Source organism: Lepisma saccharinum, chromosome 28, assembly GCF_977018435.1.
Source record: "Lepisma saccharinum chromosome 28, izLepSacc3.1, whole genome shotgun sequence".
Taxonomy (NCBI): domain Eukaryota; kingdom Metazoa; phylum Arthropoda; class Insecta; order Zygentoma; family Lepismatidae; genus Lepisma; species Lepisma saccharinum.
In genome coordinates this window covers 21,900,981-21,973,069 of record NC_139256.1, presented here as the reverse complement: position 1 = coordinate 21,973,069, position 72,089 = coordinate 21,900,981, and the positions used below count along the sequence as shown (strand labels likewise).

The 72,089-nt window shown below is 38.4% G+C and overlaps 2 protein-coding genes and 1 long non-coding RNA gene across 4 annotated transcripts; all 3 read left to right on the top strand.

Moving 5' to 3' along the window:
* The first annotated feature begins 3,225 nt into the window (after positions 1–3,225).
* LOC145980626 (uncharacterized) lies at positions 3,226–12,884 on the top strand. Of its 2 annotated transcripts, XM_083113665.1 has the most exons (4): positions 3,226–3,312; positions 9,229–9,313; positions 9,344–9,662; positions 12,737–12,884. In XM_083113665.1, the coding sequence occupies exons 1-3, from the start codon at positions 3,301–3,303 to the stop codon at positions 9,616–9,618; spliced, it is 372 nt and encodes a 123-aa protein (XP_082969791.1). In that variant the 5' UTR covers positions 3,226–3,300; the 3' UTR covers positions 9,619–9,662; positions 12,737–12,884. The 2 variants fall into 2 exon arrangements, with proteins under 2 accessions (XP_082969791.1, XP_082969790.1); XM_083113664.1 differs by having other exon boundaries at positions 9,229–9,662.
* A 12,097-nt stretch (positions 12,885–24,981) lies between these two features.
* Positions 24,982–35,838, top strand: LOC145980820 (uncharacterized). Its single transcript, XM_083113908.1, has 3 exons — positions 24,982–25,048; positions 31,261–31,635; positions 35,686–35,838. Exons 1-2 carry the CDS (start codon positions 25,037–25,039, stop codon positions 31,606–31,608), a joined length of 360 nt encoding a protein of 119 aa, XP_082970034.1. The 5' UTR covers positions 24,982–25,036; the 3' UTR covers positions 31,609–31,635; positions 35,686–35,838.
* Positions 35,839–60,397: 24,559 nt separating this feature from the next.
* Positions 60,398–69,714, top strand: LOC145980732 (uncharacterized). The gene is made up of 3 exons (XR_014440876.1): positions 60,398–60,449; positions 62,427–62,734; positions 69,590–69,714. It is a non-coding gene; the product is annotated as an uncharacterized LOC145980732 (long non-coding RNA).
* Positions 69,715–72,089: the final 2,375 nt, after the last annotated feature.

Here is a 72,089-nt window from a genome sequence, read left to right as displayed (position 1 = left end):
TTCCCATAAAACACTAGAATATTTCCTATATTAGGTTTCTTCCTAGGTGAGAAATTGTTCGAATTTTGAAGAAAGAGTATGAAATGTTCTTCTCACACATCAGCAACTAATACGCAGTATAATTTTCTTTTAATTCCACGGCGCCCTTTGCTAAGTTATCACCTTTCGCCATGTTGTTTACATAGATTACGTCATCTACGTGTATAAAATAGTCTACGTGTAGAATGTAGACTATCGTTGTTTACGCGTAGACGCACATCACTGATAACCGTTAGTACTCAAAATAGGAAAATAGCTAGATCATGGCTGTTTCAATGATATTTTTAGAGATGTAACCATACTTCGTGTTTGCCATGTTTATTTATTTATTTATTTATTTATTTATTCCTTGTTTTGGATGGCGAAGTTAAGGCACAAGCCTTTTCTTTCACTTAACCATCTCTACATTTTATATTTTAATTCTTATAGCTAACTGTATGTGGAATATATAAAAACTATAAACATTAAGATACCAAGAAATGAAATATGTAAAAACTAATAACATTAAGATACCAAAAAAAAACACAAGAAAAAGGAAAAAGAAAAGACGCAAAAAGACATAAAAAATAAAATCATAAAAATACATACACACTAAGTAAAAGAAATACACGTAAAACATAAACACACACAACAGACATAGTCAAATTACAGAAAAAGTCGGTGGGTGTTGGTCCTACAAGTTTACACGAAGGTTTAATTTTATTTCCCTGTTTTCAGTACTGGTAAGTTGACTCCAGAAGATGATTTGTTAATTTTGATTTGAATTGGCCCAGAGAAGAAGAGTTTCTTATGTCGTTGGGGAGGTCGTTCCACGCTCTGGTAGCAGTGACCGTTAAAAAATTTCCATAAAACGTTGTCTTGTGGGAGGGGATGGCCAGCAGAGAGTTGTCTGTCGAACGGGTGGCAAAGGTGTGTGCTGCACTTAGGGGTTGAGTTGATCATGGAAACGGACGTTGCTAGGGAAGCTTCGTCCCGGAAACTACGGCAAGTTTCGTATGGGTCTATTGAATTCGTTTAGACATGTAACTAACTTTTGTGAACCCGACTGTTTATTAGTAAGAAATTGATAACATTTTGAGTATTTAAACAATATATTAGCATTTACCCACAGAAGGTTGAGTTCCAAACTTTCCAAGAAAGCTAACGTACTCACATCTTTTCCATCCTTCACTTGTCAATGCCAACATTTTTCAAACCACGGTACTTCCCCGATGGCGCAGTGGTAACGTCGTCTCCTTGTAATAGAGGGGTCCCGAGTTCGATACCCAGTGGAGGCACATAGTGGTTCGGATCCCACTTTAAACAGTAGCTCCAGTCCCGATTAGCCTTACTGTACATAAAGTGGACTTAAAACACCAACTCACTCAATCAAAGCAATTAGGGGTCGGGTACCCTATTCTACACCCTCGAATTTTGATTTTTTTTTTCTTTCATTATGAAGGTTATGTGATCCTATTTCTGAATAAAAAAAAACATTGGAGCGCGGAAAGAAGTATTTACGACTCTACAGCCGTTTGAAGTGGCGATTTTGTCGTTTGCAATAGTTCGGACGTATTTTTAACTATGTTCGCCGCGCTTTCTTTTTTCGATGAATTTAGGGGTGAATTGAGTGCTAATGGAACCTAACCTAACAGGCCTAACCTAACCTTGTGTGAATGGTTTGTGGGGCTATCCGTGGATGGTTTTTGGGGCTACGAGTGAAAGGTTTCCGGGCGTTATCGCACATTTACCAAGGCATTAAAAATTAGCCGGTGTCACCTGCCCCGAACACTATTTCTCACTTTTGTCGCATTGACTCATGAAGAAACAAAAATTAGCCAAATTTAATGCTGAAAGTAAAGCTGAGAAGTTAACTTACCTCTTTTCCCCAAGGCCAGGCATTGCAGGTGGAAGTTGAAACTAAAAGTCGTTAAGTGCAGTCAGTCGTATGCAATAAGTCGTCTTTTTTGTGCAAAGTCGTTAAGTGCAGTCAGTCGTATGCAATAAGTCGTCTTTTTTGTCCTTTTCCACAGAATATTGCCCTACCCCGTCGTTCCATGATAAAAATAAAAATGCAAATTATCCCATTGCAGAAGTCAAACATAAGAAGAAGAAGAAAATGTTCAGACCTGCGCCTGTGACATGAATCCAAGATTCGCCATGATCAAATCGCTGCAAAACCGTTTCGACGTTACATAAGGAATGTAAATATTGAAAAACGTAAGTTTTATAGCACGTAGATCTTAAAAAATTACTTTCCGCGCTATTTAGAAACATCGTATGTTATGAAGAACTAATTTTCGTAACGATAATATGTGAAATGTGCGAAAAATCGAGGGTGTAGAAAAGGGTACCCGAGCCGCAATTAGAAGCATTGAGGAACTACATCTCTAACATGCGAACGCACAAGGCGTGGTTGAAGGTCACGTCGGAAGTGCGTGAGTCTATTGTATAATTTTGATTCTTATGATATGAAATGCATAGTTAGTGAATTTTCATGCCAATAGTTTCTTAAATATTTTCACGTTTTTGAGGTTCTACTTGTACAGTTGCTAGAGAATTACAAGAAAATACTTTTTGACTCATTTAAAACCTGCTCAGATCTGTAGGTTAGCACAAAACTCAAGCAAATTTATGCAAGACAGAAGCACGTTTGGATGTTGCTGATGTTTTCCAAACACATCTCCCCTTTCCAGTTAGTGTTTTACGAAAAGCTATCAATTGAGCTGAGGGACTTCTAATGAGAGTACAGACCTCGCATAAACACAATCATCAACGGTCAGAAATTCCAGACAACATAAACCTACCATTACACTGACCATTGTCGGTCCGCGAGCCATTAGGACAACAACAAGGGTGACGTCACGTTCCCTTTCCATCAGGTCCCCTCTTAACTAATCACTGCCGACCAACACACCCACCGAAAAAAATTAAGAAGGGCAAATTCTTGAATGAATAAACATCTTTTAAGCATTTCTTTTTTTTTTTTAAAGGTATCTTTCAAATTGGTCCATTGGATAAGCCAAGTATGTTATTCGAACCACCGGAAACGTAAAAAGAGAAAGGTTGTTATATGAGCGAGCACCCGGCTCTATATCGCTGGGAGGGGCATCCAGTGCGTAGAAGAGTAGGGGTATAGTTTTGTATTCCTTTCGAAGGGAAAGCAAAACAACTAAATCAACGGGTTAATTTTGTATATAAGGAGTTTCATCGTCCGTGGCACATTATCAGTCCACACAGAACATTACCGAGAAGAAACACTTCCATATTCGCTCTACCATCATGAAGTTTTTGGTAAGTTGATTTTTACAGGAGTTACGTAATTTGAGAAGACAGCGTTCATATGATGTGACTGGCTCAACGTGCTTACGGTGAACAACGGGAGTGAAATGCAGTGGCGTGTCGTCGTTCCAATCCTATTGGGGCCTAGGAGGTTCTCATTGCAAGCTGCTACGTTTATAAATCCGTAAAACGTAACTCTGTGTTGCCTGCCGTGTTTTTGGACATGAAAGCCCCAGACCTCATACAGAAATGAAGAGGTTTGTTAATATTTGTAAATTCTATTGAACAACCAATGAAAGATCTAGCACTATAGCTAGTTGTTGGATACATGCGAGTGAATCAATGAAAGATAGTCAAATATCATTGGTTTACAAGATGACGTCATCTTGGAAATGCGCGAGATTTTGAAATATGCTTAGTGCACATTTGATTTCCGTAAACTTCTCCACAGCAGCACTGGTAGCAAAAGGAGTAATATCTAATCAATGAAGCTCTAAAGGTCAATAGACAAAGATTGTTCGGGTCAATATGCGGGGCTGTCAATTTGCATATTCGGTTTGAAGACCAGTGGTTTACTCGACACTTTCGTTCAGTTGGGATCAAAGGTTGACAAAATATATACATCCTCTGATTTGGTGGAAAAGTGAACTAAGATTCTGTCTATCTCTCTCTTCTTTACTTTACTTCCTATCTCTTTCCCTCTTTGATTCTCTTTCTTCTTCGTCTGTTTTATCTGTATTTCTTTCTTCCTTTGTTCCTTCTTTTAATTTTCTGTTTCTACTCTCACAACTATTCCTCATTATCTCTCTTTTCGCTTTCTCTCCCCTTTACCTTCATTTATCTCTTTCTTTGTTTATTTCACATGTTTTTCTTTCTTCCTTTATTTCTTATTATTTTCTTTCTACCTTCTTCTTCCTGTTTCCATTCTCATCTTTGTTATTTTTCCTCCTCTACGTGTCTATTCCTATATTCGTTGATTTTACTCTATATCTTCTTTCCTCCATTTTCATTATCTTCCTTTATAATTTCCACTATTATTTCTCCCTCTTTTCGCTTTTCATCTATTTCTTCCTTCCCCTGTTATATTTCCTTTCTTCTTTCATTATTTCTTTTCCCTCCTGTTTCCAGCTTCTTTCGTTCCGTTTTCTGCTCTTCTCTCTGTCATATTTCACTGTTTTTCTGTTTTCCATCTCTCTTCTATCCTTCCTTCTCTTTCATCGTTTGTTTCTCTTTAGATTTCTGTGTTCCATTCTATCTCCTCCTATATTTGAGATTCTTCCTGCATGTGTAATTCTCGCTTTAGTAAAATGATTATAAAAATTCCTCCTGTGGGATATTTGTGTGGGTTAAGTCACAACAGGTTAAAGCCAGCCACGCTCACCCTGTCCCGACGCCCCTGCTGGAGGCCTAAGTGACACAGTACCAAACCTGTGAACTCATTGGCTATCGCATCCGCATATGGCGTCATGGCAAAGTCAGAGGATACGACGGTGGATCCCTTCCTCATTTTTCAACGAAGATGATTAGATGACGTCACGTGAATGGCTTTGATTTCCGGAATGCCATTTTAACATATCTGTGCTTTTAATTTCCCACAACTTAATGTAGAATTCTTCAAAAGTCTTATTTCGTACAGAACAGTATCATTGTGCAGTTACATCACCCGAAAACTCCCGATGCTTCAGTTCGTAATTTTTCGATTTTCCAAGTCAAATATATGCGAGTGAGTCAATAAAGGACATCTAAATTACTTAGGTAAGGTTTACCGACCAAGGGCAATAAATATGTAATTGCTTACCATTTCGTCTGTTATAACACATAAAGACATTAAGGCACACACAAAAGTTATATTTCGTTACGTGCAAAACATGTTATTACAAACGCGCATTACTATTACTAATGCCTAATAATAACTTATAGTATTTATTCAGCACTTTATAAACACACTACTTACTAGGTAACTGAAAGAATAGAGACTTTAATATGACATGAAATAAAGAATAAGTAATGTTAACTTTCTTCACGAATTCTCTGTGAAAAATTTAAGTAAACTATGCATTGCAAACATAGTGCCATCTAGTATCTATTTATATAAAGAAATGACGCTATTCTACCATACTAATGAGCAGGAATTCGGAAAGCAGTGTAAGCTATCGGCCTAGATGTGGAGAAGCATACAATTTTGTTAACATAAAGCTTACGAATTATTATTTTATTGCAACATATATGTCAGATTGTCTTTGCGAGTGAGCGATGAACCATATCTAGACTTTTGCACGATGATGAATGATGTGCGTGTGTGTGAAATATGAGTATGGTCTGAGGTGATGGAGATATCATGATCACAACAGTCACGTGTTTTACTGATAGGTAAGAAACCATGATACACGATGCGCAATGAAAGGTCTCTATTTATTCAGTTCAGGACCACGCATCGAACCAAGAATGGATTTACAGTACTGTAGTTCCCATTCCCTATGAAGATGCATGCACCATCTAGTGACGATATAACGAACTACATGACAGCGCAGCAAAATATGGACTGTCCTCATATATGACACTTTTTTTAGGAACCTTAATTTCTGTAATAATGATTTCTGGTACTGATAGAACAGCACTAGTCACAGAATAATGCTGAATCATTAGTTTCTATTAACACACTTTTTACGCAATAATTATACTGCATTTTCTTCTTTCGAAGATTTTCCAACTGAAATAGATTATACAGTAGATATACTATAATTCGATCGTTACCAGTGTAAGTACTCGAGAGTAAAAATACTTAATGCGTGTGAAATTCACGCGATAATGAAGAACCTTACCTCTCGAAGATACTTTTTTGTCGCGGTGAAAGTGATGCTCGTTATGTGAATTCCCGCGAGCAAAGTTCTCGTGACATAAGTGTATCCAAAGGGTTAATGCATGAAATTTCGTAATGGGCGAGACGAAGTTAAGTAATTTAATGCAGCTTCTGTAACAGAGTCGAGAGTAATGGTACGGTACAAGTTTTGATGTGTAATTTAGTACTTCTTTAGGTCGTTACTTTCCATGTGCCCGAATGCACTTTTTTTTACGCGTGTGTAGAGTGGTCAATTGCTGCAAGAGACAGAGCGTGGCCACCGCGGGGGCAAGAGTAGGTTCTAGCCCCTCTTCTCTCGAAAAAGCTTTTATCTATTCCGGAAATCTCTGGAGCAAGGATGCGCAGAAGGATAGGAAAGATGGTGGGCGGAGCGAAGCAGTACACGCTGATACAAACAGCTGAGAGCTGCAGTCGAGCCATTTCTAGTAACCACTTGCGCAGAGACTTGTTGCTTTCGTTCGCTCGTTCCAGAGATGCCCCGGACAGAGTATACATACATTCACATAATGGAAATGACAGCAGCAGTTTTGTTCAGTGCTTGTCTCGCGCTCTCGATATCGACGGTATCAGGTTCGAGTCCTGTCGTAAAAAAAGGCCAATTTCCCTGTGCAAACTGTACTGTGCATAGCGAGATGTGGATGTAGAGCACCACACATTCATAATCTCGGAATTGTCTTTTAGGTCATGTGATCAGCAACACGCTCCGGCCGCTTTTACACAAAGCACATGAACGGAGAGAAGGCAGGTGGAAGAGAAACTGGTCTTTACGAAAAATTCCATGATTACACTGTTTGAAGTCACCGTAAGATGTACAATATTCTACCGTTAATATTCAACAGTCTGTCCGTTCATTTACGAAAACATGACACAACCATTAAGCGCATGCTCATTCATATCGTCACTTCCTGTGCGGTGGCTAGAAAGTGAGGTATAGATGGCGTGGTAACAGTTCTGAATATTCAACACAGACACACACTCATAATATTATACAGTACATTAACCTTTGTATAATAAAAGCTTTCAAATTTATGTTGGAATATTTAGCATGCGTAAAAGTAGGTTCTGTATATAAATTGCAATTGTAGACACAATAAATGTATTTCTTTTAAAAAACTATTATTAAGATTACATTAATTACTGCTAACCATGATAGTAGTCAATTTTAAAGCAATTTCGATCATTTTTTTCCGTACTTTGATGACAACCGTGTTTTCATTATCCACAGGAAATACATTAAAGTCGATTCACATTTGTTAATGCTATTATCTAGCTTGACTTAAATATCTGCTTACAACTGCAACGTATGGAAAATCGTTAATCTATAGCTCAGTTTTCTTTATTAAAAAGCAACAAGGAAGAAGTGGAAATGACTTCAAGATGTACCTAGACCTTGACTTTAAGTTTGACCCTCGTATATGAGTTGGATGCGCAGCCCAAAACGCGAAAATTGTTCTTCGGTTTCCGCTTCAATCTTTCTTTTCTTTATTGTTTTTAATTGTTACACCAGCTCTGCACCAAATGTCCTACAATTGTTGTTGTTTAATATAGAGAATTTAAACTTCTCCTGAATGTAAACGTTAATGATACATCAAATTTATTTTTTTAAATAAATATAACATTATATATACATGTATATAATATTACTTAAACATATTAAAATTATGAACACAATTCCTATATCTGGTGTTGATATTAAAGGGGATAAAGAAGTTGGTAGACATACTTTTTTACCACCGCTTCAGGTTGTCATGTCGTTGACATCTGAGCCAATTCATTTGTCACGGATGTTACATTTTCCCTCCATGTAATTTACTTTTCTTTCCCAATTGTAACAGAAATGGAAGTGGTGCATTAATAACAGCTTGCAATCAAACTCACATGAACTAAAATACCATCTTGTTAGATAAATCTAAGGAAATATACTGTGCTGCCACCTGTGTTATATTCGTGAACTGACTTTGCAAGTGGAAAGCTTGAAATAAAAACACTCTGGTATCTGAATGAACCGTATGCATTGAAATTGTATTACGTATAAAAGAACAAAGTAAATCCTCAACATCTTTACTTTTGAAAATATTCTTAATTTCAGTGTTAAGATTGGTCTGCAATACCAAAGAGAGATGCTAAAAACAAAACTGAAACGATAAACTTGTTGGATCCATACAATTTGATATCTTCAAAGGTGTTAAACTATAAAATATGGTTAATTTAGAAAAAAATATTTTCCAAATATTCCCATTTTTCATGGATTTGTTCAACTCTCTTATTTGGTGAATGTCGTTAGTTAGGTATATACAGGCTGGTCGATCAACTTGGCTAGAAGTGTGACGTCATCGGTAGAAGGTTATGATACATTTTTAAAGAAATGCGTCCAATTTATTTAAATGATGAATCTTTCTGAATGTAGTTACCTGTGGCCAGTGATGTGCCGTAGACTATAAGTTTACGTCTACATAGGGTTGTAGTTTACATAGACTACGTAGACAATCTAAAGTGCACTAAAATTAATTTTCAAGGCTTTCATGAAAGGAAAGTGACATTTTCAACTGTATTGGTTCCTAACGAAATGAATAGAATCATATTTACAATAAAATTTATCTTCTCTTCTATTACCAAGTATGGAAGATGATAAATAGTATGCAAAAAACAACAACAGATGGCAGTCGTGAGGAAAGAGTGGTCTTTTTCCCATAAAACACTAGAATGTTTCCTATATTAGGTTTCTTCCTAGGTGAGAAATTGTTCGAATTTGGAAGGAAGAGTACGAAAGGTTCTCCTTACACATCAGCAACTGATACGCAGTATAATTTTTTTTAATTCCACGGCGCCCTTTGCTAAGTTATCAACTTTCGCATGCTGTTTACATAGATTACGTAATCTACGTGTATAAAATAGTCTATGTGTAGAATGTAGACTATCGTTGTTTACGCTTAGACGCACATCACTGCCTGTGGCATAATTGACATTTCTCGAACGGTTGAAATAGCAATGCAAGAATACAAAATGTTAAACTGAAATGATGTTCAAGGCGATTACAAGATTTCATGTACCTTTTCTCTTTCTTTTAGATTGTTGTCCTCGCTTTGGCCGCTGTTGCCTTCGCCGCTGAAGAGAAGAAGGAGAAGAGGGGAGTCCTTGGTCTTGGTTATGGAGGCTACGGAGGTTACGGTCTTGGCTATGGAGGTCTCGGCTATGGAGGACTCGGCTATGGAGGATACGGCTTGGGACACGGCGTGGCTCTTGCAGCCCCAGTAGCTGCCCCTATCGCTGCCCACGCTATCGCTGCCCCAGTAGCTGCCCATCCCATCGCCGCCCCTGTAGCAGCCGCTCCCTTGGCCGTCGGACACGGTCTCGCCTATGGAGGATATGGAGGCTATGGTCTTGGTCTTGGACATGGTCTTGGCTATGGTCTCGGCTACGGACACGGCTATGGCTATGGTCTAGGCCTTCATGGTTAAACTTAAATAATCCAGTCATCACATCTATATCATCAACGCTGCAGGTAAATCAATACAGCTTTCTTTTTTGATTGATTTGGTTTATTTCACTTCGCTTTTCTGCCACTTTTGGCTAATCGCGAAGATGAGAATGAATGATATGATGAAATTGATGAAGGGACACTCACAAAGAACACCCATGGTCATGCCAGGATTCGAACCCGGACCCCTGGCGTCGTAGAATAGAATAGAATAGAATGGTCTTTACTTAAGCAAGCGTGTTTCGGCTTCATGGGCCGTTCTGACAATCAACCCTTGTCAAAGATACAATAAATGAATAAAAACAAAAAGAAAAAAACACATAATGATCATGATAATACAATAAATGATAATATAAAGATTATACAATGATAAAATAATACATTGAATAGATTAGTATATATACTGTGTAGTAAAGATAAGTAATAAGTCTTCGGGGGGGGGTAGGTTAACTATGCATTTAATGATGTATAAGTGCAGGTGCAATTGTTAACATATGAAGGTTAACCACTAACCACTACGCCACGGAGGTCGACAATACAATAAAACTACTTTTCTGTTTATTTGAAATTGTTTTAAAGTTACACGTAAAGGAGCCTGGAGGGTGATGCTGATTACATCGAATTTAAATTGGCCGAGATCAAGAACGTGCGGGCCCTACCACCACATGGTACTGTGCTATGTGCACGGGGAACGTACCTTACTGTTGCACAGTAAGGGTAATCGGGACTGGACCTTCAGTTTAAAGTGGTATCCGAACCACTATGTGCCTCTATCGGTTATAGAACTCCTTGATTACAAGGCGTAAACGTTACCACTGCGCCATCTTACATCGGTTTTCTCTATCTTTTTAGGCTAATCATAAATACAACTTAATCGGGACTGTTCCTACAGTTTATAATTAGCATAAAAAGCACTATATGCCTCAAACGGGACCTTTTTTTACTCATACAGAACTTAAAATGCGTCAAACATTGTTGAGACACTCATGGACACAAATAAACGTATAAATTTGGTTCCTCTCAAAAGCCTGATCTTATCAGCCGATGCATTTAAGTACATCACACGGAACAGCAGCTGAAAAAAGTACACGTTGATGCATTTCCGTGTGTATTTTGAGACGCATCGTTAGATGTTTATGCATTTTTAATGTGCTACTGGAGTCAATTGACACATTTTTGGTTCTGTGTGTACAGGATGACAGCGTTACCGAGGGGGTTTCTTTGATCGCGACGATGAATGATGATCATCTGATGAAGGTATTCTCACAAAGAAATACCTGAGTCAGGACTGGATCCCAGTACCATTGGTGGAGAAATCAGGACGTAACTAACATTTATAAATGTAGGACGTAACTTGCAAGATTGTTGGCCTTCCTATTGTGTATCTTCCATTAAGATAGAAAAACATTAAACACATAAGTTGTTAATTTATTTACATTTTATGAATTAGAAATTTGAATTTATAAATTAGTAGCATTTTATGCCTTACAGGATACTCAATTTTATAAGTTAAAAATATATTAAATGGCTTCAAAATTCACATAGCACGTTAGGTGGTCGACTTGAACTCCCAACTTGAGCCCGAGTATGGTCATTGGTGTTCGTCATTCAATTTCATCTGATCATCCTCATCGTCGCGATTAACCAAGAGTTGGTGAAAAGCGACGCAAAATAAAAATTCAAAACTCACGTAAAAATTTGATTACAATGTATTTAATTTAGAACTGCCGTATATATTATATTAATATCGCCAATAATGAATTTGCAAAGGACATAACTTTTCCCCAGTGCAGGTTAACTGATTATAAATATAGAACATTAATAAATGGTTTATAACTTACAAAGAATGTGAAGTATTAACGCCATTTTGAGTGTCACATAAGTAATTGTTTAGTAGAAAATAGCATCACAAATTTGCGTTTATTTTCATGTTCCATTATGCAGAAAAGTCACACAAAGGTTCGAAAAAAATTGACAAAATCTGATGTTCATTTCAATGTTCACCATGGTGCACTAAAGGGAGTAGTAATTTTTCTCCAAAAGCACCAAAAAAAAGTATAATAATCGAACAAAAGGTCAAAATATTTACTTAGCACATCGCGCTACTACGCCAGGGGTCCTAAGATCGAATCCCGGCCTGGGCATGGATGTTTGAGAGTGTCCATTCATTAATTTCATCATGTCATCACTCATCCCAATCTTCGCAAATTAGCCAAAAGTGGCACAAAAAGCGAAGTAAAATAAAACAAATCAATCAATCAATCATTGACTTGCATCACATCATTGAATACTTATTTTATTACAAAAGTAATGTCAATTTGGATTAGTTTCTTGTTTTATTCAAGTTTAAAAATTCTATATATATCCTATCAAATAGTTATGACATATAACATTTATTTAACTATTAGACGTACAACAGTCTTCTATGATTGGAAACTCTCAAGACGCCCATTTCTTTAATAACAAATCAACTTCCGCCACTTTCTTGAACCTTTTTGTTGTCTGTTTACCGTCTTGTTTATACGCTGAAAATTAAATCGGCAGTTAAATTATTAACGTACGTGGATAATGTCTTCATCTAGCAAACGTACAGGTTATCACACACTTTCACTTAATGGCAATTCAAAATGACCTACAATGATTTTTAGAATGAAAAACTCAGGAATCAAGTAACTTTTTCGCTACAAACAGTCGTACGTTTTTCCATTGATAAATATAATTCCTTTAAAATGTACACAAAGTATGAAGATGAACACTTTAGAAGTAATTAATACTTAGTTAATAGTTTCATTATGGCATAAGGAGTTTTTCACATTGAATATTCCTGCAATCAAAGCTGGCATTATTTCAGAAAACATATAGATATGTGTGTCGTGTACGAAACTTTATTCTTTAGCGTTAATTGTGCCATCTATCATTTACAACTAAAAACCATCACGATAAAATATTAATGCTGTGTAATTCAAATTAAAAACAACAATTATATATTTTTATGCAGAAATATGCTTTGAATTATACATATATGTATATGCCAAATATATTGTAATTATTCTCACGTGAATTTTTTTTTAAATGGAATGTCTTTCTTCTCTTTACAGATACCTTCGCTTATTACATAAACAGAGGATTCTCTGCCATTCTTTCAAATATCATCATCTTCATCATCGCACAGAGAAATTCCATGAATCCTCATTCTTCAATCGACATGACAATTGTAAAAAATAAACAAATAGTGTATATATAAAATAATAATTGTGTTTTACTTCCCAACTTCAAAGGTTTTTTTTAACCTTAGTTAAAAGATCGGTACTTGTATGATCTCGGGACAACACCTTTCACTCGTTTATTTCGTGCATTGCGAAACATTCTTTAAGGTGGGATTTTGCTTTTCTCCCCAAAATAATTTCAATTTCTGACATTAACAGAATTATTGTTCTTCCTTTTCTCGTTTCCGTAACACAAAATATGGCGGACACAGCTTGAGTAGCGTCGTGGATCAGTGTTTCCAACCTTCTTAACCGAAAAATGCTCCACAAACCATTCACGCATAGCCCCAAAAACCATTCACGCATAGCCCCACAAACCATTCACGGTAAGGTTAGGTTAGGTTATGCAAACATAGTTAAAATTTGGGGTCGTAGTAATATCAGGAATGTATATTTTGTATTTTCATCTTCTTGCAAAACAACGGCGTGGTTGGAAACACTGACAGGAGGTTACGTCATCAAACGTGCGCAACATCCGGTTCACGTATAGGAAGCAACGGCAATTGTGCGTCGGAGAGATATTTTTCGTGAAAAACACATGAATTCCCGGTCAAACAGATTTCACGATGAAAAAAAATTACCTCCACGAACTTTCAAAATGCTAGAGAAACTCATTTCAGTAAGTACTTTCTTCTGTAAAAATGAAGAAATGCGTTGTCCCGAGATCATATTGTTACCAAAAGATCTTACGTTCTCTCAATGAGAGTAAGTCTGTTGTTAAGATTAAGAAACGTAAAGGTTGTTCTCAACAATAGGGGCCCGACCCTGTGGCCGAGTGGGTTGTCGACCTCCGTGGCGAAGTGGTTAGCAGAGCGCGCTACAACGCTAGGGGTTCTGGGTTCGAGTCCTGGGTAAGGCATGGGTATTTGTGTACGTCCAGTTGATAAGAAACAAAGAAAAATGTAAGAATTGAAAAGTGTAAAAGTGAGCAAAAGAGTGAATGTTGGGGGATACCTCCGTGTAGGGGGTATTTCCTTTAAATGAAAAAAAAGTCATTAGCACATCGCGCTGCGACGCCAAGGGTCCCGGGTTCGAATCCCGGTCGGGCTTGGTTGTTTGTGAATGTCCATTCATCAATTTCATCATTTCATCACTCATCCCCATCTTCGCAAATTAGCCAAGAGGTACAAAACGCGAAGTAAAATAAACTAAATCAATCAACAATAGGGATCGTAAACAATAGGAATCTTTGTTGTTCTTGCAATAGCCTTCCCTAGTATTTTAGTAATCTAGACATTTTAGGCTTCTAGCCATCTGCTATATCCGTGCGCTTGCTCCCTCTAACGAGCGAACGGATTGGATTGGATTGATTTGTTGTTTTAAGTCCACTTTATGCACAGTAAGGCTAATCGGGACTGGACCTACAGTTTAAAGTGGGTGTCTTCACCGGGAATCGAACCCGGGACCCCTTGATTACAAGGCGACGACGCTACCACTGCGCCATCGGGGAGGCCTAACGAGCGAACGGTATCCAGCAGGTGTTGCTTCTAGCAAACCGTGTTTCAAATCAGTTTCCAATCTCAGTTACAGTTCACGAACTTTTATAGGAAGATAGCAGGAGGCTGAGTAGTAACTAGAACTAATTGAAATCACTGAGGAAACGCACTCATGCACATTTTAATTTTGTAAATTAGTACTTTTTCAATCTATTCAAGCCTGCAATAGGTGCCCAAACATCGAAAAATTTGTTCTAAGCTACAAAAATGAGCCCATCCTGAGAATTAGTCTGCTACCTTTGTAGTTTCAAGGATCCTCTCCGAACACATCATAAAAGTTTCGTAGGAAAAATTTTTAACAGTGAATAAAAACATTATTCCTTCCAACAAATGCACTATTATACATTTCATAGCATTTTTCCTATTCCCGATGATGATAAAGTCCGGAAAAAACAATTTGACACAAAATCATCTCTTTACGAGCGATAGTAAGTTCGCTAAATCGGCAAAAACTTGTAATCAACATGTCTCAAGTTCTTCAACATGGCTGACTTTTTTTCAATATGGCACCCCACTAACGTTCGTGAATTTAGGAAGGGAAAGAAGGACGTAAATATTTACCAAGTTTACCTAATCCTTATCTTGGTAAAATACAAAAAAAAAAAATTCTCATGGGGTACCCAGAGAAAAAAATCATATTGGATTTTTGCAAGGGGCCAAAAATATAGCTAAACGTTCACAAATTCAAAACAGGGTGATATTTTTACAAAATCACACTTTAAAACGTAAAAATTAGCATAATTCAAACTTTTGTTTTAAATTTAGGTAAATATGCGATAACGCCCGGACACCTTTTACTCATTTATTTCCTTAATTTTACCACTGGTACTTACCTATTTTGCCTTGCGGAACATTCTTTAAGGTGAAGTTATGCCTTTTTCCATAAAATACTGTCAACTTTTCATGGGTAGCCCCACAAACCATTGACGTTAGCCCAAAAAACCATCCACGGATAGCCCCACAAACCATTCACACAAGGTTAGGTTAGGCCTGTTATGTTAGGTTCCATTAGCACTCATTTTACCCCTAAATTCATCGAAAAAAGAAAGCGCGGCGAACATAGTTAAAAATAGAAATTTTCGTGAAAAGAAGGCACGTTTGGAAACACTGCAGAGATCGCGTGACTTTCAACGCTCTCGCCATCTGCACGCACATAATGGAAACAACGACGTAATGTGGCAGGCAATGCCAATTTCTTACGTAAAAAGTGATTAATTCTTGTTCGGCAGCATTAAACTACGAAGTTTTTGCTTTCCGTGAAAGAAAATACCTCCAAGAACGTCCAGAATGCTAAAGAAACTCATTTCAGTAAGTATTTTCTCCTGTAAATTTGAAGAAATCCGTCCGGGCGATATCGCATATTTACCTACATTTGTAGAGATGGACATGTCTTCACAGCTTATCTCGATAAAATTATTTCTCAAAATAGGTGAAAGGATATGTGTACACAAAACATGGTTAATTTAGAAATGATAAAACTGAAGAAAAATATCGATGGTAATATGCAGAAACTGACTTCATTTCTCCAAAGTAATTAAATCTTGTCCTACATCTGATATTATCCAAAGAATAAGTGTGAGAGTGTAAAGTGAGAGAAAGATATCTATGAATTTCATTATCACTGATAAATAATGACCACTGATTCTAAAAAGAACAATATATTTCAATAAACTGGAACAGTAATTAAACTACTGTTGAATTATTCAATGAATCTTGCTTGCTAAAATGATTTTTTTATCTCAGTTCCCTCTGTAGGATAAAAAGAGAAAATTCTGTAGGCACAATGCTAAAAGCTAAAATTCTATATTCTTCTAAATTTGGAAAGGAGTTTAAAGGAAGTCAAAATCGATAGTGTGTTCTGAATAAGTGTGACATCTGGATTACGAGTCATTATGAGTACTGGATTTGACCCTTAAAGGTATTAGATTAAAGCAAACTTTACTCTGCCAAGCTGCAACCTATCCAGTTGTACAATGGCCATCATCCATTGTAAAATACAGGGTAATTCAAAATGAATGGCGCAACTTTACACAGTTATTATGACGTTACTATTTATGATAGACAATTAAATAAGGCATCATTATAAAGAAGAACTCTGAAAGTTTTCTACTCACTAAGTGGGCTTATGCTGCTTTGCCGCTGTTCCACCAGGATCGCCAATGTTGCAAAATGGCTAGTAGATGGCGTATTGTGTGTTGGAGCTATCAAGAACTGATTCACTCACAATGGTGGAAAGACATTTCCACATGCGTTTTGATAGTAATGCATATGTTCCACCGTTCTGAAAGATTTGCCAAAGTTACAACTGTGAATTGTTAGTGTCTTCGAAACCATAACATGCACTTGATTATCGTTTGGATGTTTACAGCATTACAAGTGGTTCCCATGTTGAATCTTTGTAATGTGAGTCATGTGAGTAAAACTTCCACAGTTTTACCTTATATGATGTCTTGTTTGATTTTCTATCATAAATAGTAACGTCATAATAACTGTGTAAAGTTTCACCATTCATTTTGAATTAACCTGTATTTACGGCTGATCGGTCTTCGGATCTAAAATGGCCAGGACTTTCACATTGTTGATTCATTTAGTTTATTTGCCGCCGCTTTTAAGTCAGTTTTGGCTAATCGCGACGATAGGAAAGAAAGGTGATGAGATGAGATGGATAAAGGGGCAATGACAAACACATGGACACAAGTCTCACGGAGAATTATCCTGGCTGTGGATCCAGCATCCAGTTTCGTCAGCCTCCAAAAAATGCATCCAGGGTGTACTACGCGAGAGATAAATATTATCACTTGAGTGACCTCTGAGAAGTCACCCCTATTGTAGAAGTGCAGTAGTATAATGCGCTAGTGTAATGCCCTTAGCGTGAGAATGCTAAGGTTATGTGTAGCAATCTACAATCTACAGTCGTGACAGTTGATGTGTGTGGCGATGTGGACTGTCGATTCCAATGTGCTGTACTGCTGGGTTATGATATTTCCTCAGTCATACTCGAAGTTTAGGTCTGAAAACGGTTTTCGAGAGTAAAGTTTTGCCGGTCATCAGATGGTCGAGGTTGCTTAGGAGTCTAGAATTTCCTTTCCCTTGTAGCGGAGTATAGATATTCCATGCTGGTGTCAAATACTTCCCGTATAACTGTGAGTGAGAAGACCTTCATCTCAGTGCTGTTTGGTTCAGACAAGTTGATCAATTCTTCGACCGTATTTTATTCACTCATCCAATCCCCTGTAGGTGATGGAGATACCCATTCTTACATAGGATTGGTTGATTACTCCTTCAATGAAACGCATCTACTGGATGACTGCATCAACCTAATGTGAAATGGGTTTCATAATAGGAATTCTTGATGGAAGAAAGTTTTTCTTGCTCCCATGGTCTAGAATATGGAAATCTTGGCACTCTCTATCATCATTTGGGTGAAGTGTTTGGAGAACAAAGTCGGATTGTTGAATCAAGTCCACTACACCATGCACAGGCTAATCGAGACTGAACCTACAGTCTAAAGTGGAATCCGGATCCCCTCTGACGGTTCTCTTGTGAACATAGTGGTGTGTAGTGCTCACTCACTTTCTCTCCGAGAGAGAGAGAGAGAGAGCTTTTTCCTTCTTTCTCCTTTCCTTCTCTGTTCTCTCTCCTTCCGAAAGAAGGAAAGAACGAGAGAGAGAGAGAAAAGGAGAAAGAGAGAGAAAGAAAGAGAGCAAGGAAAGAAAGAAAGAAGGAAAGAAAGAAAAGGGCACTCAGATTCTAGACAGAGTGGTAAGTTGAGAAAGGAAGATGATAATATAGAAAGACGATACAGAAACAAAAAGAGGGAGTAAAGTAAACTGCAAAAAGGAATAAAGATCAGAAAACAAGGAAAGAAGAGATTTAATAAATGAATTAGAATACAAATGATAGAAACAGGAGGAAAAAGACTAAGCAAAATCTACTCTGCTATTGACTTCCTTCTCCACAGCGCCCTCTAGAAGCATTCTTGGTTTTTCTGCTGGAAAATTCTCCTCCTGGAAGTTGAAATTCCCTATAGCGCATTTGTTGTACACGTGTGCAGTGGAGAAACAAATAGCTTTTAAAAAAAACATGCAGATGGACATAGAAACCTGTTTTTCTCAATGTTCTGATGAGATTACAAGTACGAGGAGTAATTGAACACGGTGACAAGTGAAAGTAAACAATTGAACGGAACAAAAGGAGCGCGTGTGACACACATACGTATGTGCAGGTAACTTGCTACTGTTCGTTTCCTCTGTAGGAAACGAAAAGGGTTGGGTTCATTGTCAGTATACAGCCTGCAGGCGCGTAACTCTCAGTTGTAGTAACTCCACAGGAAGGACATAGGAGAAGGACGGGATGACTGCAATTGTGGAAAGTGGGGTTTTCCTAATTTCTTGAAGTGTATTACAAGAAATTTTCTACTTTGTAATTTCGGAACTTGCATTACAGGAAGCAATCATACTCTCGTGTCATCTTACTTTCAAAAGAGTGCATTGTTTATTTCTGTGTCCATGGCATCAACTAAACGCTTTGCATTGTGGTACCTATTCACGACATACAAGGCCAGAGCATTTTGGTTCTAGGGTAGGGTTAAGCTGTACTTTGGTAGTCATGTTATTTAAGATTCTTTAACTTTTCCCTTCCTCACTATCTTTCTTTGTCTCTCTTTAAATTTATGTTTTTCTCCGCCTGTTTCCCCTCCTTCTGCTGTTTCTTTTTGTTTAAGCTTTCTTTCTTATGTTAATTTATGTACACGCAAAGGCAAAAGTAATAGTAGGCGAATTGTCCATTTCCATTTTCTTTCAGTGTCTTCCATCAATGATTTGAAAAACATCAGGATTGATCGAATGATTTGGTATCCTTTACTTCCCTTTCTGAAACTTTAGGCTAATCGCGAAGATGAGTATGAGTGATGATGAAGGGAAACTAAAAAGAACACCCATGACCAGGATTGGATTCGAACCCGAGACACCTGTCGAAAAAGGCAATTAGAAGACAACATATGCTTCGAAGCAACAGAATTCAATTTCTGAAAACAACACTAGAAGTAGAATAAACAAGAATGAAAATAAGGATGGACAATTTGCCCACTATTCTTCTTCCATCTTTGTTTTCCTCCTATGCTTATCAAGTCTATCTCTGTATCTCCTTCTTCAATTTAGTTTTATTTACACATTCCTTCATGTTTATCTTTCTTACTTTCTATTTACCATTTCATTTATCTCCTTCCTCTGCTTCTTCCTTTCTTTCCAATCTTTCTTTATTCTATTCATTTCTGTCTCATACATTTTGTACCCATTTCGTATTTTCCTCTATCTATCTGCTGCCTGTTCTTCGAAGGTTTTAGCTTGTAACTTTTGACTGGGGCATTTCCGGACCAGGTTCCCTATCTCATTTTGTTGCGTTTGTTCCCTTCCATCATCCCTGCAAGTCTGTAGGACTGTCACAGAAAGACCATGTGTATATACTTTTATAATGCGCACATCTCTATATAGGATGTCCCAAGGATCTCGCATTAATGTCCACAGCTCACCTCATGAGGTGAGACAGCTGGGTTCGAGGCTATGCTTTCAGACGTGAAAATGCCCAAAACAGCAGGCTCCTGCCATCTTGCGGTAAAAAAAATAAAAACTTGTTAACTTCATGTTCCCTGCGTATATTTTTGAGACTGGCATAGCCCAACTGTTTCTATTATGAATAAAATCGTGACACTTGATTCGGTGGTCCTAATATTCTGTACACGCGTTCACTACGGAACGGGTCGCGACTTGATTCCCCGTAAATTGCAACTTCCGCCATCTTGATTCATAATTGCCGACAGCAACTGAAAAGGAATTTTCGATCCGCCCTTCCTTTCCGCGGCTGCAGTATCTTTCATCAGTACCATGGAGTTAATGGTCTCTCTCGTGTTTAGATACCTCTCTCCTTTCGATTCTCCTTTCAAAAGGCTTCGAAGAAATAAGATCTCCTTCACCTTACGTAACACCAATTGTCTCAGTCTAATTCGAGCTCACAGCTGAGTAATAGCGATAGGATACTAATTTACAGGTAATATACGGCAGAAGCCATATCGTTGCATTTCGTCAGAAGCACAGGAAAAAAGTGCATGCTTCAATTTTGGCGTTGTTCTTTCGAATAGAGTAAAAACAAAATAGGACACGAAGATCTTGTAAATAGAGCAACAGATGGCGCTAGTTGTTCATACACCATTAAAAGCCCATTTAACGACAAAATCTTAAAAACGCACACCTAAATCTTATTCAATTTCTAGACCAAATTATTTTTCCTATACTAAATGTGTACCAAGATTTGTTAAGTTCGGACCTTATAGCACTCATTAATTAATTTCAGCAATCTTTGAACTTATATAAAAGGTTAAGGAATATAACACAAGTGACAAAACATTGTATTGTTAGTGCTTCCATCGTTATGGTATCTTTCCCTGATGCGGTGAGCTAGCCGGTGAGCTTCTTGGTTGTCGTTATGATGTTTTGGAACCTGATGATGCTTGGGTAGATCGGTGGAGGGTCCCTTATGTTGCTGTCGCAAGTAGTATAAAGAAAGGTGAAACGATGAATAGAGAAATTGCAACTAACTATCGTTTGCATATAGACCAATAGAAATGAATTAAGATCCGAGTTTGATGAACAAAGCAAGTCATTGGTGAGTTTGGGTATAGTTTCAAGTCCACTTTTTGCATAGATCGGGACTGGACCTACAGTTTAAAGTGGGACCCGAACTTCAAAAGAAGTAGCGTGGTAGTGTGTCGAAAGCCAGCGGTACTCGATGGGCTGACTACACGTCAACAAATGAAAAACCGGTCTGCCAAGCCCTGGCACTTAGTGGGCTGTTGCACCATGGTGGTAATGTGTGTGAGCAAAGCATAGCTCGATTTTATAGGTTCCAGCAGAAACTGCGGGTCGAGAAGATGTTAAAATGTTTGTTATTTAGCGTCGCTTTTCTGCCACTTCTGTCTAAACGCGACGATGATGATGAGTGATGATATGATGAAATTGATGAAGGGACACTCATAAAGAACATCCATTCTGAGGCTGGGATTCTATTCCGGGAATCCTGAATTTGTAGCGAGGTTTTAACCACGGCGGTCGGCAGTGAACTGAAAATGCATTACAACATATAAGGTAGGGAGCTCAAATTTCGTCCAGGTGCCTAATTTAGTCCCCTTCAGTTTCTCGCTCCTGCCACAACGAATGTTATCGGGGCCAGCACGTGTGTGCAGGGAAAAGAAAACAGAGCCAGTTGTGAACTTTTAGTGATTCAAAAAGCTCCTGTTTACTAAGAATTTTTCGCTATCTTGGCAACATGAGTTATTGCTATGTCATAATTACAAGCCCTTTACGCCTAGTGTAACGGTTGTTGTTATATTCTCTGCATGCCATTGGCTTGGGTACTTTGTCAATAGAAGTATATACGAGTTGTGTGCCGTCAGCTTTACTTGTTGAGAATGTGAGAGCCTCCACTAGTTTGAGAATTGTTCCTAATTTCGTCCCCTTACCTGTTCCTTATTTCGTCACATTTCCTGTTCCTAATTTCGTCCCCTTTCCTGTTCCTAATTTTGTCATCTTTCCTGTTCCAAAAAACGCCCCTTCATATTTTTTTATTTTTGATTAAGACGTGTCCCTGGAAACATGGGATGTTTTTGATTAAGACGCATCCCTGGGAACATGGAACTTATGGATATAATAATAAGGTTTTTTTTTCAAGTAGTCTAAACCTAATATTCTTTCTGAATTTTGCTAAATTTAGATTTTTAGTTTCCTGTATGAAATATTGTATTAATTCACTACATCCCAATAATAATGTTCATTCTTGTAATTACTTTTAGTAAATAATATGAACATTAAAACTGACAAGATTTGAAAAATCGTATTTACTTCATTATTTCGGAAGTTCTTAGTGGGACGAAATTAGGAACACCATTTTTGGTTTTAAGAAACAGGTACTTTTGATTTTTTAGCTACTAATAATTATACACACAATTGGTTTTTAGGTAGAGGTATTGTTAACGAAGATAATGTCAAATTTTGAAGCTTGTAGTTCATTTATTACAGTCACCAGGTACGAAAATGTGTTAAGAGTGCGATATTTGGGTTAACAATTGAATATTCTATACAGGGTGTCCAGCTTGAAACTCGTCTATTTTAAACTGTAAAGCCATACTCGGCGGTGAAACAGCCCTTTGAGGATAAAACATTAAAATACTAACCAAGGCAAAATTTATAGTATGAAAAATATATACACTGAAAATGTAACGTTTCTACCCCCTAACAGGGTCTTCTTCAGACGAAACTTCACAATAAATTGATGAAACATACAAAACATCATCTTATATATACACTCCCAGACAGGGTCCATACACAAAACAACAGGAAGGCACCAGTCCTTATCTTAGAACATTTCCTGTAAGGAATTCCTGAGTGTGGAATATCCTGACAGGTAATAATACACTGTGAGGAGGAGATTATACGTGGATAGGTCATATAGTAATTAAAAGTTAATCCATTAGTGGCAACTGTGAAGCTGTCCTGTGTGGTTGCATACATTCAGGATATTAACCCCGTTTTACAAGGATTCGTACCAGGAATGTGCGCATCTCCCTAAGGCCAATGGTGCAAAACAATATATGTGACTTACCTGCTTCTATCTTGAAAGCGAGTGAGGAATCGAATCGGTAAGTATGTCAAACTCATCGCTAGATGGCATTAACATATCTAAAATAGACAAGTAGGCATTAGCCACTAGCTAATGTATCTAAATGCATAAAACTGTATGCAATTTTTCGAGGTAATTGGTTAGCCCAATAGAGGATTTACTTTGCAGCATCCAAATATTTTCAGATGTTACAAATCCTATAATGTTGACAATATATGTTGGTCACATAACAAGGGACTTTTATTAGAGTTATTAAAAAGAACTTTCACTGCTCTCTTTTACGCTCGTCATAGGGCTTATGTATGGATGTGGGAGAGAGGGTTTAAATTTGAAATAATATTTTGACAAAGAAAACGCTACTTAATATCTACACTAAAACTTTTATACCTGTATCACAACATTAAGATTAGAACGAAACATGACGAGATACATACAAGTATTCAGCAGTTCTTGCATAGAATTTTATAAAAAAGTAAAAGTTTAAATGGTTGCCATTGGTCAGTAACTTGTTAGTCCTTTATACTGGAAGGGAAAAGGATGTATTTTAAACTATACAAATTCAAGCACACCGCCCATTTTGTTGCCTTCTTAATTTTAGAGTTGCTTATATAAGCATTGATCGTCATGGTAGCTAATGCCTACTTGCCTATTTTAGACATGTTAGTGCCATCTAGCGATGAGTTTGACATACTTACCGATTCGACTGCTCACTCGCTTTCAAGATATAAGCAGATAAGTTACATATATTGTTTTGCACCATTGTCCTCGGGGGATGGGCACACCCCTGGTACGAACACTCGTAAACCGGGGTTATTTTTCTGAATGTATGCAACCACATAGGACAGCTTCACACTCACCACTAATGGATTGTTCTAATACTATGTGATATCCACATATAATCTCCTTCTCAAAGGGCTGTTACACCTCTGAGTTTGGCTTTAAAATTTAAATATTTGATTTCCCAAACTGTAGGTGCAAAGAATTGTAGAAGAAAGTAAGACAAAAAAATATGATTATATGTAATATTTAAGATGAATTATCGTTAATGTGTACCGTTTTGGACTATGTTATAGCGGAATTTTATATATTTGCTTGTGTGTGTGCATGTGTGTGTATGTCTAAGGGTGAGAATGTGTGAGAATATCGAAGTAGATGGTTATGTGGAAGAAAAGGCGTAATAGCCTTGACTTCGCCATGTATATAAAGCCGACATAAAACATAGACGAGTTTTAAGGTGGACACCCTGTATAGAATATTCATTTGTTAACAATGTTGTAGCCGGCCCGCGTGGAGGAGTGGTTATCAAATCGCGCTATCATGTTAGGGGTCTCGGATTCGAATCCCGGCCTGGGCCTGGATTTTTATGAGCGTCCATTCATCAACTTCATCATATCATCACTCATCTCCATCTTCGCAATTAACCAAAAGTGGCACAAAAGCGAAGTATAATAAAGCAAATCATAAATCATTAACAATGTTGTATTTATAAAGGAAAAACTTTACAAGAAACAGTAATGTGCTTCTTAATGGAGAACGCACCGTCCATGAGATAAATCTGTCCCTAACGTACGAAGTCAAGGCTGGAAAAAGAAGAAAAAGAACTTTCAATTTCTGCTGTCACTCCTGGAATCCGCTCCAGACGTCCTCCCCCGACATCAAGCCATCTTAATAATCGCATTAATTGCATCGTTACCCCGGGATGACGTAACGACACCCAAGTGGATGTGAAGAAAGCAACGCACAGGGACCGAATACCGGAAATTTCACACACAGAGAGAAAGGACTTTGGCTGACTCCGCGGAGATTGGAGGACGGGAAACAGATTGTTGCACGAAAAAAGAGGGGAGGGGGACAGCAGAGATTGGTGGAGAAATTTGAGAGCAGATTTTTAATATATAAAGGTTCTCTGTAAAAGGGAGGCAGGTACAGTTCTCTGAGAATTTTCAGCTAAACACACTATTCCGACATGAAGGTTCTGGTGAGTGAATGGAAAACCTCTTTTCTGCTTGTGACGTAGCGTGTAATTTTCATGCTCGCGTTGTGCTCCTGGTTGGAGATTATTTTTTCATCCTGTGTGTATCTGGGGCAGTGATGTGCGTCTACGCGTAAACAACGATAGTCTACATTCTACACGTAGACTATTTTATACACGTAGATTAGGTAATCTATGTAAACAACATGGCGAAAGGTGATAAATTAGCAAAGGGCGCCGTGGAATTAAAAGAAAATTATACTGCGTATCAGTTGCTGATGTGTGAAGAGAACTTTTCATACTCTTTCTTCCAAATTCGAACAATTTCTCACCTAGAAAGAAACCTAATATAGGAAATATTCTAGTGTTTTATGGGAAAAAGACCACTCTTGCCTCACGACTGCCATCTGTTGTTGTTTTTTGCATACTATTTATCATCTTCCATAGTTGGTAATAGAAGAGAAGATACATTTTGTTGTAAATAATGTTCTTTTCATTTCGTTAGGAACCAATAGTTGAAAATGTCACTTTCCTTTCATGAAAGCCTTGAAAATTAATTTTAATGTACTTTAGATTGTCTACGTAGTCTATGTAAACTACAAACCAATGTAATCTACGCGTAGATTACGTGTAGACAACGCATGTAGACGTAAACTTATAGTCTACGGCACATCACTGATCTGGGGCCAAGACACCATGCTTCCTTGTACTTCTTATAACTTCGACATTCGTCATAGTGTATACAATTTTTTATTGTCCCAGACACGGTCCTGCAATTGCTAGAGAATCGTGGGTTCGAATACGACTTGGTGTTTATATTTTACTGATCAGTCCCCCACACAAAACCGGGTATCACTCATCGCACGTAAGTCAAGCACCTTGGAATTCTGACGTCATTGTGTGTCCCTTATCGCACAACGCTGGAGAACAACCTTGCGTTCTGACGTCAGACGAGGAAGGCCTACGTTTTAGGTTAGGTCAGTTAGGTTTGTTCCCTTAACATAAATACACTAATTTTTCGGGGCTTCACCGGAGTTGTTATTATTTACGCTAAGAGAACTAAACAAGTCTAACCTAAAAACGAAGGAATTCCGCACTGACGCCAGAACACGAAGATGTTTGACTTCGCTGCGATGAGTGACACCAGTGGCGTTCCCAAAGCACTTAAAAAATGTACGTTTTTTTCACTTAATACATTACAGGAGGGAGGAAATACTAAATCTAGTGAATTACATTTGAATGTGATGAAACAAAATAATGCAGGGTGTCTCGGAATCTTACATCTCTTTCCACACAAGATTCACAAACAGTTTTCTTGTGATCTGGATATACATTTGTAAGAGATTTTTAGAAACACGTACATGAAAATATTAAGTCTCCGAAATGGCTCTCCTCAGTAATTGCGAGATTCACTATTGTGATACACTGAAATCATGTTAGCCCTATAACAAGTCAACAGTGGATCTTTTTTCAAATGAATGCTCGATGAACCGAGTTCCTAGTCTGTTCCATAATAATACACTGGGAGATAAGGTCAACAGTGTTGCCAAACGGCAGTGGCATCCATGGATCACTATCGTGATACGCGCGACAACTGCAGTGTTAACTTTAAACTATAGAGTAACCAAATTGAGAGCAACAAGAAGAGTTTTATAGATGAAATTCTATTGATGCAACATTGAACAAAGAACTTATAAGATCGTATACTACTTACACTTGCAAGAGTAGTTAAATAATACGAAAACCTTTATCGATCCAGAACAAAATTTATTCACAAAATAAATCAGGTTTATAGTAAAATTTAGAGTTACAATATATTGTTGTTTAGCAGTAATATGTCGAGAAAAATAGAGAAAGAACAAAATGTATAAAAAACATTACTTCAAACGCCATCTTCGTCAAGAATATTAGACTAATTTAGACTGAACACTTCTCTTAAGAGTAATTATTAAATGTTAATACTTCTAGAAGCTCTAGATTCCTCTATTGGAATTGTAGATAATAGTGGAATACTTATTAAAGCTAATCTGAGAGTCAAAATAATTAGATACGAAAATAACGGAATATTTCGATTAGATTTCAGTAGTTGGTGGTACGTTAATAATAACTTAGAAGTCATTAGGAATCTCATTGAAACACATGCTATTCGAAAAAAATATTTTAAAAAAGGTTGAAACTTTTATTTAGGACATCAAATTTTAAGTGAAGAAGATACCAAGGGATGATGAACGTTAGTAAACTGAAACTAGTTGTAAGTGTATAAATTTTATCTAGTTCGTGTTGATTGTGATAGGTAAATATGGCGGTGTCGATAAGTAGCTAGATTTGGTTTATTTTACTTCGCATTTCTGCCACTCTTGGCTAATATCGAATATGAGGATGAGTAATGATATGATGAAATTGATGAAGGGAAATTCACAAAGAACAGGCCGGGATTCGAACCCGGAGCACCTGTGTCGTAGCTCTAGTGAAAAGTAGCTATGGTCCTGGAGAGAATTAATAATGATAACAATATTCATTATGTGGACAACAATCAGAAATTACTACCAAGTTTAAGAAATGTTAATGTCCTTCAACACAAAAATATATTTAAAAAGGTAAAGAGCAACTTTCCTTAAAGAAGCATTGACCGTTTTGCACATAAACGAAACCTGTAACAAGAAAAACCACAAAGCCTTCAAAATAAATCTAATCATAGATCACAATTTAAGGTTATTTGTTTTCTGATAGCACTTCTAGTGTGGATGGTGTAGTTCACCCCGCGGACTGGTATGTTATGGTGTTCATGTTCGATAATACCTTCAATCCCCCATTTAAAAGGGATGACATAAGTTTTCAAGAAAGTTACTTACATTACGACGAACAAAAATGTTCGAGCAATCAGCAAATAGTAAAAGAATAAAACAAAATTTAGCACAAATTCATTAAACGGAACTAGATTTACTAGACACTTAAATAAGTCGACACCGGAAATCGAACCAGGGACTTGTTGATTCCAACGCCATACGTTAACTAGTTAACCGATGGAAAAAACGCAAGAATATTCAAGATCCATTATTTCCTATGATTGCAACAGTTACTCCTGAAGATATGAATTCCCAGGCTTATCTCATGTCATAGTCATTGTTAATACAAATAACGAAGAACTACTATTTTACAAATACCTACTAATGTACTTAAAAGATGGCTGAGATACAGTGGGCGGTGGTTCGGATTCCATGTTGAAGGTCCTGGCAAGGTTGCAATCCCATAAGAAATCATGTTGCCAACTCTAGAAATAACAGTACCTCATTAAAATTAATAATTTTGTTTAAGATTTCTTACCGATTGCTGGTCTGTGTTTTAGGCTGTGGGCTTTAGGCTTCGCATATAGCCTAATTACCCTAGAATATACACTCCTGGTCGCGACTCATTGATTACAAGGCGACAGCGACCTCTGACGAAGAAAGTAATGTGCATTTCACGACAGCTGACCAAGAAACAAAGGAACATGACAACAATTTAAGATGCATTTAAACAACTCTTACTGTACACGACAAACATGTAAACCTAATTACAATGGACATTTCGAAAGTGCAAAACGTTGAACTGGACTTCAAAATTACATGTCCATTTGAAGCCAAAGCACGAGTTTGAAATTCTCACAAGTGCAAGAAAGTTCAAAATGCTCCCCCCCCTTCTCCCTCCTCATATGTTCACGTGACGGAGTGGAGAAATGCAGTTTCGAGTATGTCGAGAATGACAAATTTCGTGTGAATTCCGAAAGCGTGTTGCATGCTGCGTCTATCTTGCTGTTCATGTTTTGTCTGGTGAAAATGACAGTTGTGACGTAAATGGAGGTTGCTTATGAATGTGAAAGCTCCATTCCTTTAAAAGGGGGAAGGCTGTGCAACGGATAGCCTAATTGATTTGATAATTCGGTTATTTTATTAGAAGAAATGTTCTTAGCATTTCATTCTATAGCTGCTGTATGTTCTACGACAATCCACAGTACTACAACCAACACACTATGTCGGGAAGCTGTGTAGCAAGGCCGAGCATAACGGTAGAAAAGGGGAGAAAGCGAGTGGGCGGAGCAAAGCCGTGTGTGCTGCTGCAAGCGGCTGGTAGCCCTCTAGAGTCGCCACTTGCGCACGGACTTGCTTTCGTTCGCTTGCTCCAAAGATTGCCGAGATAGAGTATAACCACGTCTACAACAATCTTAATGCTGTTTTTCAAGACTTATTAGTCCAAATTAGTCTGAACGTAAATGAACTTCATTCTTTCTCCAATGAGGACACAAGCTCTATTGTATACAATGTTGTGTGCAGCAACCGACTGCACTGGATGTTAATATCTTACGCAACTAGAAATTTAAATAACGTATCCGCAGTGGTGTACGTATAGTATAAATATGAATACGTGGTTTAAAATATGAGGAGTTGTGTAATGAGGTCAACTCCGTTCTGCTTCGCTACGCGCACAACGTAACGACGGAGGATAAAAAATAAGAAAGTGGATTAATAAATTAGCTTTTTCTGGTTGACAAATCATTATGGTAATTGGTATGAATACAGAATGTGGTGAATAATAAGCACACGTGTTTATTTCGATACAAAAAAGTCCCCGTTTCTTATTGAAATTTTCGTATTTATATTTTTTTCTTTGCACCACCTTTTTTTGTAACTTTTGGTTCATCGTGATCATGAAGGTGAACGATGAAGGAACAGCAGCATGCTCAGGCTGCTGGGATTCGAACCCAGAACCTGCACTGGTGAGATCATGATTTGTATTTTCGTGTTTCCTGTAAGAAAGGTAGTAGTTTATTTATAATCTCTTTCCTCACTCAATTCGAGTCCATTTTGAACAAGAATCTTAGCGCCCTGTTGATGGGAATGCCATTTAAACTTCGTTTCTATCAGAACATCACATTGACTCTTATGTGCAAGCAACAGAATTGATTGATTGATTTGCTTGATTTTACTTCGTGTTTCTGCCACGTTTGGGTAATCTCAAAGATGAGGATGAATGATGAAGGGACACTCAAAAAATACACCTATACCCAGTTCGGGATTCTAACCCTGAACCCCCTAGCATCGTAGCGCACTGTGATAACTATTTCGCCACGGAGGTCGACAACACTAGAGTTAGGTACGGGAAATAAGTCGTACTTAACTTTTAGGTTTTTATTGCGCTTATTGGAACAGCACTTCTTTGACGATCATTATTATCTGTAATATTTTCATTTTTAGCATTACGTTTTAGTGGCAACTCAAGCCATATTAAGTCACATTGGAAGCATCTTGGACCAACAATTGAATTCAATATATAGAGTGATCCATAAGTGTGGGAATACCTATGTAAAGGAACAGGAAAACACAAACATCACAAATAAAGGGGGTCTCAAAAATATGGGATTTTTTTGAAATTGTAACTTGGCAACACTGCGAGGAATGTGGCGGCTCATAATGTACAAAATATGAAGTAGGTGCCATGCCATTCAGTTATCATGGAGCAGTGGAGTGGTGCACAGTTTGCATACGCGACATTATCAACTGCAACGGCATGCACAAGTTTCAAGAAACTAACTACAAAAGCATTCAGCGGCAACAATTGCATAACTAAAGACAAGAGTGAAGATATCAATCAGATTCCCGTGGACATGTAGGCATACATGTTACATCGAGCAGTGCACGATGTTCCCCGACGACTTGTGTACGCACAAACGGTAGCCATCTTCCTGACGTCATTTGCAAAACATGAAGGGCATCTTGTGAATGAATAACATGTTTACAATTAATTGCATACCCTGTACTATACATCTCCATGAATACACTTGCTTCAAAGTTCATCATCGTCTTTTATTTTCCATTTCAAAATGTCCCATATTTTTGAGACACCCTATATATGATGAGCCATCAGCATAGGCAAGGCTAGGCACCTGGCAAACCGAGTGAGAATGGGGAAACGGGCACAACTTAATTTCTACTCCTGTACTTAGGAAAAAGCTAGGCTGGATAGTGCTTCTTCTTATCGTCTTGGTCGTTGCCTATGGTGCCTCCTTTGTAATGCATAATGTCTATAATGATTCATTAATGTATTAAAAATTTCATATTATTCCGACATTTTAAACATCCTGTTTTATGTTCCACGTTGACACAATTAGGTGTTTATTAGTTGTACAAAAAATTATGTCCATATCCTTGCATTAACTGAAGCATTATGTTCCTCTTCTGCAGGCAATCATTGTTCTGGCTCTTGCCGCCATCTCTTGTGCTGAAGAGATGAAGGAGAAGAGAGGAGCCCTGGGTCTAGGCTATGGAGGCCTAGGCTATGGTGGTGTTGGCCTAGGCCATGGACTGGGCTATGGAGGCTTAGGCTATGGAGGACTTGGCTACGGAGGTCTTGGCTATGGAGGTTATGGAATCGGCCATGGAATTGCTGCTGCCCCAGTTGCTGCTGTAGGATATGGTGGTCATGGTTTGGGCTATGGTGGATACGGTCTTGGTGTGGGCCATGGTCTCGGCTATGGTGGTTTGGGCCATGGTCTCGGCTATGGAGGTTTGGGCTATGGCCTTCATGGTTAGAGCTTTCGCCAAATTGCTGTGATGCAGGTGAGTTATTCCTAACTATTTATGACTTCTCTGTTCTTACTAATAGTAAACCGTTTGCAAAAACAGGTCTCACTTTTCAAACGCAAGTGTAGCACAAGCCCCGCCCATCAATGACATCACGAACACGAACTGAATAAAGTATGGAATTATCTAAGCAGCAAACCAAAAGTAGCCTAAGGGAACTCTTCCCGGTGGCGTAGTGGTAGCGTCGTCGCCTTGTAATCAAAGGGGTCACGGGATCGAAACCTGAGACTGATCTCACTTTAAACTTTAGGTTCAGTCCCAATTAGCCTATCTGTGCATAAAGTGGGGCTTAAAAAAAATCAAATTCAAATTAATCTAATTTTAAAAAAGCCTCCGTTCGTTATTGGTATTTTTGAATTTTATATTTGTTTTATTATTTTGCACCACTTTTCTGTAACTTTTGGCTCATCGTGGTCATGAGGATGAACGATGAATAGATGAAATTGATGAAGAAAGAGTCGCAAATTCATTTGGGCTATGGTGGTGGATACGGTCTTGGTTTGGACCATTGTCTCGGCTATGGATGTTTGGGCTTCATGGTTATAGCTTTTGCCAAATTCAAATTAACCTGATTTACACAAACGTAGAAGGGTGAAAATGAGTAATCTTAACCGTTTTGAATAATGTGAAAACTAGTAACTTGCTATTAATTCCTATGTCTTTATTTCAATTATTTTCTTCCTATTTTTTCTGTGGATTTTCGTCTTCCTTTCAATCTATTTGTCCTCCTCCGTGGCCGTGCGGTCAAAGGCATCATGCTTTCGGCGGCGGTTGCGGGACGGCATGGGTTCGATCCCGGGTTCAGTCTCCGGGAATTTTCGGTCTGTGTATAGGGTAGGTGGCAACCCACCATCGTGAGGAAATTGGGGAGCTCCGAGCGAGTGAGCGTAATCCGGTCGCGAAGTCCTACAACGGCTGAGGGTTGGTCGGGCCGACCACCCGTCCCCCTAGTCTGGCTGCAGATCTCCACGCCCCCTTGGTGGCTCGCGTGGGAGGGAGGCCAGCAGTCGGTAGGTAAGCCTTGGACCAATATTGGGCTGTAGCGCTATACGGTTTTTGAATCTATTTCTTCAACAATCTATTTTTCTCTTGGTGATTACTTATTTTACTGCGTTGTTCATTAAGCAACATAGCCTTCAAAGTTTGTACTGAAAGAGTGTTCTTGTTACTTGTCCACAAATAGCCTTCAAAGTTTGTACTGGAAGAGCGTTCTTGTTACTTGTCCACAAATAGCCTCCAAAGTTTGTACTGAAAGAGCGTTCTTGTTACTTGTCCACAAATAGCCTTCAAAGTTTGTACTGAAAGAGCGTTCATGTTCCTTTTTCACAAATAGCCTTCAAAGTTTGTACTGAAAGAGCGTTCATGTTATTTGTCCACAAATAGCCTTCAAAGTTTGTATTGAAAGAGCGTTCTTGTTACTTGTCCACAAATAGCCTTCAAAGTTTGTACTGAAAAACCGTTCTTGTTACATCTCCATAAATAGCCTTCAAAGTTTGTACCGAAAAAGCGTTCTTGTTACTTGGCCACAAATAGCCTTCAAAGTTTGTACTGAAAGAGCGTTCTTGTTACTTGTCCACAAATAGCCTTCAAAGTTTGTACTTAAAGAGTGTTCTTGTTACTTGTCCACAAATAGCCTTCAAAGTTTGTACTTAAGGAGTGTTCTTGTTACTTGTCCACAAATAGCCTTCAAAGTTTGTACTTAAAGAGTGTTCTTGTTACTTGTCCACAAATAGCCTTCAAAGTTTCTACTTAAAGAGTGTTCTTGTTACTTGTCCACAAATAGCCTTCAAAGTTTGTACTTAAAGAGTGTTCTTGTTACTTGTCCACAAATAGCCTTCAAAGTTTGTACTGAAAAAGCGTTCTTGTTACTTGTCCACAAATAACCTTCAAAGCTTGTACTGAAAAAGCGTTCTTGTTACTTGTCCACAAATAGCCTTCAAAGTTTGTACTTAAAGAGTGTTTTTGTTACTTGTCCACAAATAGCCTTCAAAGTTTGTACTTAAAGAGTGTTCTTGTTACTTGTCCACAAATAGCCTTCAAAGTTTGTACCTAAAGAGGGTTCTTGTTACTTGTCCACAAATAGCATTCAAAGTTTGTACTTAAAGAGTGTTCTTGTTACTTGTCCACAAATAGCCTTCAAAGTTTGTACTGAAAAAGCGTTCTTGTTACTTGTCCACAAATAGCCTTCAAAGTTTGTACTGAAAAACCGTTCTTGTTACTTGTCCACAAATAGCCTTCAAAGTTTGTACTTAAAGAGTGTTCTTGTTACTTGTCCACAAATAGCCTTCAAAGTTTGTACTTAAAGAGTGTTCTTGTTACTTGTCCACAAATAGCCTTCAAAGTTTGTACTGAAAAAGCGTTCTTGTTACTTGTCCACAAATAACCTTCAAAGCTTGTACTGAAAAAGCGTTCTTGTTACTTGTCCACAAATAGCCTTCAAAGTTTGTACTTAAAGAGTGTTTTTGTTACTTGTCCACAAATAGCCTTCAAAGTTTGTACTTAAAGAGTGTTCTTGTTACTTGTCCACAAATAGCCTTCAAAGTTTGTACCTAAAGAGGGTTCTTGTTACTTGTCCACAAATAGCATTCAAAGTTTGTACTTAAAGAGTGTTCTTGTTACTTGTCCACAAATAGCCTTCAAAGTTTGTACTGAAAAAGCGTTCTTGTTACTTGTCCACAAATAGCCTTCAAAGTTTGTACTTAAAGAGTGTTCTTGTTACTTGTCCACAAATAGCCTTCAAAGTTTGTACTTAAAGAGTGTTCTTGTTACTTGTCCACAAATAGCATTCAAAGTTTGTATTTAAAGAGTGTTCTTGTTACTTGTCCACAAATAGCCTTCAAAGTTTGTACTTAAAGAGTGGTCTTGTTACTTGTCCACAAATAGCCTTCAAAGTTTGTACTTAAAGAGTGTTCTTGTTACTTGTCCACAAATAGCCTTCAGAGTTGGTACTGAAAGAGCGTTCTTGTTAATTGTCCACAAACCATTCTTGTCCGAAAACACTCGTTCACTGGGGGCATTAGTTCCAGGTAAACAGAGAAGACATTCCAATATTTTAAGAAAATTGGAACATGGCACATTGTTGACATTGAAATGTGAAATCATTTCTACTCAACAATGCCACAGTTCATAGTAATAGTAGAGAAGATGTATTGTTGCAGCAATCCTATGCTGGTAAGTGATTATCACAAAAAAGGGACATTTTGGCCTCCCGTTTTAAGTAAAAAAAAATAGGACTCAAAAAATGGGACGGCAAATACGGGACGTTTGCTCACCTTAACCTTAGGCTACAGCCTACTGGTTAATATGGCCTTGCCTGTGCCTGTTTCTCCAAAAATCGTTGTTTTATTTTTCTTTCTCTATCTATAGCTACTATTTCAATATACAGTAAAACCTCGTTAATACGGACTAGTGGGGGGATAAGTTGACCGGTTTAATGAAAGTCCGGATTAACTGAAATAACCTAAAGGAACAGTAGAAAGTGCATTAAAACTCCGTCTATAGCAACAAAACACGTTTATTATGATGTATTTAAAGAGGATGCCTAAATACACTATACAGTACAGTACAAAGTCAGCGGGAAACAGAATTTCATCAGTGGTTGTTGACTGCCTCTTCTTTGTGAAGTTCTCTTGTTGACTTCTAGCCACATTTAAAACCTTGTATTCTGCTTCATTTTCTTTTTTGCCTTTTGCCTGTCCGGAAACGAAGTCCGGCTAATCGGGATCCGGATTAACGAGGTTTTACTGTAATCACTATCTCCCTTAAATTTAAAAATAACGCACCTATCTCTAAAGGGGAAGTAGGTAGAACCATTTGGGAAACTCTGTCTTAGACAGTCAACTTTTACAGTTTATATTCCGATGCATACCTTGACATTTAGTAGGGCCTTTTCCCAGCTTAATCCCCTCACCTGCCCGCCTTCAAATTGCCATGTTGTAACGTCCATATAATACAGGTCTAAGCTTGTAAACGACTATAGTTTTTATTTCATGGATAACTTATTTTGCTTTTAAATTTTTCTTTCAGAAGTTCTGGTGCTTTTTCAAGAAAAAAAAAATGAGTGTCGAGTTTCGAAGGAGGGCCAATGAGAACGCGTGCCATTTTGCAGTTCAGGTCGACATTTCCTACGGTTGAACAGTATTACATTGTATATTGTGTGATAATAAATACTAAAGTACAGATAGATGCGCTTTATTAATTTACCTTGGCCTTGAGCACTTGTAGAGGTCGCGCGGAGCGAGCATACACTTTGCACGCTGTATCTCAAGATTAGTAAGCAGCAGAAAGGGGGAAAGGTGTTCTTTTCACGGAAGAACTTCCCACGCTGTACTGTGACACGCATCTCCTGCCCTTTTGACTTTAGGTCAGTCCGTATACAACCTCTTATCGGACTTCTCAAGGGGCATCAATGGGTTTGTAGGACCAAGCCTGTGAGTGGTGTGTAGTGTTGGCAGTGGCGCAGGAACGGGGAGGATACAGGGGTGCACTGTACCCCCAGCAAAATTTTGAAGGGAGTACTGTACCCCCTGAATCCGTAGTTCCAAGTTGTACCACTTGTATCCGTCTCAAAATTGAGAGAAGCAAGGGGCCACTGTAAAAAGAACCTATTTTCTCAATGCAAAACGTTTACATTGTTGATAACTTATAATGTGTGGAACGATTTGATCAGAAAAAGTGCACTGTCAAAAAATGACGCTGCAGACGAATGCTCCTTTGCGTAAAGAAATGGGGGTACACTTTTCTAAAGAAGTGGTCGCGTCGGTTCGAAAATAGCATACAAATGTAATTTTCTGAAACGGAATACTTACACAAACGAGACGAGACATGACAGACTAACATTAAATTCGTGTGTGGTGTTATAAAATCGAATTTTCAATCATGCCCTCACATTATACCTAGATATGCATATACGTGTGAAGTATACGCACATGGGAGGCTGAATTTTGTAACCCCCCCAAATGATAACGTTCCTGCGCCACTGAGTGTAGGATTTGCTATCCGAACCACTATGCACCTCCACTTGGTATCAAATCCCAAATCCCTTGATTAGAAGACGATGACGTTCACGCTATGCCATCGGGATGATAAAAAGGTGTATCTTTCCTGTGTCGCGTATATAAACAACCAGTAGCGGTGATTGGGTTCCAAAACCGTGTGGGGGGGGGCAAGGTGCAAAACGATGGGGGGGGGCAAAGACAGTATATCTCCCTTTGTAGATAAGGTTTAGCATAGTGCGGAGGCAAAAGTGGCGAAAAGTAGGGGGCAACTGCCCCCTCGCCCTCCCGCTAATCGCCGCTACTGTAAACAACAGATTGAAAAATTATACACAATACGTAGTTATATTTTCAACCTTTTTGTGTTGCTGTGTTGTTCACACTCAGCTTAACATCTACTAAACAGAATATTTTGAGAAGAGTTTTGTTGGGGTGGGTAGGGTAGGTGGAGTAAGGAAGTGTGTGGCACTCCCCAGGAAATTATAGCGTTGTGTAAGCTGTGCGTTGCTTCGCTGCCCGCTTCACCTGTCAAACGCATATTGCGTTGACGTGACAGTGAAACCGGTCCAACCGAGAACCCAGAAACAACGTGGCGTAACATGTCAACGCAATTTCAAACTTGTCTCCTACGCACTGTGAAACCACGAAGAAAAAAATCTTTCAAAATATGACGAGAAAGAACGTTAAGGAACAGAATTCAGCCAACTTCAGAAAGAGAAAGACAATTTAGTAATTTTTCTGACGATGTGCTGTGTGCTTTACCGTGAAATGGATGCGTGTGGTAAAAAATCCTGTGCAAAGACTGGTAAACCAGTTGTCTTGAGATAAGCTTCGTTCGAGATTATAAGAGTCAAACGACATGAAGTTATTGGTAAGTTGTGCGTAGAGGAAATAATGGATTGGGGCTGGATATTGTAATGTCAATCAAGTCTTTCCTGTGAGCAATGGTGCTTAATTCTTTTGGTAATTATGAGCAGTAATGTTATTATAATATTCGCATGACGATGGTAACGAAATTAAGTCTCGACCAGAGCCTTAAGACTTGAATGGATCAAGCTAGATTTTAAAATGGAGACAAAACCATTATCTACCATACTTCCGATTACATTTACGCGGAGATCTGGCAACATGCACTCGGTTGCCATGACAAATGGTGCTGCCATCTATTATCGAAAAGTTACAGCAAAATCGGCTTTAGTTCCCCCTTAACAGAAAAGTTAAACAGAAATGGTTCAAAATTCAAACTGAGGACATACTTCAGCAGTAAGAAGACTAAGGAACCTACTACTAAATGCAAAACCATAAAATCCCATACAAGCCAGCAAAAGCTACATATACAGCACATATACTATGTGAATGCGGGAGAATATGTAGAAAAATCTGGAGGCCTTTACAAAGGTCAATAGATGAACAAGAGCAGCACACACGTGAAGGTGAAATAGATGCGTCAAAAGTAGCCGAGCATGGATGGAATGAGTCAAAATGAAACAACATAACAGCACTATACAACACTAGCGTAGGTAGGATTTTTTTCGGGAGGGCTGAACTTGTGAAATGGGATGGTGCATATGTGCATGGCACAAGAACATTTTCTATTTGGGGACTTCAAAAATTCGTCCTCCACACACACACACAGGGTGATCCGTTTGATGTGTCGGAAAAGTAAACCCTTCTCGTACACAAAAGGTTAATGTACGTATCTGTGAGCAGTTTGTTGTAATATAAGCAGAAATGATGTAAGTTTCGAGTGATTGGAGGTTTACTGACTTCAGGTGCGTGGCGGCAGTAGCATGCATGTAATACTCGAAAAAACACGTACAACCACAGTAACAATCTAATGATGAATCAGTAGCGAATATACAGCCCTGTTCACAGTTGAAAACTATTACATGTGTATCCGGTGCATAGATAAACAGAGTCGTCGGAGAGCTTGTTTTACTGCTACATATATCCCTGTATTATCAACCATTTTTGTCCCTTGGCTCATAATGCCCTGAATTATATTATGTGTTGCTTACCTTTGGAATTTTGAGTTCTTTCATTTCTATTTTGTCATCTGTTCAGTGTGTCACAGACAACTAGTATCAGAAGGACGAAGTGGATAAGACTAAATTGTAGATGCCAACTTGGTAACTAGATTTGCAAATATTTTACATGTAAGCCGAGACAAAATTCGATATGACCACTTGCACTTGAATTCTATTTTCTTTCTACCATTTATCGTATCGTTTGTTTACTTCCTGTTAAGTTACAGAACGTGTTTGCTACTACTTTGGGAGGTCCCTGGACTAAGGATAAGATCTACGTTAGGAATAAGGATATTAAATTAGGCACCTGGAATGTTCTGAGCCTTTACCGGCCTGGGGCATTTCAGTGTACAGTTAATGAGATAGTTAAGTATAAATTAGATGTTGTAGCTGTCCAGGAAGTTAGGTGGCCAGGAGAAGGGAATTGTAAAACTAAACATTATACTTTTTTCTATGGTGGTACTGAAAATCATAATTTTGGAACAGGCTTTTTCATAAATAATAGAATTATCTCGACTCTTAAAACAGTAGAATTTATTAATGATAGGATATCATATGCAGTTTTACAGGCTAGGTGGTGTAAAATTATTTTAATAAACATACATGCACCAACGGAAGATAAAGATGATAATACTAAAGATGATTTTTATACAGAGTTAGAACAGGTCTTTAATAAATTTTCTCTGTATGATATGAAAATTGTGTTAGGTGACTGTAATGCACAGATTGGCAAAGAAGAGACATTTAAACCCACGATTGGTAAAGAAAGTCTTCATGAATTAAGTAATGATAATGGTATAAGATTGATTACTTTTGCAACCTCAAAGAATTTAATTGTAAAAAGTACCACTTTTAAACATAAAGATATCCATAAATATACCTGGTCTTCTCCAGATGGTAAAACTCACAATCAGATAGATCATATTCTCATTGATAAGAGAAGGCATACTAGTATAATTGACGTTCGTACACATAGAGGTGCTGACTGTGCCAGTGACCATTATTTAGTAATTGCTAAATTAAGAGAAAGACTCTCAGTGATAAATCATAAGCAACAAAATCTAAAAGTTCTAAAATTTGATACAGGAAAGTTTACTGATGAAAGAATTAAGAAAGATTACCAAATTAAACTGTCAAATAGATTTGATGTTTTGCAGGATTTAAATGATGATGAAAATATAAATGAAACAGACGTAAATAAGAATTGGGAGCACATACGTAATGCAATAGAATCAGCAGCTAAAGAAAGTATAGGATATCAGAAACCAAGAAAAACTAAGCCATGGTTTGATAATGAATGTCATAATCTAATAGAAATAAGAAATCAGGCTAGACTTAGGTGGTTAAATAACTCTAATGATACAAATCTAAACAATTATAATAGAATAAAGCGAGAAGTTAACCGCACGTTTAGAAGTAAAAAAAGAGATTACTTGAAAAGCAAAATTAACGAAATTGAAACAAACAGCAAAAATAAAAATATCAGAGATCTATATAAAGGTGTAAATGAGTTTAGAAAGGGGTGGCAACCTAAAGTAAACTTGATAAAAGATAAAGATGGTGATTTTCTAGCTGACCCAAGCGATATTCTAAATAGATGGAAGAATTACTTTAATGACCTTTTAAATGTCCATGTATGAGATAAATCAGAAGTAAATGAAGTACACACAGCAGAACCTTTAGTTCCAGAACCTAACTTGACTGAAGTTAAAGATGCTATTAAAAGGCTAAAGAATAACAAAGCACCTGGCATTGATTTAATACCAGCTGAGTTAATTAAATATGGTGGAAAATCATTAATATGTCAAATTCATAAATTAATTTGTTTAATATGGAATAAAGAAGAAATCCCTCAACAGTGGAAAGAATCCATAATTGTTCCTGTGTTTAAAAAAGGTGATAAAATGAACTGCAATAATTACCGTGGAATTTCTCTACTCTCAACAACATACAAAAATATTGTCTAACATTCTTTTAACAAGACTAACCCCATATGCTAATGAAATTATAGGTGATTATCAATGTGGATTTAAACGTAACAGATCAACTACAGATCAAATTTTTCACATCAGACAGACACTTGAAAAAAGTGGGAATATAATCAAAATGTCCATCAGCTATTCATTGATTTCAAAAAAGCATATGATTCGGTCAAAAGAGATAAATTATATAATATATTAGTAGAGTTTGGAATACCTAAGAAGCTTGTTAGTATGATAAAAATATGCACCAGTGAAACAGAAAGTAAAATTCGTGTAGGTATTAATATGTCTGACAAATTTACAATTCATGATGGGTTAAAACAAGGAGATGCATTATCTCCATTGCTCTTTAATTTTGCCTTAGAATATGCTGTTAAGAAGGTAAAAGAAACTAAAGAAGGACTAAAATGAAATGGCGTGACTCAGCTGTTAGCATATGCAGATGATGTAGACTTACTAGGGGATGATGTGATTACAATTAAGAATAATGCTAAAATTTTTTTCAAAACTGCTAAAGAGATAGGTTTGGAAGTTAACAAAGAGAAAACTAAATATATGCTTACAGGCCGAAACCAAGTGTTAGGTAATAATCAAAATCTAATTATTGATAACAACTCGTTTGAAACAGTTTCCAAATTCAAATACTTAGGAGTAATATTAACAAATGAAAATGATATTAAAGAGGAAATAAAAAGTAGGCTTAATTCAGGAAATGCATGTTACTTCTCTCTTCATAAACTTATGTCTTCTCGTTTAATATCTAAGAAACTAAAAGTTAAAATATACAAAACAGTAATTTTGCCTGTAGTATTATATGGATGTGAAACTTGGTCCCTTACATTGAAAGAGGAACATAAATTGAGAGTATTTGAAAATAAGATCCTTAGGAAAATATTTGGAACTAAAAGGGATGAGGAAACAGGTGAGTGGAGAAGGTTACATAATTTAGAACTACATAATTTGTATTCATGTCCAGATATTATTAGAATAATTAAATCAAGAATACTTAGGTGGGCAGGCCATGTGGCACGAATGGGAGCGGAAAGAGTAGTTTACAGGATTCTTGTTGGGAAACCTGATGGTAAGAGACCTGTAGGAAGGCCAAGACGAAGATGGAGGGACAACGTTGAGATGGACCTAAGGGAAATCGGTAGAGATGGAAAAGAGTATATAGAACTTGCTCAAGATAGGGGAAGATGGAAGGCCCGTGTTGCTGCAACCATGAACCTTCGGGTTTAAGAAGGCTAGGTAGTTAGTTTGTTAGTTGGTTGCCAGCATTCAGGCGTCAAAACGGGCTTTTTTAAACGACTGTAGCGCCGAGATGATGCACCAACAAGAAAAATGTTACTGAGAAAAGTTGTTTGTTTTGATGTCCTCTATACGTTTTTGTGGTCCGTGGGCGCCATTAAAATGACACCCTGTGTATATAGGTACCGCATGAGGCACCTAAAATTACCACCTGAAATAGCGAAGAAACCAGAAACAGTAGCGATGTGAGGTTTGCGGGAAACAATAATATCAAATGGGGCTCGTAAATCGGAGGTATGGGGTGGGTCGAAAAATATCGACATATGGGGCATCTGGAGCAAAGTCATATTTTTTTAAAATGGAACGATATACAATAACATGCATAATATAAAAGAGCACACGCAGAGAAACACAACGCCGTTGGTCTCATGCATCTACTGCACATAGGAACGAAGATATGGCCATGTCATGTTTTCTCAATTCATCTTTTTATGTGGAAAATTGTCACTTTTTTTAAAAAAAAACAATTGAAATTCGATTATCTCGAAAACTACTAATTTTCGGACGGGGTATCATATGGTCAAATTTATTGCAAATTATCTCTACTGTGTCACCCTGTATATAAACAGAGAGCAGGGTTGACACTTTGCCCGGGTTTTTCTTTTTTTTTTCTTTTTAGATAAAAGCCGAAACAACCTGGGTAAGACTGGGTTTTATTGGGCTTTTTCAGGTTATGTATAAAAATATATATATTTTAAAAATGAAATACATTTTTCCCTGGTAGTAACGTATTGGGACCTTCAATTTGTATTGTTTTAGTCGACTGAATCAAAAACTATTGTAACGTACAGCTCATTGTGCTGCATAAAAGGGCGTTGCCTCTAAGGAAGTGAAAAATAAAAACAGAACTCAAGCAGGAAGAAAGGACTTACGTCACATACACTTGTCTCATCCTTGACGCGTGTGATAAAGACAAGGCCCTTCCTCCCCCCCTTCTTCTTAGTCAAGGGCAAGGTTACCGTAAAGGCGACCAACAGGAAGTTGAGGTGGTTTAGTAAAAATAAACAAGGCCAAGACCTTGGCCCTGACAACAGGCCTCAAGGCCTCCTAACCACAAGAAAACCTCCGTCAGGGTCAGAAAGGCCAAATGGACAGATTACGAAAATAGCCACAAGGTTGGGAGCACTAAGAGCTGGGTTGAGGACGAAGACAAGGTCGTATTGTGAATATATACTTCTTGCAAAACGAGGTTCTGGGTCTGTGTCCTGCCGACTTGTGTGACGACGAGAGGCCGCCCTGCCTGACGCCGCTGCTATCTTGGAGGGTAAGACCCATTTTTACTAAGTGGTCTTTCCACTTAGAACTTGCCTATTAGCTATAATCAGGATATGGCCATGAAGCTAGCAATCAGTACTTAGGTACTATAGTGTAGGTCTAAGATAATAAACATATGTCATGACACGAAACAATGCCTTTTAGTTGAAGAGTTAGTGTTAAGTTCTTAGTTATTAGGAACCCCACGCAATAGCGTTACATTTGGTGGAGGTGCGATCTCTGCTTTATTCAGCGGAGGGCCGATCCCAGTTATACCCCTTTTACCCCCCAACCCCAAAATTGGTTGTCTAGATACTTTCATTCTAGGTTCCGTGTTGTCTCTTGTGGTTTGTTGGCGGTCTTTGGTTCAAAAGTGTTATTCCTCTTTTTGTCGCTTTCTGTCGTATTGGTTCCGCTTTGGTTTGTCTTGAGGTGTCCGCTTTGCTCATTGTCCGGAATTATGTAGGTTTAATGGTTCTCACACGTCAACAGACGACTGGTGAACGCAAACCCCTGCTTACTGCCACCGTTACGTGTCCTCTCCCTGCTTGTTCGGAGGAAGCAATACATACACCGCTACCTACCGAAAGTGATATATTCGAAATGCCAGATCCTACGTCAAACTCCGCTATGTGTTCTTACGCTAGGATTCCGTCGATCCAACCGGATATTTTTAACGCTGACCCTGGAGAAAGTATAACAGACTTTTTCAATACATATAAGAGAGTTTCTTCCATTTTAGGTTGGACCGATGCGCAAAAGGTCACATTTCTGCCTGCGTATTTAAAGAAAAGCGCGTTGGCTTACTGGGATTTGAATCGCGCCACGTTAGAAGGTCTAGAAGGGTTTCCACAGGTCGAAGAAGCATTGACTAAGGCTTTTCAACCACTTTTACCGGTCGGACAAGCTTATCTAGATTTAGCTGCAAGAAAGAAACAAACCGACGAGTCGATAGAGAATTATTTTTACGATGTGCTAAAAATGTGCAAGCGAGCAGATCCCAATATGAATGATGACGGGAAAATAAATTTTGTTTGTAATGGCTTGCCAGCACAAGACGCAGAAAAGTTAGTAACAATGAAAGCACAAACACTAGATGAATTGTTGGCTAATTTGCGACTTTTGGAACGCGCAAAACGGCAAGCAGACATCGCTTCGCGATCTTACGCACAGGTTGTCAAAGGTTCAAATGACAAGCAGAAAGAATTTAACGGAAGATCGGGAAGTGAAACGAGATATGTACACACGATGGAAGAATCTCGAAACGCTGACCGTGAGAGAAGAAACAACCCTCCAGTTTCAAACACACACAGAGGTTCCAATAGAGGTAGAGGTTTTTCTAATTCCTTCCGAGGTAGAGCTAATAACGGCAATAACAGTAGGAACAATGATCGAGCTTGCTACTCGTGTGGATCAAAATTTCACTATGCGCGTTTTTGTCCAAATAGGGGTTCATATCCTTCAAATGAAAGATATTCCACCAATCGAGGACGTGGATCTTTTTCAATGCAAGACCGTGGTTCTAGAGGAAATAATCATAGGAATTTCGAACGAAATCCTAACAGAGGGCCCCGAACCCCTTCCCCTTTTCCAAGAAACGCGGGAAACCCAAACGCATAACGGGGATGCGCCACAGGGGTCGCCTTCGCCCAAATAAGCAAAAACCCCTGAGAGAGCGATCGTGTCGTGCAGAAAATTGTTCTTCTTTCTCATTAGGTGACGAGAATTACAACAAAAGACCGATGATACATGTCAATATTTTTAGGAAAAAGATTCCAGCACTTATAGACACTGGTAGTACTTGTAGCCTCTTACACTTTGGTATGTTACCGCGCCATCTTAAAATTTCTGCTAGGAAAACAGGTTCAGTGACATTGTCTACGTTATCAGGAGTTGCATCACGGAACACTCCAGTATGTAACTTTTATTTTTGGGTTGGACCACATAAGTTTTATATGCCATTAGCGGTTTGTGCTAATCCTTCGTTGCGAGACCGCATCATTTTAGGCGCAGACTTCTTTAATTGCTTTGTTAGATATTTGAACTCGTCCGGAGTAGTGTTACGTAAACCACAACCTTCCTTTGTACCTTATATTCGGGAAAGGTACACACCTATGGTGAATAACGAGATCCGAACCCTAGTACTGAAAGACGACCAAAGTAGAAGCACGACTAGACGATCGTCACCCGAAAAAGACTCTAAACGTATAAACACGGCATCAATAAAGGTTCCAAGCACTTTCATGCCTCCTAAGAAATTCGTCGCATTTGTTTCCGAGACTAATCGCGACCGAAACTTGCATACTGTCGTTTCAAGAACACAAAAGGAAAAGACAACGGAAGAAGCGCCGAGCGCGATTAACGATAACCTCCCTTCGGGTAGGAAGAGCACTGCTATGACATATTCCAGTGACGTAGCAGATAAGACTCTATTTGAGGAACTTCCGCACATGAACAAGGAGGAAAACTGGAAATGTTCATCCGCCACAACCAAGCTAAAAGTCTTATCCTCGCATTCGGTGGTATTGGAGCCATACGAATATTCGGAATTAACTATAACTTTTGCTACAGCTGTTCCCAACAATGAGGATTTTATCCTTGAAACGAATAATGGTCTCTATGACCAGTATCGTTGCTTAGTCCCTCGCTTGTTAATAAATTCGTACACAACGACTCATATCCCAATCATTAACATGAATCATTTTCCGGTCACTTTTCCACAGAATTATGTAATTGGTATTTTATGCAAGCCAGAAATATTCTTTCCGACCCCTTCTTCCCCTCGTCAGGATGAAATGCATCATCACGTGGATGTAATAAAGGATGAAAACCTGAAAAGTTCTTTCAAATTCGAAGACAAAGAATTCAACGTTGACACCGACTTAGATATTTCATCTGATATCACGGACGAACAAAAACGCGAATTACTGACTATTCTGGAGAAATATAAGCACTGTTTTGCATCCTCGCCGGAACAACTTGGTGTCACAAACGCCTATGAAGTTACAATTCCGCTCACAGATGATATTCCAGTTAGACGCACTCCATACAGGGTTTCTCCTAAACAACGTGATTTCATCGAGTCGGAATTGAAGAAAATGCTTTCCTTAGGTATTATCCAGGAATCTGAGTCTGAATATGGAGCACCTATTATCCTTGTAGCGAAAAAAGACGGTTCTTGTCGCATGGTAGTAGATTTTCGAGGGATTAACTCGAAAATGAAGGTTCCAAACTATTGTTTACCAGTTATATCAGATATCATTCACTATCTAAGTGGAGTAAAATACATATCTACGTTAGACCTCTTTTCAGCGTACCATCAGTTAAAAATTGCAGAGAAAGATAGGCATAAAACAGCCCTAGTGACCCCTCTTGGAACATATGAGTATACTCGGCTTCCTTTTGGGTTGGCGAACGCCCCAGCAACATTTCAAAGGTGTGTAGATAAAGTTTTTGCAGGTCTTAAATGGAACAGTTTATGTGTCTTCCTGGATGACATAATAGTATTTAGCGAAACTTGGGAACAACATTTGGAGAGACTGGAAAAAATGTTTCTCGCTCTGGACCGAGCTAACTTAAAAGCTAAGCCTAGTAAATGTCACTTTGCCTACGCGGAAACAGAAATATTAGGACATGTAATAGGAAGAAACGGAGTCGCCACCGACCCGAAAAAGGTAGCAGCTATTAAGAAAATTCCAGTTCCAACGAACCTAAAACAGGTTAGATCGTTTCTTGGTTGTGCAAATTTTTTTCGTCGGTTTATAGAGGGCTTTTCATTAATTGCCAAACCTCTTACCGATCTTACAAAGAAAGGTGTACCATTTCTTATGGGTGAACATCAAATCGAAGCTTTTAACAAACTGAAAGAACGTTTGTCGTCCGCCCCTGTGCTACGACATTTTGATCCCAAATTGCCAATCGAATTACATTGTGATTCTTCAACAATGGGCTTCGGTTCAATGCTCTGTCACGTGACACGAGATCCAAATAATGAAAAGAAAACTATAACCCAGCCAGTTTCATTTTGTTCACGATTATTCACGGGACCACAGGTTAATTATAGTATTTGCGAAAAAGAAGTATACTGTCTTGTATTCTCTGTGCTTCACTTTCGTCAATACTTGACAGACACTTTCTTCACAGCAGTAGTAGATAGTGCAGGAGCTTGTTGGTTACGAACAGCTAAGGATCTCACCAATCGCTTGGCTCGCTGGAGCATACGGCTTTCGGAATTTAAGTTCTCAATTAGACACCGTCCAGGACGTCTTAATTGCGTGCCGGACTGTCTATCTCGCACTGCATCAGCTCCTTTAACAGACGAGGAACGTGATTTCATTGATCATGGGGATATAGTCGAGACTATAGATCAACAGGTTGATCTTGGGTCAACTGACCGCGCTACCATGATACGAAATCGCCAGATGCAGGATCCAGAAGTCAAGGCACTAATAGAATTAAAAGAACGCGACCCATCCCATCTTTCTGTTCGTTATTACGAACTAGATAACGGAGTGCTATATAAGCGCAATACAGGCAGAAAGCTTCTGGTAATTCCCGATAACATGATACATGATGTGCTAACAGAGGTGCATGACTCACCATACACCGGAGGACACTTAGGTCAAACTAAATGTTTGCAGAAGGTAAATGAAAGATATTACTGGAGAACATCGCGAAATGACGTAATACATTACGTACGCTCGTGCCAGATATGTCAAGAGAAAAACGCACCATCAGGAATGAAACAGGGTTATCTTCACCCTCTTCCGATGGGAAATATTTGTGAATCTTGGAGTTCAGATGTATTCGGACCAATAACGCCATCCAATGGTTACAAGTATATTTTGTTTGCTGTAGATTCACTCTCATCTTGGGTGGTTGCTCAACCTCTCAGAAGCTTATCTGCAAAGAAAATCGCTACCTTCTTTGTCCAGAAAATTTTTACAGTATATGGTCCAGTGTCCACTATTCTTACGGACCGTGGTTCTGTTTACCAAGCTGCCTTGGTGGAAAATATCTTGAACGAACTTAAAATCAAACATCTGAATACCAGCGGCTATCACCCTCAGTGTAATGGAAAAGCAGAACGCGTAAATAGGAGCATTGCTAATATGCTCAGTAAATATACCGCTAAACATCAGAAAGACTGGGTGTCTTATCTGAATCTTGCAGTATATGCTTACAACTGTAGTCCCTTGGAAGGATTATCAGGTTTATCTCCCTACGAAATCATGTATGGTCGTAAACCAAATTTTCCACTAGAAATAGGATTGAATTCAAATCCTGTAGACTCATTCTCTGAAAATTTTCGGAAACATGCACGAACCATTCGTGATATAGCTAAAGAACTGCACAGTAAACGGCACCAGAACTCAAAACATCGGTACGACAATAACCGTCAAGAACCATCATTTGTTGTAGGTGACCTTGTTATGGTTTACATGCCTGCAAAACAAAAAGGACTTTCCGACAAGTTACGACGTAAATATGATGGTCCATTTTCAATTACAAATGTCAGAGGAAAGAATGTTTATGATGTGGAACGAGTGAAGGGAAAGAAAACACTACGTGTGAACATTTCTCGCTTAAAGCAATACTGGCCACGATCAGGTCTTTCACAGTAAAGCAAGTTATTTTATGCACCAAGGTTAATCGGGACGCCGATTAAAAACGTATTTAGCTATAGTAGACGCATATATTATATAAAAGGGTTTAGTTTCGAACATGGTTCTTTTGATTACCAGGCAAGTAGTTGCTACTTTTCATCGCATTCAGGAGAAATTCATTTCAAGGGCAATATATATATATTTGTTATTTCGCTTAAGAGAAACAACAGCAGTATCTGGTTCTCAATTATTTTTCCTCCTCTGTTTATAGTGGATATTCTATGGCTATCGCCACACAGGGAAGAAAGAAGGAATGAGCGATCTCAACTGTCTAGACAAACAACATATGCATGCAACTCGCTTCCTGACAACTTCCTCGTGCCGTGGCGATAGGCTCTTATCCCAGGCTCCGCGTGTTATCTATCAACAGAGTTGCGGTCTGCTTCTTATCTTATCTCTACAAGAAAAACCTAAACAAGTCGACTTCCCTATCTATTTCTCTTATTAAACTTCCAGAATAAAATAGCACGCGATTGTTTCTTAAACTTGTTTTATTCGGTTATAGTAGCCCAAATTACAGATATACATATCTACTATAACATGCCATATGCATTATAGTCACAAAAATAAATGTTTTTTGTTCTTTTTCAGTAGCCATAATTAAAAGACTTTCTTAGGAAGGTAGGAAAACAGTTTTATTTTTGTACCTTACGCTACGCGTATATACGCTTCGCCTTCATAAGACACGAAAGCACGTCAGTTGGCTAATCATCGCGCTTACGCTGTTTTAGCATTTTTTTTTCTCTTTCTATCTACCCATTATTGTTACTATTATTTTAACTCTTTTAATATATATTTATCTATGTCTAACGGTTACCTGGGAAAAATCGTAATAGAAGGATTGGAATTAGTAATTACTCCTGCTGGGCCCCAATTTCAATCCATCATTCAAGGAATAGCTTCGCAGCTAAACGTTTCTCCATCGAGAGTTCTTGAACCAGTTAAAGTAGAAACAATTAACAAATATCTTTCAGTGTTATTTAAAACTCAGTCGGCCGACAAATTCTTCACGGATTGCACTGAAATTGCCCGTAATTTTATACGCATTCATATGAAAGCTGGTATTTATAGGAATTTTCCGATTAGCATCGGCGATAAAAGTAACACGGAAGTATTGCAACTTTTGCAACAGTTGGATACCCTCTTAGCTGCAGAGGCGCCAAAAGAACGTTCCCCCTTGGAGTAACTACTACTCTCGGAACTTACTTAAGCATTCATGAAGTAAAAATGTGAAAGGCAATTTTAACACAGATTATAGATATGTAAAAGTTTTATTGCGTCAAGAAAGAAAGCGTCGTCTACGTTAGTAGGCCTGTTTCTATATTATAATCTTACCTGTAGATAAACAACATTTCTTTTTAGGGGGTACACAAGTTTTATCACGTTTTAATTTAACTTGGTCTTAATGATGCAGTATGGCAATTAATGTTGACCATTGGTTATTTCGATTGAGCACAGAAATTTTCGACATTCCAAGTGTTGGAAATATTAGAGACTCCGTGTCTGAGCAAGTAGTTTTTTCGGAGCTATTGTTATTTATAAAGTTTGTCAACGCTTGCGCAGTTACAGTAGAGAGAAAGAACGCCTTTCTTGAGGATTCCCTTTCATGTATTCAAACGTTCATTTTTAGATGTTACCAGCTCTATCACTTGGAATTCCATTTTGATTGTGAGTTCAACGTTTCCTTCCAAACTTTGGATTTATATGCTTACTAACATGAATTCTGATACCGTTCCCATTCACATTGACGAGAGCAGTCAAGATTCTATTTCTAGCCTTTCGACTGTTCTTGTTCATGCTTTTCCTGATGACATGTCCATCTCGGATGACTCAATGGATAATATATCAATTCTTGTGAATGACGATGAATTTGCCCGGGGCATACTTCCAGAAGTTCCCAATTTACCTTTACATTTGTATTCACCAACCATGATGGATATTCAAGACGCTTTTATGCCAATAGGTCATGATGAGGAAATCGAATTATTAATTTTTACCTTTATGCATATCGATTTCGTACAGGCCTTTGTAACAGTGGAAAATGTGCACATAGATGAGGGCATTGATATCCTGCCCGCAGTCCTCCCACGGGACTCTGCGGCTTTTCTTTATGTTGTCCATGACATTATTACATTCCTACGTGAGGGTCTACGTAGACTGGTGACTTCCGAGTCACGGACAACCTGGCTCGAAGAGAGAGCTATAGAGCTACGGAATTACATTGGGTCCATTGTTCAGGTGGCAGGAGATCTATGGACTCTTCATACCTGCCTCGATACTACAAACGGGTCATTGCATTACTGGCCTGTCTACCTAGAAGCTAGGGTAGGCTTATACGAACCGTAGTTCATTTATTGTGTATATACATATGAGTATTTGTACAGCTAGTTATGTTCGCGGTCTTATTCGACCTTGCTGAAGTACTCATATTATATCTACCTATACATATTTTTTCTCATTATTATTTTTATTATTATTATTATATTGTTATTATTATTGGCAAAGTTATTACTGTAGGTGTTCAACCTTTGCCACTATTGTAATGTCTCGTACCAATATTATCATATATTCTTCTGAGTATTATTATTCTTATTCTTATTAGTATTAATAATATTTTTAGTTATTGTTGTTTAGTTTTGCAACCGAGTGTCGTTTAGCGTTCATTTACAACCCATAGCATTTTCAACATGCTTTCCTTCAACCCTACAATGTCTGGCTATTGTCTAGGTCACAACTTATGTTACGTGTTTTAATTGCTTCGGGTCGAAGCAATAATTCCCAGGGGAGATATATAAGTGTATAGTATGGGCACTTATGCTATCTCTAGTTTCAGATATTCAAGATGCTTTTGGTATACCTAATTTTATTTTTGGATGATGTTTGGACCATCCCAACCATTAGGCTCATGCCTGGAGCTTACTGGCGCCAACTACCCAAGGTCATCCTCTATGAAGGAAGCGTCCCCCTTACCTACATGGAGTCTCTACCCGACCAAGATATTGTTGACTATTCTATGATGAACTTCGCTAAAAAGGATAAGGTAAATTACGTGGAAACAAACCACGAGGTAGAAATATTTCATTCCTTGGACAAAATGGTAAGTGAATTTCAACACTTATTTAGTGTTCATTTGAATAATACATATGTTGAATTTCCTCCACCTCCTGAGGAGTATTCCAGAGCTAAACGTGGACTTGGACTAAATTTCATTGGAAACTTTGCTAACTGGTGCTGCGGTATTTTGAGTGAGAACCAATTCCATGAACTTTTGGTGAATGAACACACTCTTAACGCTGAAATACATAAGGTCACGTCTAGTCTCAAAAATGAACATCAGAAAGTACACTTATTAAAAACGCAAATTCGTAATTTAATTCAACAGACAAACGACACGCTGATTACTGTTGAAACTCAAGTAAATTTACTAAAAACTAGTTTTGGAAATAAATTGACAGAATTGGCCAAAATCACCAATAGGACGACTCAAAACTTGAATATAATGGCTTTAAGATCTCTATTATTGCATCAGCTCTTGTTAAGCTCTATGATTAATTCCGAGATACGAGAATTAAGAACGTCATGTTTCGCAAACAAAATTCCGTTATATCTAATCAGACCTCAAACATTAAAACGAGACCTGAAACAACTAAAATTCACCTTAGCAGTAAAGGGATATCAGTTAGCTATACCTACTACTAATCTAATGAAATACTATACAGTGCCATTAGCTCATTGCTTGTTTTCACCTAAACAAGTAGTAGTCACATTAAAAATTCCGATCACGAAAATAGGTGAAAACCCTATCCTAGAAGAATTTCTTACGGTTCCATTTCGTTGGCTAAATAGCACTTGCAACATTATCCATCCGCCATTATACTCGGCAACAAGTCCAACTTCGGTTCGACTCCTGTCAGGGACCTTTTTGGCCACCTGCGACCCACACAATTCGCCAATGTGTTACTTACCTCGATTCGGTCACGATGCCACTTTAGGTTCTTCTTGTGCACAAAAGATCCGCCAAGGAGCGACTATTAGTGAGTTAGCTGGCCATTGCATGTATCAATGTTACGAAGGAAGTAACGTAATCGTGACGGAAGTATCGCAGGATCATTACGTAATCACCAACCCACCGCCCAAGATTAAAGGAGAATGCAACGGCAATGACATCATAATCGACACTTACAAAACTGAACCCGGAGCTTTGGAAGTCACCCTGCCATGTAATTGCTCATTGTCAATTACAGACGAAACTCATATTCCTAGAACTTTCCCCTGCTCTAGTGAAACGAGCGACGAGCTGCATAGTTATCATATTCTGCCAGCCTCGTGGGGCAAAATACCGACGATGAAAATAGATGTATTATTTTCTGGTAGTAAGGCAGCCGAGTTTAACCATTTCAACGACTGCCTAGACGCAAAGTGGCCCACAAAAATACCATTTCTAAAGATAACAACTCAAACAGAACCGCCTGAGGAAAATAATGAATTAATTGACGATTTAGACACCGACATCTATAAGGGAAACCTTTCCAAAATTTCGTTTAGTCTAATTTGGAATGTAGCACTCACTCTAATCACAGCATGGTTGATATACAAATATCGCTTATTGGCCACACAGTTAATTGCTTTTAAACAAGTCCAACCCTCAGAAGCACTGGAACCCTCACAGGAAGTATTCCATACAATCATTGATTACTCAATAGTTATAATGATTTTAATATTAGTTCTTGTGTTTTTAATTTGGATAATCAAGAGATATAAGGAAAGTTGTTGCCAACACAAACCTAATCAGAAAGCCCCAACTGCTTCTACAAGTGTACTATTTCATAATGACAAGGTGCAACTGACACCCAAAACCCCCAAAACACCACGACCTCTACCACGTACGTTCACACCAGCGCATAACCCGATACACATGAGCATGACAGCATGACTAGCCGTGCTGACAATCTTAGTACATTCAATTATACCAATTAATGGCTTATCAATGAAAACCTTTGTCACCCCGGGAATTTATATGACAGAAATAGATCCCCCTATCTTATATACAACTTCTGTTCCTCTGCTGTACCGTTTACAGTACAATGCAGCCTTTACTGAGATTGTTGATTGGGAAAATTTACCCTTTTCTTTAGGAAATACCACGATTGCTACTGATCCCGCATTACAAGGGTGGAGTTATTTCTTAGCTTCCAAAACCCACATTCGCTCACTTTTCCTGAAGGATCCAGATATCAACAGAATCCAAACCAGAATACGGCAATTCCCTGCCGGTGACTGGATAGATATTAAGGAGCTTGCACTAAACATTCATCCCCAAATGCTAACTATGTTAATTTCCGCTTGTCAGAATAGGAAGATTCATCCTGCTCTGTTACCATTTCACATTCTGTTACAACATATTCAAGCTCTCACCAGTAAATTACGGAATTATAACTATACTCTAGCCATACCTTCTGATAACCTCGGACAGTATTACAACACACCTATACTCGAATGCACTATTGGGCCCACATATGCCCTCATTGCATTGAAAATACCGCTAATCCAACGACGTTCCAGAATTAGGATATTTGATCTAAAACCCCTGCCCTTCCAGCATAACGATCAAATATGTCAAGTGCAAATAGTAAAGGATACAGTTATTTTCGATGAAATCGATCAAACCTATTTCGATCATTTATGTACCTTAACCACAGACACGTTATGCTTCATCTCTCCGATTAGGAATGTAGTTACTACAGAACACCAATGTGTTAGATCAATTATTAGCGAGAATGTACCTTCTGTCGTACGAAACTGTCCCCTACACTGTCACACTGACTCGATGGTTAATCTACCTGTATTACTAAATGTTTCCACTTATTTAGTACTCTCACCAATGGATGAAGAGATCAACGTGAAATGTGAAAGCATCTTATTTAGCTTCAAGAGGAACTCTCCCTATGGCACATTAGTTGTACAACTTGGTTGTCAATGTACACTCTGCGTCTTTTCTAGGTGTTATCAAGCACAATTTCCTTGCATTTTACCCAATCAGTCAAGAGCACAAATCTCTAATTTTATTCCTATCCACTGGATAAATTATCAATCCACAAACATCACTAACTATGAATGTACAACCGAATTAATTGACAAACCTGCATGCACCATGGTCAGTCATCAGACACAACACTTGAATGGAGACCCAATATCACTAGTTCCTACTCATGCCTGGTTGAGCATTATGACTGGTATAGTCTTCCTTATCATAGCATGGATCCTATACAAGGTCCATTGCAGAAAATCGAAGCCATTGAAACCCACCTCTGTTCCGGTGGGCATGAAAACAAATACCATGAGAGCTCCATCTTATGAAGCACCGAAATGTCCCATTTATGAAAGTATTCTAGAATAAACTTCACTTACTAATGACACATAAGTTTCAGAGTATGGACATCTTTATTCCCCAAGATGACCAGGGCCCGGGACAAGTCATCCCTGAGAGGACTTCCTTGACTCTACAAGAATCTTCAACTTGATGGACTCAACTACGGAGCACCACATTCTCCCCTTCGGCTGAGAACATCAACTATGACCTGCGCACTGCATCCAAGAGACCTTCGCGCTAGAACTACCATAAGTGAAGTGTAAAGTGATACCTATCTAAAAGACATTACTAGCCAGACAAAAGGCCAATATATTATTGTAATTATATCAAATATAGCTAGTACTTCAAAGGCCATGTCCATGATATCCATATATATATATATATTTTCAATTTTAATTTTAGCTTTGACCGCCACATACATTATATACAGGGCATGTCAATACTTAGCTTAGATGGGGGCCATCTAAGATAAGGAGGGGCGTTATGTAACGTACAGCTCATTGTGCTGCATAAAAGGGCGTTGCCTCTAAGGAAGTGAAAAATAAAAACAGAACTCAAGCAGGAAGAAAGGACTTACGTCACATACACTTGTCTCATCCTTGACGCGTGTGATAAAGACAAGGCCCTTCCTCCCCCCCTTCTTCTTAGTCAAGGGCAAGGTTACCGTAAAGGCGACCAACAGGAAGTTGAGGTGGTTTAGTAAAAATAAACAAGGCCAAGACCTTGGCCCTGACAACAGGCCTCAAGGCCTCCTAACCACAAGAAAACCTCCGTCAGGGTCAGAAAGGCCAAATGGACAGATTACGAAAATAGCCACAAGGTTGGGAGCACTAAGAGCTGGGTTGAGGACGAAGACAAGGTCGTATTGTGAATATATACTTCTTGCAAAACGAGGTTCTGGGTCTGTGTCCTGCCGACTTGTGTGACGACGAGAGGCCGCCCTGCCTGACGCCGCTGCTATCTTGGAGGGTAAGACCCATTTTTACTAAGTGGTCTTTCCACTTAGAACTTGCCTATTAGCTATAATCAGGATATGGCCATGAAGCTAGCAATCAGTACTTAGGTACTATAGTGTAGGTCTAAGATAATAAACATATGTCATGACACGAAACAATGCCTTTTAGTTGAAGAGTTAGTGTTAAGTTCTTAGTTATTAGGAACCCCACGCAATAGCGTTACACTATTCTGTTAATATAGTTAAGAATTGATAATGAAGATCTCACACCTTTCAAATGATTAAACTAAATTAACTACAACATATTTGATCATCAGATTGATTATACTCTTCCTGGATGGTGTAATAGTTAAAACGCTTGCTTCGTGCTAATTTTCCAGGGTTATGAGTGGTCCTTCATCAATTTCATTGTATCATCCCTTAGAAGACACATAGTTTGGTGTATCCCGGTGAACTTCAAACTATTTCAACCGTTCGAGAAATGTCAATTATGCCACAGGGAGTGATGTGCGTCTACACGTAGACTATGTTATACACTTAGATTACGTAATCTATGTAAACAACATGGCGAAAGGTGATAACTTAGCAAAGGGCGCCACTTTTTGCTTCACGACTGCCATCTGTTGTTATTTTTTTACATACTATTTAACCTCTTCCATAGTTGATAATAGAAGAGAAGAGAAATTTTGTTGTAAATGGGATTCTTTTCATTTCGTTAGGAACCAATGTAGTTGAAAATGTCACTTTCCTTTCATGAAACCCTTGAAAATTAATTTTAATGCACTTTAGATTGTCTACGTAGTCTATGTAAACTACAACCCAATGTAATCTACGCGTAGATTACGTGTAGACAACGCATGTAGACGTAAACTTATAGTCTACGGCACATCACTGATGTATGCCCAATGCGACACAGATATGCGTCTTTCAAGAGTCACACAGAGACAGACCCATCTAGTGGCACTCCTTCAAAGTGAAAGTCCAAGAAGAAAAAGATATTAATAAATAACATGTGCGCCTAGCCCAGAAAGATGTTAACACGTGTAATGGCAAATTATGAGAGTTAACAAGACACAGAATACACTCCCTCTCCCTATATAACGGGACGCCTATGCAATAAAGCTCCGACTTTATGCTCTCAAAACATGGGGGAACATTTTGAGGCCAAGACCATATATTATTATAGCAGACCAATCCTTTGAAACGTACAACTTCCTCATTTTTGCATCGCCTAATCTTATTCTTGAATACCATGGATTACGTTAAGGGTCTATATAATATATTACTAGTGAATGCAGGCAATATTCGTAGTAACAGAACGTGAGCCCATTGAAAATAAATCGTGTTTATATCTTGATGACGTAAGAAAGATACATAAAATGAGGATCCCATCACCCATAAATTCTAATGTGTTCTATTGGGTTAAGCTGCAGGACCGAAAACTTTTTTCTCGCACAATTTAAATTCTGTACAAGTTGGGTATTGTTTAATTTCAACACGGAACTTTGACTCTATTTAAACTGATCCGGAAAAACAATTCCTGGACAACATTTAAATTGATTCGGTGAAAAAGGTTCCTGGACCGAATTTAAATTCAGCCAGAAAAAAGTTCTTGGACCGAATTTAAATTCAGCCGGAAAAAGTTCCTGGACCGAATTTAATTCACCCGGAAAAAAACGTTCCAGGACCGTAAAAGAGGTTCCTGGAACGAATTGAAATACTTTAGAGATAAAAAGTTTCTTTACGGTCCAGAACCCATTTACGCTTCTGATATTCTCTCCTGGACCGGAATTGAATTTATTTAAATTCCTGGACCATTAACAACCCTGATGATAGTTACAGAAGAAGAAGAAATAGTAACGAAGTTTATAATCTGTGTTTGCCTCTAGCACGTTCAGCTCTTCTCGGACGTTACAAAATTTCAAGTAATTTTCAAGTGTCGTAAAGTAACTGTAGAAGTAACTATTGCAAAAAGTAACTCCATTACAGTTGCAGCTACTTTTAAAGTTGCTATACCCTGTCCCATTTAACTGTGGAGCAAAGCGGCGCATAGCGTCAGCGAAGCGAGGGAAATTGAGTAGCCAGTGCGAAGCGGTACACGCTGCTGGTAACTCAGTCGCTTTCCCCCACTCCACGCAATTCCGTTCCTCTCGCGTGTTCATTGGTGGAACCGTCTCCGTTACAACTTGCGCAGAGACTTGATTTCGTTTGCCTGCTCTACAGTTAGCTGGGACAGAGTATAGTTTCAGTCAGAATTCCTCTTAGAAGTAACCGTTATTTGCAACTTGCGTTAGAAGTAACTACTTACTTCCAAACACTGTTAGGTTTTGAAAATAACTTGTTTATAAAATATTTGCAACATTTTAACAAGTCGATTAGTAAATATATAAATATACTTTTAAATATATATTTAAAAAATCAGATGTATTTCAGTGCATATTGAATATTGATGGACTTAGACGATGTAATGGAAGCTACAGTTCTTGAACCCCTTCTTTGTGTTAATTAATGTGTTTACTATTCTGTGAGTTTGCTATCTTTCATTACCATGTGGCTCTTCAGTTCTAATGAGGATTATTCATTACCTAAATGCTAGGCCCCTATCAGGGGTCGAACAGTGGTCCCTGAAGAGTATTTCGTTAATATACACGAGTACCCATAAACCCTAAATCTGTAACACCTAGCTGACATTTGTTTGCTAAGAAGAAGAAATCCTTGTTCATGGCCATGGCCAAAATTTTTGTTGGGGGTGGGGGGAGACAAGCCATTGATAACAATATTATTAGTTTTTATTATTGTTGTTTTTATATACTTGAGGAGACTTTTGTACGCGATTCACCACATACATGAAAATCCAGCACAACTACATTCCTTTTACATTTCAAACTTTCAGTGTACTGAAATGCATAGTTAATTAATTTTATATATTTTGACACTTGATATAAAAGTAATTTTTGGAATTTTGAAAAGTGTGGGAACATTTATTCTTATTTTTTTAAAAAATATGATAAAACATAACCTGGTTTTTGTGTTTTGCACCTAACTTTTTCGGTCTAACATAGTTTACTTTCATTCTTTAGTTCGAATACTAACTACACTCTGTCCCGGGGATCTGTGGAGCAAGGCCGCGCAAAACGGTAAAGAAGGGGAAAAAGCGAGTGGACGGAGCGAAGCAGTACACGCTCCTGCCAAACGCTGGTGCCTGCAGTCGCTTCCTCCCTCTCCGCAATCATGTTCCCTCGCACGTGTTCATTGGTCGAGCCACTCATGCGCAGAGAGTTGCTTTCGTTCGCTGGCTTCAAAGATTCCCGAGACACGGTATAACTGAAATGTATATATGTTTTAATAATAAAAGTTGTAAGCTTTATATATTTTGTAACGAAATGAACAATATCAATTTTCTGGGGGGGGGGGTTGATGGACAGCCCCCACCTCCTCAAGCCCATGTTCGTGGTTTGTAGTTGGCTCAGTTTATTATGAGGTGGCCGCGGTGGCTCAGTCGGTAACGCGTCTGACTACCATGCTAAAGGTCCCGCGTTCGATCCCCGGCCGGTTCAAATCCGGGAACTTTTCTAACGTTGGAAGCGGCCCCGGCGCCCACCCAGCGTCGAATAACATGGGTACCTGGGAGAAACCCTGGGGGGTAAAGGCGGTCAGGGGCGTGGTGCTGATCACATCACCCCAACTCACGACCGGATCAAGAAAGTGTGGGTCGTTACCCCCTATACAACTTCATGGCATGGTGCTAAGCACAGGGGAACACTTTACTTTACTTTTTTTCAGTTTATTATGATGAAAACATCACATCAAGACATCACATATTCCTCAGGGCGTTACAATTGAACGACACGTGTGCTTGCATGTCTAAACTGGCTCTCAGTCGAGAAAGAACCGCGAGTATCTTGCCAGAGAACTCGAGACAAGAGAAGAGATAAAAATCTCGCAGGCAAGAAAACCTCTAGAAACACGAAACCACATATTTCGAAAATAACAACCGGGGCAACCTCGCCAAAAATTTCCTTTGACGCAAATGTGACGTAAAACTTGCAAAACTTCGTGTCCATCCTTGACAAAAAGAATGTACCTCGTGTAATTATTCCTGAAATTTGCATTACCTACGTTTTCGAACACGTAAGCTGCATATAAATAAGATGTTGAAGGTCTGCACTGGCTCATAGTAGTACTCTATGATAAGCTATACAGTTGCATTTCCTGAAACACAATGAAGATCTCGGTAAGTGATTAGGATCTAGGTTAAGGATCTAGTGTTACAGATCATTAGTTTCAAGGGAGTTATTTTTATTCATATATCTGAACCGTAATTAGTATAATTATTTTAATGAACAGAATGTCGCACACAGGAAAATAAATGCATAAGTTGAAACAACAAATGCATTAAGCGTGTAGCTCAGACCAAATGTTTAAATGCATCATCGAGAAAGATGTAGAAGGTGCATCAAATTCACACCAGTTGATGCATTAAAATGCATATGATGAACTTTGGCGATATCTTTACAAATGATATAGCATTCTTGGCGCCGAAGAAAATACACTTTTGTTTATCAATCGATGCATTTCTGGCGCTTCAGATAAATTTCATGCATTTGTTTCTTTGTTCATTTTACTTCGCTTTTCTGCCACTTTCGTTAATCGTGAAGGTGAGGATGAGTGATGATATGGTGAAATTGATGAAGAGACACTCACAAAGAACACCTGTGCCCTGTGTTTCAATACTAAATAAACCAATATCAAAAAATGAATTCGTTGAACATATGCTTGTCGTCTTTTCAATAACACCTTTCTACAATTTATTTTTGTTTTAAAGGACAGTATCGAGTAGAGATTTGACGTAAGAAGACCTGTATCGCTCTCTTTTTTAGTTTAACGTCGCTTTTCTAACTCTTGGGTTAATCGCGACGATGAATGATTAATTGATGCATCAATACCTTAATCAAGGTTCGAACCTGGGACTTCTGGCTTGGTAGTGTGATAGGCAATCTATTCCTCAACGGACGCCAGTCTGGTTACTAGTCTACTCTAGTTTGTTCTTTGGTTATTTTACGTCGCTTTTTATGCCACTTTTCGGTAATCGCGACGGCGAGGATGAGTAATAATCAGAGGAAAGTGATAATCACTCCCAAAGAACGCCAATACCCTTGTCGGGATTCGAATCTGGGAACTTCGGTGGGAAGTTTGAAAGTAGACCATTTTACGCAGACAATTCCAGTCTCGTCTCGAACCTATTTCGAATCTCTTTCCAGTTTTTAAGTCCACTTTTGTGTACAGATAGGCTAATTGAGACTGCACCCAGGATTTTTTTCGGGTGGGGCTGGAATTGCACAGATGTTCTTTAGGGAAGTGGCATACATACAATCGTGGGTCATTTTAAGAGAGGTATGCATTTAGAGTCGAATTACTTTCCGAACATCTCCAGCGGACTACGCGAGTCTGTCTAGCGAGCCTAGTGGGCGTGTAGAGCCTGAGCAGGGGCTTAGCGATAGGTTCTGGGTTAAGATGACGTCAGCGGCTCGCTCCGTTGATTGGCTGCTTCGAGAGTTGTGACTCGTTCCGAAGCTTCAAATGCATAACAACCAAAGATGTTATGGAAATAATCTCCCTCTACCACTCTGGTTTTAGCCTACTTCTTCGCTGCTTTTATTTGAAAATGTTGATTTTTTCAAAATTTCGGAGAGGGCTGTAGCCCCTCAGCCCGTTCTTTGCGTACGCCAGTGCATAGACCTACATTTTAAGTGGGATCCCAACCACTATGGTGCTGCCACAGGTATCGAACCCGGGATCCCTTGATTACAATGCGATGCCGTTACCAATACGCCACCGGGGAGGGTCTGTTTCGAGGTTCGAAATCGTAGTTTGCAATGTGTAGAATCAACTTTCCCTTATTTTCTGTTTGACGCCTCGCTTCGATTCTACGAACTCCCAAGGCTAATCAGGACTGAACCTACAGTTTAAAGTGGGATCTGAACCACTGTGCCATGTGGCTCCACCGGGTATGAAGTTATATCACATAGCATTGTCTATAATGGTGTGCCACAAACTCCTGGGACATGCGAGGTGTTTCAAGTTGGTAATTTTAGAATTACCGTGAAAATGTCATGGATAAGATTACATATTACTAATAATACGTACAACTATGCTATAAAATTTGCTTGATTTTATTTACATCAATGTGTAAACAATTATATTTTCGCAGGTTGCACTATTATTTCTTCTACTGATTTGCGTCGCTGCGGACAGACACACAAAGGAGGAAGTGGGCGAATATCCAAAGGACAAAAGAGCAATATATAGATACAGATACCCGCCAAATGCTTATGCGGACCAATCATACAGGCCCAGAGTGATCAAGCGAATTTACAGGGTCGTGCCTCCACAGCCCAGGTATGAGAAACCCTTATACCGGGTAGTTTATCGGAAGTATCGGCCACAAAGGGGGTACCGGAGGAATTACAACCATTATTGAGAGGTGCCGAAAGGTGATATTTTGCTTCATAAGACTGCGTAAGTAACTTTCTAGCAATGTTATGGTCTTTATCCTGGTGTCTATGTTTCCTGCATCGTTTGTGTGTATATCTGGTTGCAGAACGCACAAGGCGCCACATATATCTGTAGTTTAGTGTTTCTGATGCGTCTGATTGAATGAAGACCTTATTTAAATCGTGTTCAATGTGTGCTGTATGTAACTTCTGGCTACTTGACTATTTATCTAGGTTAACCGCGACATTGAGAATGATTTGATAAATTATATGCAAGCATAAATACCATGAAACACCTTACCAATGGTTACAACCTGCGACATTTGATTTCAGACGCACTGTAATACAGAAGGTTTACACCCCTATGCACGAAAACATCACATACTCTTATATTTCCTACCCTCTAAAAATCAGCAAATTGCAATTCTTGTGTCCTTCTCTTTTGTTCCCTTCATGCACTGACTTTCAGTGTTGCCTATATATTCTTTTTCTACCAATTGTCTCGTTGATTTTTTATGTGACTGTGTAGTTGAAATCAGTGGCGGCCGGCGGCAACTATGAATGTTAGTGCCAACGTGATCAAGTAAATATAAAAAAAAAAACTCCGCAATGTCCCCCCGCCCTCCTTGAGGTTGCGCCACTGGCCAAGATGTTTATCCTCGTTTGGTAACGTGGAAAACAACACGCGTTTAAGTAATAACGTACTAATCCGATTCATCTTCACTCACTAACCTATCTTTATACACTACAGGACACTTCCCTAAAAATATAACAATTACAAGAGGAAAGGAAAAACAAATCCTATCACCTCCTCCTCCTCCATGCACACGTATTCTAACTGGATATCGAAAATATCTGTGTTATGAAAAGAAATTGTCGAAATGGCAAAGGAAACTCGCATCATCATAGGATGTTTTACTTTTATATTTTAAAAAAGTCTCTCTTGTTGCATCTATCTATTATCAAAAATGTTCATTTAACTTTGGAAAAATATTAGGTTCGTTTCTCCAAAAGTAGGCAGAAATTACTTCCCCAACGGGTCTTACAAACCAGTCGTATTTAGCAACTATTTTCTGAAGTGGCAACTGTGTCGTGTCAACACTGCGAAAGTTCCCTCGGCAGGCCAAGCGAAGACGGGCACGGTTTCTTATGGGCTAACGCCGCCCCCTGCCACTTTGTTCTCGGCTCATGGTGGGAATGTTCCTCGCGGAGACTTCTTCAACCCTCTACACGTGCGTCAACTTGGTTAGGTCCATGGGTTAGGCCAGCTATTGGGCGGCACGGACTGTTGCCTCGTGAGGGCACGAACGAAACAGCTGGCGATGCAGTGAGGAGGTTGGGGCGGTCGTCACGTCAGCTTGACCGATTGCAAGAGTCGAATCTCCTTGTCTGTAAACTATCAATGTATTCATTTAACTTTACTTGGCGACGTATGCGTATCTTCTGAGGGTAGTGCAAGGGCACGGCGGAGCCACCGCTGGTTGAAGTTATTTAGGAAGAAATACGATCAGCAACTGTGAATATTGCTCAAGAAGCTTTTAACTAACTGGTGTACAAAGTATTTCCTTTTACCGACTGCGAACTGCTGCAACTAGATTTCGGTTGGTCAAAAGATCTTGTCGCACAGTAATGTTTACGTTCTATCAGCAAATCCTGAGACACTGCTGCAATTGTTCTGGACACATGAGAAGCAAGAATAGGTTCAAACTGGTTCAAAATCCAATTTCACAGATATGACGATCACATGAAATTGTAAATATGTACTCTGGAATTAAGAACTGTATATACAATTTAGGCAGAATACTGAGTTGAACTTAGTGAAAATCACTGCTATGCTTATGGCAACATTGCAGCCAGGCCACTGTGCTCTAAGGAGTAGAATTGGCTCAGGCTGGGATGAAGAAGCATGATTTTGAGTCTGCTCGTATAATAGATCCAAAACTTCCTGTTGATTCCAGGTGTTATATTTCTGAAATTGACAGTTCTAAAATTCGTAAGTAGAAAGAAGTACATTTTTAGGACGAAAAACAACTTGTTTACGTCACAGTTTAAAACTATCATTTTCTTTCACCAAGATATTACATGGCATAAAAACTGATTTTCAATACTGAAATATTTTGGTGATTAATAAAAGTAATGATTACAGGTATGCAAGGTATATTAAAATTAGTTTTCCTCTCACTCACAAACTCATCAACGCACAGTCCAAATTCCTTAAGCATCGTCTACGAAGGGATTTTCCAAAATTCAACCTCTAAGTGTGGAAACGGGAGATTAAAATATATTTTAAAATTTGATACGTTTACAGACCAAACCTTTGAACATGGAAACTAGGAAAACTTATAAAATTTCTCAACAGATGGAGTTCTCAATGTGGTTGTTCTAGAGTCCCTGGATGTATGACTTGACGTCATATACGAGTACTCGCGATCCATTCTGCTTATGGAGAGCTGAGACTTACCTACAATATGGCGTCGTCTACCAACAGCTGATTCTAGTGGTGCGAAAAACAATTCTGTAGTTTAATTTATTTAAGAGTTAGAATAATAATTATCACCGCAAATTTAAATGGATTATTTCCTCATCAATTATACGTAAATTTGTGAGTTTCTATGTAATACAAAATTCAATTACATCTTGATGCAAAATATGTTTGTGATGAGCCAGCGCGAAGTACGACATTTAAGAATTTGTTAGCCTAATAGATTGTTAAGGTTGATTACATGAATATCGAACTTGTAATTACTAATTTTCCTTTATTTAGCACGAAAGAATATTGACTGTGATTTGTGTGTCCGTATTATTGTATATACGTTGTCGAAAATTGAATTGTTCGAAGTGTAAAGGACAGTATTTACTTTCTAGTCACAGTACAGGACATTCAGTAACTCTTTCAATATGTTCCAGTTAAAGAGCATTACGTTCACCATGATAAACATGAAGTGAAATAAATATATTGTCCATCAATGGAATGTCCAACTTCTTTCTATGTTAATGGACTCTTTCGCGATTATATTGTGCATAATTTAATACCATTGCACTCAGTGTGAACAATGGACGACGTTATATTCTTTCTTTGCAAACTATTGCTGTCAAAACAGCAAGATATTATGATTATTGCAATGGAATTGATTAACTACATAAAAATGTGTACCTGTTTCAAATTTAACGTGTCTGTAAATGTAAAAGAATCTTTAAGCAAGTTCATAATGTGGAAATTTGCTGCTTAAATACATTGTACCCTTGCACAGTCAGTTAATGTGATTTTCATGTAACATATTTGCTTTATTTTCAACAATGGAAGAACAGGAGAGTGAGATATTATCTCAACTTGTTCTAAATGGAACAAGTACAATGGGAGAATGTAATTATTATAATTATGTACACTTTATACACTTTCACTCTTTGCCTGCACGTGTGTGTGCACGATTTTTTTTTAATACGAAAAAGGTTTTCTTAAGAAAGTAACATATGACCACAGTAACTTTTGAAGCCAAATATTTTCAAGATTTCTCGCAAATTACAATTAATTAAAATTACTCACGGGAAATAGTTTCCCAAAGTTTAAAAGCTTATTTGATACGAATTTCCAGTCTTACGAAAACTTTCCTCACCCTCCTGTGCGTTTTTTTATATATACAATTATCTTGCATACGGAACAGGGACTCGTAAGTTGCTATTGCGCTGTATTTAAATAGCATTTATATATGAACGCTGATGATTCATTACGAATCTAGAGTATGTTTTAAATGTAACTCGAACAATAAATGTAGATTATGCAGAACGGTAAAGATTGTATTTAATTTTTATCAATATTATTTATGTATTTTCTAATGTTATGTAAAATTTGAAATGTTCTTGGAGGTGAAAGCACATTCTGAAATAACAAGAAAATTGATTATGTTAGGAAACTAAATATTAAGCTTTTATAATCCGTTGTGTTAATTATTGTATTGTAAATGAATAACACAGGACTCTAATCCAGTGAGGTAACAGAAGCTGGTGAGACATACACACGCGCTACCGCCGTGGACTTGTAATTAAGAGGTCTCCGGTTCGATACTCGGTGGAGGCACATCGTGATTCGGATCCCACTTTAAACTGTAGGTCCAGTCCCGATTAGCCTATTTGTGCATGAAGTCGACTTAAACCTAAAGTTCATACATGCACACACACACACACACACTTGGCCCAAAATTATTCAACCTATTTATTGACGATATCACACTAATAAATTCAGATTTATCGATTACTCTGTATGCAGATGACTGCCTTCTCGTCCATGTTGGAGATACGTACCAGGATGTAAAGGAGAAAATGGAAAACTCATTCCCCAAAGTATTAACGTGGTACAATATGAACAACCTGAAACTTAACGTTGCAAAGACGAAGGCCATGGTGCTTCACACCGGTAAGGGAATCCCTGCTAACACGATAGATATTACCCTTAATGACGCCAGAGTACCTTTGAGCAATCATTTAAAATATCTCGGAATCATTATCGACCCTCAGCTAAATTTTAATTATCAAATAAATAACTATATTCGTAGAATCTATCACCATATTTACATATTTCGAAAAATTCGTAAATATCTTAATAGAAATCTGACTAGACATTTCTACCTTTCATTTATTCGTCCCGTATTCGAGTATGGTGCTAGTCTTATTTTTGGCGGTAACATAACTCATCTGAAGAAACTTGAAACTATCCAAAACAATTGCTTAAGAATCATACACATGCACCCCCAAGAAATAATTCCCAACAATTGCGCAATATTTATAATATACCTACAGTCACTTCGAGAATACATTACATCTACTTGAATAAGGTATTCCATAGCATACATAACAAATCATCTCCATTGCATCATAGGATTAAGCTCCGCTCAGAGTTCAGCACCCGAAACACCAGATCGTCCTTGTAATCCCCAAACCCAACAAAAGCAGATTTGGGCAGAAGTCTTTCTCGTACTTAGCAGCGGTAACCTGGAATTCACTCCCGACGAAGATCAAACTCAGTACCAGCAAAGCGCAGTTATGTCGTCTTCTACGTTCACATGTCTATAAATTCTAACTCCAGTAATATTATTATTATTATCAGTGCTTACCCCCCCTCTCCTCACCATCCCCACCCACACACATATATTTTAAAATTTTCATCCCTGTGCTTCGAACAGCAATTCCATACACACTCATATCCAAACCCACACACCTTTACACTTTCTTTTCTTCTAAATGTGTATAACTCTCAAACTTTCTTTATTTCATTGCTACTATAGAACACTATATATACTAATGTAAATTCATCACATTTTCCTTAGATGTAGCTTTTGCATATTTTTTTTACTATTTAGGGCATCAAGTCATTATTTGTATTAATTTTGTTCAAAATGAAATGTTGTATGGCTTAATTGTAACCCTATGGAAATAATAAATAATAATAATAATAATAATAACACACACCGCACGCACACACACACAGACAGACAGACAGGTACAGAACATTAGTCCCAGTGGCGGCGATTCGGTTCCGAAACTAGGAGGCAAGGAGACTTAGTTTTCTCTTCGTAGATAAGACAGGGTTGTTAAAGGTACATGAACTGATAAATTCTAATGTGTTCTATTGGGTTCTGTTGCAGGACAGAAACCTTTTTTCTCGCACAATTTCAATTCGGTCCAAGTTGCCTATTGTTTAATTGAAAGAAGGTTACTGAACCTATTTTAATTGATCCAGAAAAAGGTCCCTGGACCATAAATTTAAATTCAGACGGGAAGGAGTTCCTGGACCTAATTTAAATTCAGACGGAAGAAGGTTAATGGTCCTAATTTAAATTCAGACGGAAATATGTTTCTGGACAGAATTTAAATTCATTACATATAAAAAGGTTCTTTACGGTCCAGAACCCATTTACGCTTGCTGATTTTCTCTCCTGGACCGGAATTGAATTCATTTTAATTTCCTGTACCTTTAATAACCCTGAGATAAAGTTTTGCGTAGTGCTGGGGCAAAGGTGTCAAAATGTGGGGGGCAACTGCCCCCCATAATCGCCGCCACTGATTACGCCTATGCCTTATTATCCTATGTGTGAAACATCGAATTTCCAGGTTTTCGTACATGTAACTGCGTGTAATGTGCATCGGAGAGCGAGTAGCTTCTTGTCTTACTTTACAAATTTTTAACTAAAAATGTAGTAGGAATATTTTTTTAATATTTACATATTTATTAAGTTCGTTCCTTCATCTTTGAAATAATACCTGAAATACGGGCATTACATTCAAGACAATTTAAGAAAATGAAGTTTCGTGATGCTCTGCGTTCCATAAGAACCAATGCTATTTGAAGCGCCAACCAAGGATTTTCAGCTACAAAATGTCGGTCGCGAGTACTCGTATATGACGTCAAGTCATACATCCAGGGACTCTAGGTTGTTCTTTCTTCTTCATGTAGTCCTCAAGTTACAAACATTTTATTTGCGGTAAACAAACATATACATGTAATATAACGGGGTCAAAATCGCCGGCGTGTCGCTAAGTACACATATTGCATATTTATGTATTGAATTTTTGGTTATAAAATGCCGTTGGAAATGTTTGGACATACGATTAAGAAACAAGTGAAAGTTGAAGGTTAAACAGTACTGAACTCCATAATCTGCTCGTCTCGTAATGTTGTGGGAATAATTCAATCATCAAAAAGACTCATACGAGCAGGGCATGTTATCTGCATGGGAAACCTAGTGGTGAGGGACCTACCAAGGATGGAAACTGATGGAAAGCTTGTGGAAATATAACTTCAGATTTAGGAAAGTTGGAGAGTTGGTTACTTATAGTCTCTATGTTGAGTTGCAAATAAAACTTATCATTTTCTGTTCTTTTTCAGTTTACCAAGAATTGTCTCTGTATATCCACATGTGAGATGATATCAAGGTGTATACACGCTGCCAAAAATTTGTGATAAATAAACTTTTGCACCACACAATGCTGGTAGTTTTATTTCATTTTAGTTGTTGTTTCTGAATAAAATCAGATAGAGATCATTTATTCAAATTCCTTTTCTTTGGCTTCTTAATTTTTAAATTTTACAATACGCGTGACTAACGATTCATAGTGTATCGTTTTTCTCGTTGAGTGTTCGGTTGGAAGCTATGAATTGTTTGTTTCAAGTGTTGTTTTAAGTCCAGTTTATGCACATATAGGCTAATTGGGACTGGACCTATAGTTTAAAGTGGGATCAGAATCACTATGGGCCTCCACCGGGTTGGAAGCTCGATCAACAAAGTTTACCCAGTATATATGCAACCGCGCAGCACACATTCAGGCTTGCTGTGATTGGTATCTTTGCCACTTTTGGCTAATCGCAACGATAGAGTGCAATGATGAGATGGGTGAAGGGGTAACCACAAACACATATGGAGACAGAGGACTGTACTGGCTGTGAGTCCAGGCGCCTTAGCCTCGTTAGAAGATACATTTTAGTGTTTTCAGAGAAGATCACCACTTAAGCAGTCATTAGACGAAAGCATTTCCTTTAACATTTTTGCTAGCATAAATGCTAGATAAATCCTTCCAAAAATTCTTATAACAGACAGTACACGAAAGCATTTTATGGAACATATCGGTTAGCTGTTTCAATTACAATGTACAATACATACAGCATGAAAGGCACGTCGAGTTACACCGTCAATGCTGTGTGCACGGTGTTTACAATTGAAAAAGCTAAAATATTGTTCCATACGTGTACAAAAAACGATGTAAAGTATGTATTTAATCAGTGCCATTCTTCTCTACCTAAAACCATTTAATACGAAGCGATATTCCTCTCGGTTGAATAGTTATCGTCGTTTAAAAGAGTGAAGTGATACGTTGTTTACATCTCACGCGACCGCCATTACAACTGCACTCGTGACCTAGAGGTCGCTTCTGATTGGTTACGCTACGAAAAATGGTACGGAGCGAGCCTATCCTTGAGAAATGTCATGAAATATGCCATGGCATCTGAGAGCTATAACATTTCTCACTTTACACGGTAGCTTTTCGGTCGTGGTACAAATGTTAAGGAAAATGCTTCCGTCTAAAGCGGGACATACACCCCAGATTAAGGATTCTCAATGACATCTATGTAACGGAAAACACATTAAAAGATATGCAAACAGGATCACTCGAACAGAAACGCTGGCAGGTTGAAAACGACCAAATCATGCGTTTAACAGCACACATCGTATTTACGCAACTATGTTACACTCTGTCCAGGGAATCTGTGGAGCACGAAGGAAAACAAGTCTCTGGAATAAAGTTTTAGGATATTATACACACATATCATTGTAGCCTATAATGTGCTTAAGGGAGAGAGGGGTAATTTCCGTTAGGTCCTTGTCTCTGCTGCAGCTGCCGAGCACTGTTGCCAACTTAGCTCTCTTGGAGCCACATCTGGCTCTTTCGTTTGACTGAACAGTGGCACCCGCCCCCTCCCCCACTATGATATCATCACTAGCTCCGGCTCACATACACCAACATTTCTTATGAGTAAATATTTTTGCACGTGAAGAGATATTGTTATATTGGCTTCGTCGGCCCACCCTCTCTTACCTCCTCAGCTGATTTTTTATAGCGCCGTGGAGATGACATATAATATTGTTATGCTTTGGATTCTCTTGTTTACAACATGGAGAGAAATTTATACTCTCTTGTATAGTCGATATTGAAATAAAACTGGTGCGTAATTGTCACCCATTAACGTCACTGATTTTGTCTCATTGTCCTAGGACTTTACAAAGATAAAAAAGTTACCAGCTGATGCTTACAAATTGAGAAAATGACGCGTGCCATGGATAAAGAAATGTCCGCCATCTTGATAGTAAAAATAAAACAAAAGTGGTTCTGAACTGGCAACATGAGGCCCACACCACACAATATGTAGCCTACATATATTTAGAAATAGCCAAGGAATATTTTTCTTTTCTGTAGCACTTGATATGGATTGACCCGTAACGGAACGTTCTAGATATTCACGAACCGGTACACCGATCCGGTCCATTTCGAGCCGTGCCTCTGGCGCCGTGTTGCCCTGTGCTAACCACTCCGTCACGCTTATTCAATATTAATTGTTAAGGTCTAGTGGTCAAAAGAAGGGGAGGCACGTTACTGTGGTCCCTGAAGTCAACTGTGGGAAAACCTAACCAAGAATGCGCCACAAATTGCACTTTTAGCAACTGAAACATTGTTTTGTCCCTCTCTTGACACTATTTTGGCACTAATAACCGATATAGGCACTAATAGTTGAAATTATGGTAAAAATGTCATATGCGGGAAATGGATTTCTTCAAATTTACAGGGGAAAGTACTTACGGAATTGAGTTTCTGTGTAATTTCGGAAGGTTGTG